This window comes from Saccoglossus kowalevskii, chromosome 20 (assembly GCF_978046115.1).
Source record: "Saccoglossus kowalevskii chromosome 20, keSacKowa6.1, whole genome shotgun sequence".
Lineage (NCBI taxonomy): Eukaryota > Metazoa > Hemichordata > Enteropneusta > Harrimaniidae > Saccoglossus > Saccoglossus kowalevskii.
Window position 1 is genome coordinate 16,565,195 of NC_140660.1, and position 72,089 is coordinate 16,637,283.

The 72,089-nt window shown below is 33.4% G+C and overlaps 2 long non-coding RNA genes across 2 annotated transcripts; both read right to left on the bottom strand.

The window, feature by feature from the left end:
- Window positions 1-6,977: 6,977 nt before the first annotated feature.
- LOC146730067 (uncharacterized) lies at window positions 6,978-29,796 on the bottom strand. Its single transcript, XR_014927878.1, has 3 exons — window positions 29,785-29,796; window positions 28,595-28,693; window positions 6,978-7,197 (listed from the first exon to the last, which is right to left on the bottom strand). It is a non-coding gene; the product is annotated as an uncharacterized LOC146730067 (long non-coding RNA).
- Window positions 23,477-26,871, bottom strand: LOC144355487 (uncharacterized). The gene is made up of 3 exons (XR_014927876.1): window positions 26,773-26,871; window positions 25,488-25,685; window positions 23,477-23,690 (listed from the first exon to the last, which is right to left on the bottom strand). It is a non-coding gene; the product is annotated as an uncharacterized LOC144355487 (long non-coding RNA).
- Window positions 29,797-72,089: the final 42,293 nt, after the last annotated feature.

The following is a 72,089-nucleotide window of genomic DNA, read 5'->3' on the forward strand; positions in this document are numbered from 1 at the left end:
GGCCTCAGCTGTTTCTAGCAGAAATTACCCTCTCAAAGAATAGTAGGAAAAAACAAAACAAGCAGCCTATTGGCTGAGATAGCTCCACTGTTAGCAATGCACATTTCAATTAAAGAACTGAAGGCATCATTAGAAAATGAACAATATGTATAGTATATAAGCAATCGGACTTACAGTTTTTAACAAGAAGTCGAAAATATCACTTTCTACCAAAAATGACAAAAATATTCACCAAAATTAGAGAATTAGAGATATCAACAAATCTGAGAGAGGTCCACATGTAGTATCTATATATGTAATATCAAAGCAATTGAACTATTGGTTTTTAACAAGAAGTTGAAAATATCACTTTTTAACAAAAATGACAAAAATATACACCAAAATTAGAGAATTGAAGATATCATCACGAAATGAACAAATCTGAGAAAGGTCTACATGTAGTATCTATATATGTAATATCAAAGCAATTGAACTATTGGTTTTTAACAAGAAGTTGAAAATATCACTTTTTACCAAAAATGACAAAAATATTCACCAAAATTAGAGAATTGAAGATATCATCACGAAATGAGCAAATCTGAGACAGGTCCACATGTAGTACCTATATATATAATATCAAAACAATTGGACTTGCGGTTTTAAACAAGAAGTCGAAAATATCACTTTTTACCAAAAATTACAAAAATATTCACCAAAATTAGAGAATTAAAGATATCATTACAAAATGAACAAATCTGAGAGAGGTCCACATGTAGTATCTACATATGTAATATCAAAGCAATTGGCCTTGCGGTTTTTAACAAGAAGTCGAAAATATCACTTTTTATCAAAAATTACAAAAATATTCACCAAAATTAGAGAATTAAAGATATCATTACAAAATGAACAAATCTGAGAGAGGTCCACATGTAGTATCTATATATGTAATATCAAAGCAATTGAACTATTGGTTTTTAACAAGAAGTTGAAAATATCACTTTTTAACAAAAATGACAAAAATATTCACCAAAATTAGAGAATTGAAGATATCATCACGAAATGAACAAATCTGAGAAAGGTCTACATGTAGTATCTATATATGTAATATCAAAGCAATTGAACTATTGGTTATTAACAAGAAGTTGAAAATATCACTTTTTACCAAAAATGACAAAAATATTCACCAAAATTAGAGAATTGAAGATATCATCACGAAATGAACAAATCTGAGACAGGTCCACATGTAGTACCTATATATATATGTAATATCAAAACAATTGGACTTGCGGTTTTAAACAAGAAGTCGAAAATATCACTTTTTACCAAAAATTACAAAAATATTCACCAAAATTAGAGAATTAAAGATATCATTACAAAATGAACAAATCTGAGAGAGGTCCACATGTAGTATCTACATATGTAATATCAAAGCAATTGGCCTTGCGGTTTTTAACAAGAAGTCGAAAATATCACTTTTTATCAAAAATTACAAAAATATTCACCAAAATTAGAGAATTAAAGATATCATTACAAAATGAACAAATCTGAGAGAGGTCCACATGTACATGTAGTACCTATATATATAATATCAAAGCAATTGGACTTACGGTTTTAAACAAGAAGTTGAAAATATCACTTTTTACCAAAAATTAAATCAAAGAAAGCTTAGAAAGAACTCCCGTGTGCTGAGAGTATTGAAGACACATTAAAAATTAATTCAAAATTACTTGTACATGAGATATTGATGGAAAAGCTGAAAACTAATTATGTAAATCAGCTAACTAATATGAACAGAACAGAACAAAAAAATTATGAATTATTATGCCAATTAGAGAATTAATATGAACAAATTTTATCCCAAAATTAATTAGACCTGTCTATTGTTCTAGAGCATTTATTTACCAAATTTTATTCAAATGTGATGATCAGTAATTGAGATATCAGTGTTAATTAATTATGTTAATTAGGAGATTAATAAGCATAAATATTTACCAAAAACTAATTGGGTTTCTGCATAGTTCTCTTTAAAAGTTTCATTAAAATCCAATTTGTGGTTCTTTATATATCAGTGGAACATTATGTAAATTAGGTAATTAATATCCAATTAAAACTAATCAGGTCTCTGCATAATCCTAGAAGATCTATGTAGCAAGTCTCATTGAAATATGATGATTACTACTTGAAATATCAAAGGCTGAAAATTAATTAATTATGCAAATTAGCTAATTAATATATACTGATATTACCCTAAAAACTATCAGGTCTGTGCAGTGTCCTATGACATCTATGTACCAAATTTCATTGAAATGTAATGATTACTACTTGAAATATCAAAAGTTGAAAATTAATTAATTATGCAAATTAGCTAATTAATATGTACTCATATTACCCTAAAAACTATCAGGTCTGTGCAGTGTCCTATGACATCTATGTACCAAGTGTCATTGAAATGTGATGATTACTACTTGAAATATCAAAAGTTGAAAATTAATTAATTATGCAAATTAGCTAATTAATATATACTGATATTACCGTAAAAACTATCAGGTCTGTGCAGTGTCCTATAACATCTATGTACCAAATTTCATTGAAATGTGATGATTACTACTTGAAATATCAAAAGTTGAAAATTAATTAATTATGCAAATTAGCTAATTAATATATACTGATATTACCGTAAAAACTATCAGGTCTGTGCAGTGTCCTATAACATCTATGTACCAAATTTCAATGAAATGTGATGATTACTACTTGAAATATCAAAAGCTGAAAATTAATTAATTATGCTAATTAGGTAATTAATATGTACTCGTATTACCCTAAAAACTATCAGGTCTGTGCAGTGTCCTATGACATCTATGTACCAAGTGTCATTGAAATGTGATGATTACTACTTGAAATATCAAAAGCTGAAAATTAATTAATTATGCAAATTAGGTAATTAATATGTACTCGTATTACCCTAAAAACTATCAGGTCTGTGCAGTGTCCTATGACATCTATGTAACAAGTTTCACTGAAGTGTGACAATTACTACAGAAATATCAAAAGCTGAAAATTAATTAATTATGCTAATTAGGTAATTAATATCTACTGATATTACCCTAAAAACTATCAGGTTTGTGCAGTGTCCTATGACATCTATGTACCAAGTTTCATTGAAATGTGATGATTAGTACTTGAGATATCAGTGGAAAAGCCGAAAATTGATTAATCGGTATGCAAATTAGGTAATTAATATTGCACAGATTTTTACCCAAAACTAATCAAATCTGCGCATTAGTTTGGAGCATCTGTGTGCCAAGTTTCATCAAAATCCAATGAGTGGTTCTTTAGATATCAGTGGAACAGTCATGAAACAGCTAAAAATCAGCTGATTATCATGCAAATTAGGTAATTAATATGCATGGATTTTACCAAAACATAATCAAATCTGCGCATTGGCCCAGAGCATCTATGCACCAAGTTTCATCTAAAACTGATGTATGGTTCTTGAGATATCAGTGGAACAGACGGACACACATACACACACACATACACACACACACACACACACACATACAGACACACTAACTGCAAAGACTCCCTTTTTGTGCTTCGCACACGGGAGTCAAAAATATTCACCAAAATTAGAGAATTGAAGATATCATCATGAAATGAACAAATCTAAGAGAGGTCTACATGTACACCAAGTATCAAAGCATTCAGGCTTGTAGTTTTCAAGAAGCAGTTGAAAATGTAAAACATTGACACAGACGACGACGACGGACAATCACTCAAATGATAAGCTCCGCTCGACAAAGTCGACAGCGGAGCTAAAAATTTTCACTTTTAAGGTTTTTTTCTAAAAATCAACATTTTAATCTGCCCAACATACAATTAAAATTCAAACATGCACTGCATGACAACCATAACCCTTTAGCTAAGACAGAATATTTGAATACTCACAACTGTGAACTCATTTTGAACACTGCACAAGGAGGATATTGTGACTTTATTCTCAAAGATACATCTTACACGTGTGTTAGGACAGCTTGCAAGGAATTTGATTGGTGGTGGTGACACACCGGCTGCAAATAAAATTAAAAATAATGTTAAGATTGATAAACTAATAATTTTATTATTACAGCAGATCCCCTGTAGCACAGAGCCCTGCCACCCCAACCTGCACTAAAAAAAATGATTTGCTCCCCAACCAAGGGGGAAATTTGAAAATGGTGCAGTGATGTTCATTGATTTTTTGATTTATTAAGATTATTCAATACTAGAAGTACATTGTAGATACATGTGTGTCAAGCATTTTAATATTTAAAAAAATGCTTATTAAACACACGTTTAAATTACAGGATGATTTGGATAGATAAATGATTCTCTGAAAATGTACATTCTATTGTACATGTACATCAAACATTCATTGGTATACAAAATTAAAAATAAATGTGTGGGGTACAGGTTTTAAACTGATCTGAAACTGACAAACAATTTGGCTAAACAATATTTGCAATTTCACTAAATTCCTCACCACAAATTCAAATACAAGACATTAATTAATCAAGACATTAATGCAGCAACAATCTCACTCACTGTTAATTATATAACTGGTTATAAAGTGGAGGCAAAAAATTGATTTATCCCCTTCAAATATAATACACTGTCACTCTCACAAAATGTAGTAGAATAATTAAAGAATCTTTATATTTAATTTTAAAGTGGGGTTTGGAGGCACAAAATGAACTTTTTCCAACTATGGGATCTAGTGAAGCATAATACTGTATATATCAGTCATGTCAGTGAAAACAGTTTTACCGAATCAACCAGAAAAAAACAATAATGAGCACACAACGGTCAACAATTAATTACGTCTGGAAATGTATTATGACAAGATATTTTCCACCTCTCATGGCATAATGCATGAATAAATAATACATTGAAATTATTGGAAATTTTATAGCAATCACGACTCTGACAGTCGAGCAGACGCAAAGCGGTCGCATGTCCATATACCCGAAGACTCACAACACAAATACGAAGGGTTATATACCTCATCAACAACTATTTCTTGAATTTGAAAAAAACAAAAAAACAAATGAATGTGTCATCATAAAACAATTCAATTGACACAAAATGTCCTCTTACCACAAGAATATACAATAGGTATCAAATTTAACTCAAAATAAACCCGAGGTCCAAGTACCGTTGAAATTCGATCACATGTGATAAGCTTACCAGATCACGGAGCTCCATTACCAGACCAACTTTTAAATGCACACCGACATGGCACACTTTGGATACAGAATAAGTTTAGAGACTTCAAGGAAGCGACGGTGACCACCATGTAATCAACGAACAGGCACACACATAAACTTTCAGGCAGAGTCAATCAACGAATGCGGCATAATCCATAATCCAGTTTTCCGCGAGCTCATTGTAATTTTCAGAATCTCCTCTTGCTTCCTTTTTGTAGGATTCTGAGTGGTGTACCTACAAGTTCACAATACACCAACAGCAGATTCAAATTATGCAATATTACAGCAATATAAGTTAACAGTAATGCCATGCAGACACTCATCGCTTACTCTCACTTGTAAAACGACACGCGTAAACATGCTGCGGTGCGCCATCTACGGCCACTCAATCAGTTCATTTTGTTTAAATCTGAATGCCATTATCATCCCTGTGATAAATTTGACCGCAAAACTTACTGTGTACATTTTGTTTGAAATGGCTCAATATAAACTCTTACAACAATTAAATTTGATTCGCAAAGACAGATGGAAATCATGTTATTGTAAACTAATTTGGCAACATAGAATGAATAATAATGATGCTTAAACAGTAAATGAACCTGGAAGTCTCAAACACATGAAATTTCCAATAGTAAATAAAACAGACAAGCTGTACATGCACAGAATCACGCTTCTTTGGAATTTATTAATTTTTTTTAGCAAAATATATTGCAGTTCTTTAACATAAATTTTTCAGAGAATACTTTTCATTCAATAAGTGTTTTTCAAATGAATCACTCAAACACAACTTGAAGATACCCTGGATGTTGACCTTTGCAAATACCTTAATAGGTTTTGGAGTAATTTATTGTCGTCAAAATGCACACAAGCTGTAATATGATTCAATATTTAGATTAGGACTTTAATACTTACCTAGGTTTGTAAATTTCCGATGCAGGCAGGAAAGAATGTTTACCAATGAATCCGTCTGAAGTCGTCCACTTAGAGCAAACACGCCATAATTGGTGATTCAATGAAAATTGTAGATACAGGGCACACCACGAAAAAAGGTGTATTTTGTAAAGATTTTGAATGTCATTCCCTGTTTGCACTTTTCCACCGGTAACACGTTATGCTATTATTATTATTTAGGATATGTCATTTTAATAGTGACCAACATTTTGTTTAGAAAAAATCCACTGTGAAATATTAAAAAAAGATTAGTTTGGGCTAACTAATTTAGAATAAAAAGGTGAAATTAAAAGCTGTTCAATTAACCTGCTCTCTGGCTAGAAAAAATCTCAACTGGTCTATGATTTATTCCCACTCATGGCTGTAAGAAGTATGAATCTGTTAAAAGAAGTTGGCATAAATTGTTAGCTTAAAGACCCATGTCTAGCAGCCTGGCTGTAAATTAATCCCTTAGTTTTGGTTGTTTCCATAAGATTCCTGATAGTCTATTATAGTTATGCATTTAATTTTGGAAATCAAATTACATTGGAGACAGTGCACTTCTTGTAGAGCAAATTTCATTGACGTATATGTGAATAGCGATGGTGTAATTCACTACAGCTACCGGGTAGTGGTCATTTTGACCTCACCTGGACGCCCTGACACAGCAACTGTTGGAAAACATCCTACAATGGCGCTGGTGTGGTAGTGTGGTAGACTGCTTGCAAAACTCTTTCAAATTAATTCTATTTGAGGAATATTTTTGGCAATTAACTTCCATGGATAATTTTCAGATTCACAACTTTTTTTAATTCATCAAAATTTTTGTTTATTTATTTAATTTTTTTTATTATATGTAGTTACGAAATAGCTTCTCTTCCCCAATAAATCTGGTACATGCATGTGTGTTTATACACTACACTGGTACCAGCAACATACTCACATTATTGACAGCATTCACATTGGCACCTTTATCTAATAACAATTCAACCATAGGTGTGTGTCCAAACACAGTAGCTCTATGTAATGGAGTGTTCTGGTCCTGGAAAGGAAATGAAAACATTACTTTGATCAGTATAATGCAATCTATGACGGAATACCCTGGGTTAAAATATTTTAGTGATGTTAACTGAAAGGATACACTGATAAAATAATTTTGAATACAAATAATGGTGAACATTAAAGGAGAAGACCAGACAAACAACAAAATGCTCCCAGGTGAAAGAGCACTATTTTGTTTACCTCTTTTAATGACTCATAAAATAAAATAAACACAAGCAAAGAAAAACAACAAAATAAACAAGCAAATTAAAGTAGAGAAAAATAATGAAAAAATAATTTGGATTGTTTTTCAGATTTGTGTTGGTGAATATTTGGTTTACCAATGCATGTGCATGTACATGACCTTAACTTGAGGTCGCTGACTTTATTTTTCAGTTTTTCTTCTGCTGTTTTGAAACAGTTATTTATGTATTCTGCTATTTGTATTATTGTTTTCTCATCTTTATTATTCAAAACATATTTTAGTTTTTCTTTATACTTTGCTAAATGTGGGGGTGATAACTGCTGGTAAAGTTTTTTTATTTCTTCTGCCTAAAGATCACATGTTAACAAAAAATATGTTCTTCGTCCCCTATGGTGTTCACTCACAAAATAGCCATTTTCTGTCAGGTATATCTGTGTTGTTATATTTCCCAGTCTATATTTGTAGTCTGTGAGCACTAATCCTTAATTTTATCATTGTTGACCTGTGATGGGTATTACCGTAATCACTATAGGGTATGTGTAAGTAGTTTTTAAAATCAAGGTCTGTTTTCAGTTCTCTGTAAGTGCACAATTTATTTTTGTGATTTTTCCCTTTTGTTATCATTGTCCAAAAATTAGTTTACAATTGTTTTCAAATTTGTTCTGATATTACTTTATCTATAATTACACTGTTCACGTTTTGCATTTTTTCTTCATGCCACAAATGGTCTATATCTAGATCTTTAAGGATAAGTTTTGAACCGGATCGGAGACCCAGTTGTAGATGCCAGAGTTGTCTGTTTCTAAGCCGAGACTGTATGCTTCATATACATTACCCATAAAATTGCAGGCATTTTGTTTATTCTAGACCAGTATTTGATCATCTGTTTTATACCTGCTGTAATTAAATAGGTCAATTTGCTGTTAACTTTGTGTAGGTATTTGCAATATTTCCAGTGTAAATGTTCCATTGGTGACATGATATTCATATCAAACATTTTAAGGTGTGTTTTATAGTTATGTATCTGAGAATAATACCTTGTTTCATCCTGAAGCATGATTTCATAGCTCTATTTTTAAGATCTTCTTGTACCAAGTCAAATTTACAATTTGTTTTCTAATTTAAGTGCAGGTTGTCACTTTTTAATTCTACACCATCTATGGGAAAATTTTTAACGTGTTTGTCGCTTTTGTTGAATACCATGTTTTTTGATTTATTTATATCAATGCTTAATTTTCATTTTTTTGTAGTAAATTTGAAGACTACTTAGTGCATTCTGCAAACCTGAATTGCTTTCTTATAGTAGAATTAATTCATCTTCATATAGTAAACATGGCAGTGTATTATTTCACAAAGATGGGGGATTATTCCCCCCTGTTTATATGTCTTTTAATGTCATCATATATTAAATAACAGTGGACTTAGGCCATTCCCTTGCCTCATGCCTCTTTCTACTAGAAATGGGTTTCTTATAAAGCCTTTTTTTGTTTTTATGAATGAAAGTGAATTTTGTAGAAAAATGTCCCTGAGCTAATTTTTATCACCAAAACTGGAATGCTTGTTTGTGGTAATGGACATAACTCTGATATCTATCATTTCTGTCATAAGCCGTGTTCTCAACAGAAACAAATACAATCCATGTTTAATAACTATCTCAGTTTACACAACTGCCATTCAGCAATATTTGTAGACTATTGTCAAGTAATCTGAGAGGTGCAGTAGAAACTAGCTAGGATCTATTGCACCCAGTTAGCATATACCAATTTTATATCATACAAAATATTTGTAGACTATTGTCAAGTAATCTGAGAGGTGCAGTAGAAACTAGCTAGGATCTATTGCACCCAGTTAGCATATACCAATTTTATATCATACAAAATATTTGTAGACTATTGTCAAGTAATCTGAGAGGTGCAGTAGAAACTAGCTAGGATATATTGCACCCCGTTAGCATATACCAATTTTATATCATACAAAATATTTGTAGACTATTGTCAAGTAATTTGAGAGGTGCAGTAGAAACTAGCTAGGATCTATTGCACCCAGTTAGCATATACCAATTTTATATCATAAAAAATATTTGTAGACTATTGTCAAGTAATCTGAGGGGTGCAGTAGAAACTAGCTAGGATATATTGCACCCCAGTTAGCATATACCAATTTTATATCATACAAAATATTTGTAGACTATTGTCAAGTAATCTGAGGGGTGCAGTAGAAACTAGCTAGGATATATTGTATCCCAGTTAGCATATACCAATTTTATATCATACAAAATATTTGTAGACTATTGTCAAGTAATCTGAGGGGTGCAGTAGAAACTAGCTAGGATATATTGTATCCCAGTTAGCATATACCAATTTTATATCATACAAAATATTTGTAGACTTTTGTCAAGTAATCTGAGAGGTGCAGTAGAAACTAGCTAGGATATATTGCACCCAGTTAGCATATACCAATTTTATATTATACAAAATATTTGTAGACTATTGTCAAGTAATCTGAGGGGTGCAGTAGAAACTAGCTAGGATATAATGCACCCCAGTTAGCATATACCAATTTTATATCATACAAAATATTTGTAGACTATTGTCAAGTAATCTGAGAGGTGCAGTAGAAACTAGCTAGGATATGTTGCACCCAGTTAGCATATACCAATTTTATATCATAAAAAATATTTGTAGACTATTGTCAAGTAATCTGAGAGGTGCAGTAGAAACTAGCTAGGATATGTTGCACCCAGTTAGCATATACCAATTTTATATCATACAAAATATTTGTAGACTTTTGTCAAGTAATCTGAGGGGTGCAGTAGAAACTAGCTAGGATATATTGCACCCAGTTAGCATATACCAATTTTATATCATACAAAATATTTGTATACTATTGTCAAGTAATCTGAGGGGTGCAGTAGAACCTTGTGGGTGCTCTCATGAATTGCTTAAGGCATCTATGAAAGACATTTGAGTTGCCTCCAGTCAAATAAACAAATTGAAGTGACGTCGGCCATTTTGAACCAATCCAATCCAATGGAATAATTGTAAGTGCATGTGTATCAGACGCACACATACACACCCAACGCACCCACAAACACACAAACACACAATTACACTGGTAGGTCTCGTATAAAATGGGCATTTAAATATTGAAGTTACTAAAAACTATTTTTATTTGAAATATTTATATTGAAAAATGTACTGTTCTTCATTATTTATTTTCGCTGAAGATATGATTCAGTGAAAATAAAATTGTATGAAAACAAGTCATTGTAAAGGACTTAAGGTAGAGATACAGGTTTGTGGGCACTTGGGAGTGAATTTTTTTTTTTGCTTTTATTATTCAAACAGTCTTGGCTATAGACTGTAAGAATGAGCAAGGCTGTACATAAATATCAAAAAAGGAACATATTATGCACTATATTTAACTTTTTACATAATGATAATACATTTAAATTTGGAACTGTTACAGCCATTTTAATTATGAGCATTAGCAAACTTCTTACTAAGGGAATTGTTATGCAAATTAGCAATTATCTCAGCTTCTTTTTAGTGCCCATCCCAGAACTTTAAAAAAATAGCTTCTAGACGCTTTGACCTATTGTTTTGAAATTTTCACAAATGATTGACAATGTGTTTATCTTCAAAACCCATCGGGGCATTGTTTTTGGTTGAACAGTGTTACGACAATCGTACAGACAACTAGCCTGGGTTTTAATTTATGCATAAACTTGAAGTAGTTAAATTTGAGCTGCTGCCCTGCAAAATTGACAACCGGTAGACTGTTTTCAAGACGGCACTTTCTTCATAGTAAAAAGATGTACCAGTAAACCAATTTTGACAACACAGAAGCATAGCCTAGAAGCTATTTTTTTAAATCACTTTTGACCAAAAAAGCACATTTTTGTGCCTATTTCAAACTATAATGTCCTTAAAAAAAATACTATCAAAATTTAAAAATTCATACAATAAGCTTTCTGAAAATATATAGTTTTGTGGACATGGGAGGTCATCTTGGTTTCCTAATTAACTAATTAAAATACCTGTCAGGTAAACTGCATCTCTACCTTAAATGACTTAAAGTTGCGTCTTTGATACATGTAAATAAACTCATATATGTAATAATAATATGAAGTTATGATGAGGATACTGTAAAGTATGCACAAAGAAAGAGTATTGACAGACACGCAGCGGAGGTTGATGCAACCGTGTACTGTCTGAGTGCATACTTTGAGGTATTCGCGTCTTCTAAACCCTTTCTTCGCTCGAATCTCCCCATGATCGACATCCACCAGACGAGGCAACATTCATGCACAGCAGCAAGCTCTAGTATGAACTTTCTTGTGAAATTAATCTCAGAATGTACATTCTGCATCTTGTAAATTTCCTGTACACAGTATATACGGTCCAAACAGAGGACAAACATAGCTGGTTGTGTAACTCCACGAATAAACAAATATACAGTACATACAGCCGAGCAGAGGTCATAAAATAGAATGTTACACTTTGGGGGGGCAAGCAAATGAGTACAGGCTATAACTTTGACAAACTGACAAATTAAATCACAAAGAAACACAATATCATTAATATTGTCCAACACAACATTTGTAATGGTAATAGTATGTTAGGAAGGTAATTTTAATACAACTACCTCTCAAAACAACAGAATGTCCCATTACTTCTTTGAACATATTTGCAGCTATTAAATAATATATAATAATCAAAGCATATGTATGACATTTTAAATTTTTAAAGGGGGACAATAAAACCAGGGGAGGCAATAACACCTAGCTAGTATTGCCCCCGGGGTGCGATAAAAACTAGGTGTTACTGCAGGGGGTGCTAGGTACTATTTAAGGGGTGCAGTAATAAAGGGGTGCAGTAAGATCTAGTACACTAGAACACACAGGCGAGAATGAAATCTAACTTGTCATTTCATAGGTAACATACCATAACAATGAATTGGCAAACAAGTAGATAAAGTCCAGTCTGACAAAATTCACGGCAAGGTATTTAAAATACAAGTCATTGTCAATGACAAGTTTCTGTCCAGTTTTTAGTGACTGTTTTAGTGCCAAATAATTATTTACACTAAATGTGACATGATTCAAAGTGGAGCCAGTTTATTTGACATGTGTGATTCCTTCTTTTATTCTGTCCATACCATTCATCTGATTCTGAAACATGAAATTGATTTTGAAATATGATTCCGGACTGACGCACGTACGGATGGACGCACAGACAGATGGACGAACTGTCGGTCGGAGGACATGTATCCTAACATGTATAATTTATGTACCAAATTTGAATGAAAACTGACAAAGCATGTCCAAAATACAAAATTTTCAAAAAACAAGATGGCTGCTAGTCGGCCATTTTGAATCGACTCGCTAAACCACTGTGTGTGCATATGTCCTACATAGGCACATGCAAAGAATAAACGGAATCGGTCCAAAGGATTCTGAAATGTGGTTCCGGACGGACGCACGGACGGAGACCGAATTATAGGTCCCCCGAACAGGAACTACCGGTAAAAATCATCCAAATGTATTTTGTATCAGACTGCTATGCTATATAGTTTGAAAGTGATACAGCAGAAACTATAGGAAGACGTTTTGCCCCAATAGTACCAATTTGAGCATTTTTGTGGTCATAATTCAACCAGTAGTCGTTTAGCAACCAAGCACAACTGCATTACTACAATTTTGGTAAATGATAACAAGCGACATAACGGTCAAAATAGCTCCTGCTGTCCTACATGAACATTGTGGTAGCCAAGTCGAGCAATGCACCCATAAGATTTCCTGAAAAACTGCCAACTCAATTTGATACTATCGTAAGTATTAAAGCAATTGAGCTGGTGGTTTAGTAAAAAAAATAGCTTTTTTTTTTTACAAAAATTGAAATTGAAAATTGAATTGAAGATATCGTCATGAAATGAACACAGAGATCCACCTAAGGTACCAACATACTATGTATCAAAGCAATTGAGCTGGTAGTTTTCAAGAATTAGGAAATGCAATTGTTGACTCACGACGGTCGGATTTTGAGAGGGGTAGTCAGACCAGGGATTTTTTTTTAATATTAGTACTCATTCCCTTTATTTATGTATTTCCAACTTTTTCATAAATTGTTACCTGTGGGATCCATTCATGATTTGTATTTTAGGTTGAATAAATATTTTTGATATAATATCCATATCCTAAAATACAGTCAAAGTCTAGGTGACAATGTACTTTAACTGAATGAGCTGATTATATTGCTGTTCTATTGACAGTGATATTTACATATTCACAAAACCAGTGCAATTCATGTCAGATGAACTTTGACCTCTCCATATTCTTATTAAGCTACTAAATTTTACTTTAACACAAAATCCATCCAATGATACCACATTAGTCCACACAGCTGGTACCAAATCTGTCAAAAATTGGACATGGACTCATGGATTAATTGTTTATACAATGTCATACAAAGGTGTGGCCTTTATGCTTAATTTATTTCATGATGCAAAATTCATATGCATCACTGAATAGAACTGATGGTATATTTTAATGTAATTTTATAAAAAAAAATTAATTTGTCATCTCCCTTCTAAAATCTAATGGTCCATCCATAATCATGTTAGTTCAATCATTAGACATGGCGGCATTTCCCGTTATATTATATGCCAGTCAATGTGACCTAGTTCCCAACCTTATGCCAGGTGAGGAGGTATGGGAGCAATAACGATATTTTTTATATTTGTTCAATATGTTCCACTTGTGGCAGAGCTTATGAATGTTAGCAGTGTGTTTCCCAAACTGTCTGAAAGAAAAAATCTAATATACAATTTTGGACTCTAATGGGAGGACCATTATGAACTCTGGGGATGACAGAATTGAAATAAAAAAAATGAAAATAACAGAAAAAAATCTGCATGTCTATTTCGTAGAAAAAAAAATTAGAATTCATTAGTGAAAAAATAAAATTAGCACAAACCTAAGTTAAGGAAAAAATATATTGCATAGTTTTTTTTCTGCCATGCCCCCCCCCCCCCAGAGTTTCTGATGGTTCACCCCCAAGTATCGTTTTCTTCAGAGCCAGACGAACATTATTGCCAAGATTATGAATATTATGAGAGTTAACAGCTCAAAAAGAACGCGTAACTTTGCCACCATGTGCAGTCTGTAGTCACTGCAAGACAGCGTGGCAACCAACGATGGTTCCCACAAACCTGAATCTACAATAAAGAATTACCAATTCGAAACTTAGGAGGTTACAAATTTTTGTGCATACTAATATTTTATTCCTACATTTCCCCCATTTTTTTCACTTTAGTATGCAGTAAAATTTGCAAATATTTTTCTCTTCATCCACAGAAATGCTGTGTGTACAAAATCAGGAAGTAAAAATGGAATTTGTAGTTTACAGATAACCCAACAAAAAAAGTATTTTTGAAATTTACTGAGATGTATGTTATGAAATTACACATATGTTTTATTAAAGTCCCCGGCATAATCACGACCACCCGCCACCTAATACAAAGTACCAAACATGGAATAGGATACCACATGTAGACTGGATGAGGAAACAGTTAGCAACATATTCACATTCAGAAACAGACAATGCAGACCAATGCTTGGTAAAACAAATGAGCATCTGTTGAATGCTTGTGACAACACCAAGACAAATGTCATTTTTTTTTAAATTCTAAACAAATTTGAATAATAAATCTACTAGCTTGACTCTCAAAACAAGTGTTTCTCAGAATCAAAAGCTCTAGTCAAGAGTCATGAGTCTAATTTATGTAAATTGAGTAATAAATATGCACATATTTCAACTGAGATCCAACAGGTGGGCTATCCCAGTCTCACATATGCTGCTTAACCCAGAGCACCTATTTGCAAAGTTTTATGAAAATCTGATGTGGTTCTTGAGGTATCAGTGTAAAATGTGGATATTGACCGATTATTTCCACCTCAGTCATGTTATTTAAACTAAAATGAATCTCCCACAGTGCCATATTGGATGAGAAGAAGGATATATGGCAAAATAATGTGAGAGAAGAAGTCAGACACATTATTGCAGCTAGATCCTTCTTCAAATCCAATATGACGCTGTGCGAGATTCAGAAACAAACCACATAACCTTGTATACACACATACATATACCACATATATTTTAATACACATGCATATAAACAGCATTAAAAAGTGCAGTTTAATGATTGAAAAAAAACAGCTCGCAGAATATTGCCATGGTAAACTTGAAATAGTTACATATGTTAATGGATTCTACGTGAAATACAGAGCTAAAATAAATTGGGTGTCTTTCACAGCAAGAAATGTATACTTTATAATTGAGATGCCCCAGAGGAATGCTGCTATGTTGTTATTAAGGTAGTGATAACTTGATATTTTTATTGAGGTACAAAGTTATATTCGTTCAAGCATCAGTGGTATGCTTCTGAAAGTCTCTCTTGTGCTTGAAACAGTGTTTGATAGTCCAACAGCAAAACTCATGCACTTCTCATATACTGAAAAATAAAGAAGTTGAAACAAGTCAAAACAATGTCCTGTGTTCCAATGTTGAATGTGGAGTAAATTGGTCAGAGAAGGGACACTTTAGAATTAAACCAAACGGCCATCATCAAATCACAAGTCATGCTATAAAGTAAACAAAACTGAAACAGTCATCTATTTTCAATCGAATTTTCACATTATGGCAAAGTATGTAACTTAATACTAATAATAAGTTTATTGAATCCTCAGAAATACTTTCCATTGGTTAACAGCAATAAAATGTTAGTGATAATATTATGTTAGTGCATATGTGAAGTTTGAACAGCATTTATTAAAATAATGGCCATCAGTCGACCACTTTCCAATCTAAAAATCACAAGCATTGACAATGCGCACAGCCCCCGTTTATATTTATTGCCAAATTCCATCACTACATGTAACAGTGATCCAGGAGTGTGGGAGTATATTTGGATAAATAGTACTATGATGCAATCAATCGTTGCTGGCAATGTACTCCATTATGAAAAAGAAATGCTGTGACTAGTGCATCATTACCTATTGGTATATGCACCATAGCCTATTCCAAAGCCTTTGCCTCACATGAACTTGAGTGGCCCAATAGAGACTGTATCCTGACTCACTCTTAAATTTTCTTTAATGTACTCAAACATGAACCAAAAATAATATTCTGGTTATGTTTCACTGTGTTGTTAAGAGATATATATAGGAACTGTAATTAAATTGGCTTTAATTTTGTGATCATCCATTATATGACATACTCATATGTCAAGGCCGTTGAAACAGTTGAATTTTGAGAGGCAGTACTCTAGAATTATGGTCTGAATTGCACATACTGATCAATTTTTGCTTGCTATAATAATAATAATCTTTATTTTATTTATTTGTTAAAGTTAAATTTAGCTTGGGTACAAAAGTAATAAATAAGTAGTTCTAACAAAAAGGGAAAAAAAACTAAACAATAAACCTATTCATGTACACTACAATATCAGATGTGTAAACAAACCAAGACCCAAACAACTATAAAAACACGTCTTAGTTACATATGCCAAGGAAAGCCACCATTGGAAGTGGAGTGTTGATGGGTTTAGGTGCAGACATGCTATCAATGCTTGACAAGCGGGAGAACCAAATTAAATAAAATCAATGAAAACACCTAATTATGAAGGTGAATGTTAGAAAGATAAAAGATGGGATCACTTAGAGAGGATAATAAACAGTTGAAATAAAAAAAAGAAAATGTGGACAACTTGAGAGAAATCAGCTCACAACCAATCAAATGCACCAGATTTCAGAGAAAATTCTGAGCCAGTTGTAGCCAAGACAATGTGGTACGGAGATAAAGAAAAATAATAGAAACTTATGGAATATTGTAAATGCATTTCTTATTTGCCTAATTTTATTTTTGCTGATAAGTAAAATCTGCTAAATTACATGTGAACATGCGAAATAACAATAGAACTCATTGATTCACTGGCAAATCATGGTGGTTAGAGTGGTTAAATAAACTGACAATTTTGATTTTTATCTTTGTAGTTGAAACATGGTTACCTTTCCTTGGTATACTGCATTTAATTCTGTCAGTGAATGGGTAGAATATTTTGGGCAGAGTTGGTGGTGCTGTGTCAGTATTTATTAACAAATCAATGAAAATAACCTATGGTACTTTTTCACAGTGATTTTTATGAGCTAAACACCGGTCATCCCAATAAAAAGAGTGGACTACAATCAACCATGACAAGAACAAAATAATTAACTAGTACATTACTCAAAATAGAAAGAGAAAGATATATGGACCCTGTCATATATATCTGAAAAGGTGTGAAAAACGCAAAGGGCAAATGCAAAGTGCTGACCGCACTTTTAGTAAAAGATAGAGGGCAGACGAGAAAACAATAGAGTGTGGATGCATAAAACACAGAGTGCGGATGCCCTGTGAAAAATTTTCATGACCGACCTTCATGACATAGAAAATAGTCTGTCAAAAACAAAGACTACGAACCATCAACAGAATAAAAATCAGGAGATGCCCGACTTACAAAATCACCAGACAAACAAAGTGCTGAGTGCACTTTCAGAAAGCGACTGAGTGTGAACGACAACATATATTTAGTGCTGACGTAGACTATAAGCGGTAAAACATCCACTGACATAAAAATGAACAACTGCAGTTGAAGTTGAATCACAGACCATGGATGCATGTACAACGCAGACAGTACAACGAAGACGCTTCTTTACTACTAGTAATAGCCGTCACCGAACTAACGCAATATTGACACAAACTCTGATACGACTTATTATGAACTGGCCTTTCTTGTGTCTGCACCCATGTAAAGTATTTCCGAGCTCTATTTTACAATGCAATGCCAGTAGATGAAGAGGAAAACATGTGAACAACTAGATAGACATAAAATTAAGTCACCACAATTTTAAATTATATTTTGTTCATGGTTGTTGTGACTACAAAATGTTGACAGATTGTTGTTACAGTAGTAGCTCTGTTGCTCTCTTGACACTGACTTTTATATTTTTTTTTCTTATTTTGACGTTCTCTTGGTCGTATTTTGTATATACCAGTCAGACACTGACAGCAAGTACATGTAAGTAAACAGCCTGGCATAGTCAACATGGGACTCTGAATCACAGGAAGGCTCTGAAGGTAACGTCATCACACGGCATAAATGAACGAAATTTAAATTACAATGTCATGCTTCCAAAAAATCTGATATTTATGCTGGTACTGGCTACGATATACCGTAAAGTGAAAATAATATACCTAATAACCGCTGTTAATCCAAGAACACAAAACAAATAACTGTCAACAGTCAACAAAACAAAACAAAACACTGCCGAGTGTAGTGACTTCAGTGTAGTCGAATCAATAAGAAAAAGATACTATGAACTTCATGGTAAAAGAAAAATATAAAATCAAAGAAAGCTTAGAAAGAACTCCTGTGTTTTTTATTTAAGGGCAGCTGGTAGTTTTTAAATGATTTTTTATGGCATTGAAACAGGTATAGATGTACCTTGTTATTATTTGTTACATTGAAACCAAATTATTAGTATTTGTGTTGTTGCAAAGTATTGAATTTCAGTTCTCTCATTTTCATATATCTTGCATTCAAGTAAGAAGTGCATTTCGTCAACAAGCAGTGCACTTTCTGCCACTGCAAGGTATTTTTTTTGTATCGTCCTTTCTCTATTTCTTAATTTCCCAATTAAACTCTATGTTTTGCATTCGTTACTGTAGTTATCCGAGTTTTATACTGGCAATTTTTCTTTAGCAGTCTATATGTGCGCAGATTATTCTTTTGGTTTGTTTTTATTAGCATGCATTTGTTGACTCTTGTTTTCAAATATATTTTTTGAGTTTAATGAAAATTATGTTGATTAGATTGGTGTTACAATTTGGAGCATTATTTCCTCATGACTTATCATATTCTTATCCCTATTCTAAATAGTGCAAATAATTTTTGGTACCAGATACCAAATTAAGTATGCTATTACCATTCATCTCTATGCCGAGTCTGTATGCTTCATGGACTAGTGTATTTTCATTCTTTGTTTCATTACTGTATTGTATGTTGGTCCTCTCATCTATGAGGGTCCCGTCTTTTCATGGTCCATTTTTGGTACCACATGTTCTAGTAGCGAATTATGGGCGTCTATAGTAAAAGGACAAGTCAAGATCAACAATATAATGCTCCAAGATGAAAGAGCACCACAAATGTTGCAGAATGCAATTTACAGTGGATATGATTTCAACTTTACCCACAATTCATTGCTGGAGAAACAAGATGGTGGACTACTTAATATAGTGATAAAAAGTTGAATATCTAGAGAATGGAAAGTGGTGTAAAAAAAATGTAAATTACATTTCTTACACATGTCTAGACTTTTCCTTTAAATAAAAAGACAGGCTTTTCTAAACTTGTAATTTGTGTTTTGGCCTAGTTATCTGACAAGAATAGGAAGTAGACGACAAGACTTTTTTGTTAGCGTGGGGGCAAACAGAGGTGCCAATCCGAAAATTCATGTGATTTTGCCCTGTTATTTTTCACGTCAGTCTGCCCCTGCTTTTAATTTTGTCACTGGCTCATATGATTTGTTGTCTGTGTTATTGACCAACTATTGTTTTCACTGCAGCTAGACATGACCATGGAAGTAGTAGGACCTACTACCTTCCATGCTTGTATTGCATGTATTAGCCAAGCTTTTTAGTGTCAGTCAGAGCCTGCATTTAATTATTTCAATTTTGTCATCGGCTTGTAGTCTCTGTTTTTGACCAGTAATTTTGCAATTCAGTCGGTTCCTGCTTTCAATTTTGTCACCAGCTTGTATGATTTGTGGTCAGTGTTTTTGATTGACTATTTTTTCATGGCAGCAAGACATGACCATGGAAGATAGCAGACCTACTACCTGCCATGCTTGAATTGCATGTTTTTGTCATGCTTTTTTTCATGTGAGTGAGCCTGATTTTAATTATTTTAATTTTGTCATCAGCTCGTTGACACTGTTTTTGATCAGTAATTTTTCAAGTCAGCCATCTCATGATTATTTTTCTGTTGATGGTTTGTAGTTTGTATTTTTGACAGACTATTTTCAAAGTCATTGACATTTTTTTACTGTCTATCCTCTATTGTATTAGCACATCTGCACTGTGGTTTATCCATCCACCTTCTATCCTTTTCTAAAAATGTGCTCCACACTTTGCATTGTCAGGTGTTTCAAACAAAGTGAGTGCATATCATGAATCATATGTGGAATTTGCCATATATTATTCTGAGCCATAATCGAATGATTTCTGTAAGTGTTTCTTCAAAATATGTCAGATACAGCACTGGAACAGCCATTTTATATTCAATCCTGAACAATGACATGCAACAATATCTTTATCACTATGTTCAAGGTACATCCCAATTTTTAAATAAAATATGTCAACAATGACATAGATCCAGTTCAGGAATGTTTGATTTTTTGCATTTTAACAATACAATCACTATCATTTGGCCATCTTGTGTTTGTACATATGTGTGCTATGATGTATGTGTAAAATTTGAATGTGATTGGTTGAGGCATGTCAGAGATACAGAAAAAAGATAGATGTGAAATTACAAGCCCCATTTTCAAACTACATCCAATCAGGAATTAAAAATAGGATATCACCTGACCGAGCTGATACATTTTAGATGCAAATTATTTTGGCTGGACAGCAATTAATTATTTTTAGGTGTATATATATCCCCACATAAATAATCAAAAACTTACACCAGTGAAACTAATGACATCAACACCTTAGAAATATCAGTACTAACAAATAAGAATGAATCATTGCTGGAATGATGTGTTGTGATCTCCATTTAATATATAGGGATCACTGGAGAAGTAAGTTGACATGTACATCAAGGGATTTCATGTTTGCAACATGTTTTTTTTTTTAAATTTGCCAAACAATAATGATTTAAGTTTTGCATAAAAAGTTAAAGTGTGAATTAAAAGGTAGTTAATTGAAATCTTATTTTGAACACTAAATAGAATACATATAATAATTTTTTTTCTGATCATATGCACAGTTATTTTTTACGCTACCAAGTATAGATTTGGGCAATGTTTGGTTCCAGTGATCTCCCAAAATATAACCTATTATCCAAACAATCAACCTGGGCGATTTTTAAGGTAAATGTTAATAAATGTTCACCATTCATTTATCATATTTGATATCAACTTCTCATATTTTAAATTTAAATTTTTAAATTTAAATGTTTACAATTTTTTCCTGGTCCTAATGACACACCACAATGTAACAGTCACACATGTTACTCATGGAAGATCTAAACAAGATTGCTTACAGCACTGTTAGACATGGAAGAAGAACTGTCAAAACATCAAGAAAACCCATTAGATACAGAAATAAGGATTACGAAAACAACACCGACTCAGACAAAAAAAAATCAGATAATATGGTCACTGAATCACCACCACCAACGACATTGTAATAGAAAGTCATATCAAACACTGAAAATGCATGTAGAGTACCCTTTCCTTCACACCCAGAAAACCATCAACGCATTTCAAAGATGACACACTTCTACAAAGAATTGGAAAAGAAGGATTGATTCCAACACCAAAAGAAACTGATTGACACCAACAACAAGTGCCTATGTTCACAGCAATAGACAGTAAAATCTCACAAGGTCTCGGCCAAATCCTTGCTAGAGTAGGCTCCATCAATGATGTCAATAATCAAGCACTATGTGCAAGTATTACTAAAGGAGCTTAAAATAAAAGATAAAGATATACAAGAAATAAAGTTCTACATAAAACAAGCAGCCTATCGGCTGAGATAGCTCCACTGTTAGCAATGCACATTTCAATTAAAGAACTGAAAACATCATTAGAAAATGAACAATATGTATAGTATCAAAACAATCGGACTTACAGTTTTTAACAAGAAGTCGAAAATATCACTTTCTACCAAAAATGACAAAAATATTCACCAAAATTAGAGAATTGAAGATATCATTATGAAATGAACATACCTGAGAAAGGTCTACATGTAGTATCTATATATGTAATATCAAAGCAATTGAACTTTTGGTTTTTAACAAGAAGTCGAAAATATCCCTTTTTACCAAAAATTACAAAAATATTCACCAAAATTAGAGAATTGAAGACATCATCACAAAATGAACAAATCTGAGAGAGGTCCACATGTAGTACCTATATATGTAATATCAAAGCAATCAGACTTGCGGTTTTTAACAAGAAGTCGAAAATATCACTTTTTACCAAACATGACAAAAATATTCACCAAAATTAGAGAATTAAAGATATCATTACAAAATGAACAAATCTAAGAGAGGTCCACATGTAGTACCTATATATGTAAATATCAAAGCAATTGGACTTGTGGTTTTTAACAAGAAGTCGAAAATATCACTTTTTACCAAAAATGACAAAAATATTCACCAAAATAAGAGAATTGAAGATATCAACATGAAATGAACAAACCTAAGAGAGGTCTACCCAAGGTACATATACACCAAGTATCAAAGCATTCAGGCTTGTAGTTTTCAAGAAGAAGTCGAAAAAGTAAAACATTGACACGGACGACGACGGACAATCACTCATATGATAAGCTCCGCTCGACAAAGTCGACAGCGGAGCTAAAAATAGGAACTTATAGAAAAAATGCAAGTAAAAATGAATGGTATGATTGTTGATAATAATACAATGACAATCAAACTAGCAATGATGGATACCCAATGGCGTACAACATCTAATTATAAGTGACTCACAATCATTATTCATTAAGAACAGTCTTGCCAAGAATCAGATGGTTCTGAAATATAGTGGTGTGCAGCAATATCTAATCTGAAACAAGCAGTATTGAATAATGAATAACACCAGACACCGACAAACACTCAAATGATAAGCTCCTCTCTACAAAGTCAACAGCATAGCTAAAATAATGATGGTCATTGTGTTACATTGTTTTCAATACAAGTCTACAGTGAAATATACAACTTATGTAAAATACATGAAAACATCAAACATGCACTGCATATTAAACGACAACCATCCTGTAACTAAACAGAATAGTTGACATTATACTCACAATTATGAACTCATTTTGAAGACTGCATGATGGAGGCTGTGACTTTGTTCTTAAAGATACATGTGACACATGTATGTGGTAGGACAGCTTGGAATGCTGCACAGAGCCATCCATTTTGTGATAGCATGCCACCATACTGGAGAGTCAGGAAATCTAAATTTAATGTAGAGAAAAAAAATATATGTAGATGTCAAGCAATCAATACTTTAATAAATAAAGCCATATGTACACTGTGTCACACTCATTGCTCAAAATTGGAGAGATGTGCTCCCTGTTCACATCACTCGATCTTCTCTAGTTGCTCACATAACAGTAACTGGAAATGGGATGGGACCAGGAATATCACTTTTATCCGATAGTTTCAGAGCAAACAGACCAAAATGACACAGTGACAAAGCGCTGACCACAGGTACACAGTTAGAAAACAACAATTACAATTTAATTCAAACTTAAAAATAGTATACCATATTTGCTGTATTAGTAGTGCAATCAATGCACATGCGTAAGTTTAGATATTTTAAGTAATATTTTAATAATTCAGTATAACAACTGATTTTTTATTTATATATACACTTCTAGTGGAGATGCGCTTCTAATAGAGTAAATATACAGTACAGTAAATATAGGATTATAATTATCAAGAAAAATAAAATAATGCACATGACTACTTAGTCTCACATATAGCAAGGGCCAACAGAAAACAAAATTTCTTCATTCTATCATACATGTACACTTGTATATTTGGCTGCACTTTATGCAACATTGGAAAAAAGTGTGAAGCACTGTTTTCAAGATGATGTGCACAGTGAAAAGAAGCAAGATTTGTTTTGCCTAACCAAGTCAATTTTAAATGGCTCACAATATTTGTAATTTCACTGAATTCCTCGCCATAAATACAATCAGCTGATAAATCCTTACTTCTAAATCGTATTGAAGTTGAGAAGTCTGCCCAAAGTACATATACACCAAGTATCAAAGCAATAAGGCTTCAAAAAGAAGCTGAAAAAATAAAAAAATTATGCGACTGACAAAGTCAACAGTGGAACTAAAAATAAACAAGTGACTGTGTGCAAGTCTAAAACTGTAATTAAGTAAGATAATTATAATTAATTAACTGGAAATGGTTGCCTGACAAAAAATATTCCTATTTCATGGCATGTATGAATTAATACATTGGAATTGCCGGTAAGTACACTTATATTAAATAGAGCAATCAGCAAAATTCAAGTTTGTATGACTGGAGGTGAGCTGGCAAAATCTTTATGAGGTTACAAATAATGTTCTACAAACTTTTCCTAAAACACAGTAAATATTATTAACAAGTTTACTAGTGATTACAGAATTTAGATAGGAGCATTATAATAAGCATATATTAAATACCTAAAAACAATAATAAGAATTAAATCATCTATTGTATGGATCACTGTAAAATTTTCACTGATTCATCCCTACATCAAAAATAAAAGTGGAAATTAGGTATTTTTCAGTAATTGTGTTAAATCTGTTTTCAGTATAAATTGGGTTAATTGCTACACATATAAAGCCTTGCCTGTTCAGTATTCTCTATTGTAGCACCCTCCAGCTATTAGATTCATTGTATAGCACCACCTAGTGGCAGCAGATTCTCAGTCTACTTCAGTTTTTGTTCCCCTGGCTGTTTGACATCTTTATTTTTTACAGTTATTGCTTTGTTCCAGATATGCAGGACAATCCAATTACTAATGAATCATCAAGTAGTGGAATGTTCAATGATATTTGGAAAAAATAATTAATATTTAACCAATGACGGTCTAAACTAAAATGTAAAAATAGTTGTACCATTGAAAGCTGATTTTCTCCTTGGATTATGCCGCCCCACATCCTCTAAAAAAATTAGGTGTCACTTGACAATACATTGCAACTAATAAAAAAACAAGACATGTGACAGTCTATCACATGTGTCATACTTACCAGACTTTCAAACACACTGACTTGGCTCAATTTGGATTCAATGTAGAGACCTCAACATTAGTGATCATAATCAATGAAAACGCACACACAATTCCAATTCCCATGTCAGTACGCATACCACTTGCAACCATGGGTGTACACGTCTTACTCTTCCTTCGCTTCTGATTTCCATGATTTGGAATGATGTTATGCATGTCCCTATAAGTACGGTACATGATACACAATCAGCATGGTCATTATGATTCAAAGTATGTGGTATTACAGCAATATGTGTCACTCTATTAAAGACGCCAATACTAGACATTTAGCAACCACTCATTCCGAAAGAAAACACAAGTAAACAAGCAAATTGCACCACCTATGGTCATTTACCGGTAACTAGTTTAACTTCGAATGCCACAATTTTGAGACAACATTTTAACACATTTTTCAACATTTTAAATACAAAAAGCAAATACATTACACAAATTAAGGGCAATGTTAACCAAGAATTCTAACAATGAAACAAAATTTGTATTGATATGGAAAACCAGATTGAGCAGTAATGTTTAATTTTAAATTACTTTGACAACATAGAATAAATTTTGATTTGCACATAAACAGAAAATGAAAAAAAGAAAAGCATAAAAGGTCAAATAAATATTAAAACAGTCAAAAGCAGTACATATTATTTTTTTAGGTTCCTTTAATATAAATTACTTGGTGAATACTATGTATTCAACATGTATTGGTGTTGTTCCAAATCATTTTAATTTTAATTATTCACTCTAAAATCAACTAAGATATCTCAAATTATGACAATGCAAATGCCCTTCAATGGTCATATAGGAACTGGATTTTCATTTATAATAATATAATAAACTTTCAAATGTCCAATATCACTGTTTTCTTTCACCAGAAATTTCCAATTGAAATAGTTTTGTTAATATGTGATTGATTATAAAGACCAACCATTAGTTGAACAACTCATATGATGCTGCCATGACTTTATGATATTCCGGTAATATTGTAATTTACAAACATCAACAAAATATGGAACTTCCATGTCAGAGGTGGAACACATCACTTTTGTTGAGACCTGTATTTCTTATTTACTCTGTAGAGGGCAGTAAGACTACAAAGAGCCATGGAACGATGGGTGGTGGTAGTACATGATTGAATACCCCAGGTTCTGTTGTCTGTTTTTCCACTTCGCTACCAAAAATAGTGAAGTGGAGAAACAGACTGGATTGGAAGCTAGGGTATTAATTGGAGTTCTGGAAAGAGATTATGACAGTATCCATACCTTGGTTTAATTAGTGTTATACGTATGCCACCCTTCCATTCTACTACAGTGTTACAAGCAATCTTTTATCACTGACACATTGTATCTCTAGTATACCCAAAAACACCAGTCTTTCCTGGGATCTCGGCAAACACAGTCATTGAAATTCATCATGCCTCACCACATAAAAGATGCAAACAAACTCGTATGAATCAATATTCAGATTAGGACTTTGATACTTACCCTAAGGTTTGTGAATTTCCTCCGCATACAAGAAAGAATTTCGGCTGATGAATACGTCTGAAATTGACCACTCAGTGCAAACACGCAATTCAATGGCAAAATTGAAAACAATTGAGCCGATAAATCTAAGCCATGCCACGAAATACTAGTAAGACATCTTTTGCAATAAAAGTTTTATAATCACAGTCCATCTTGACACTTTCCTATCGTTAACACATTAATTATTATATCATGTGAGACTGAAATCAACTACGAAATATAAACATTGAGACTATTGATCACCTTGACCATGAACTATACTGTGATTTATGATGAAATTTATGTTATTATCGCAGACTCACTTTGAATTTATCAAAAAACATTGGGTATGATTCTGTGGTCTAGGAGTGGGGTGTTTGTGAAGAATTCACTAGACTTTTAGTTTAACGGTAGTAGAAATATGTGGGCAAAAGGTTTAACGTTCTAACCATTGTTGAGTAAGTCATGATTTAGTATAGGTTACTGTAAGTAATTTAATAAATCTTGAAACACGATGCATTGTGGGGTTTAGATTTAGAGGAAAATGTTAGTTGAAAATGCTAAAGAAATAAAACTCTGGGCAAAGCCTATAATTTGTTTTTAAATAAAATTGCCAGCATTCAACCATCTCAAATTGGGTCATCAAATGAGTGTACATACATGTGACATGTGTGAAATTGTAACATCATCAAGCCAGGCATATATCTGGATATATAGGTACAGATTCACAGAGGTAAATCTATCTCCATTTTTGGATTCCAATTAAATGGTATTTTACAATGTGGTCATATGTAACTACATTGTTTTAATGAAATCAAAATCGATGGGGTGGGTACTCAAAGTCAGACCGGGTACAACTGCTGAGGTATTGCCTGTCAAAAAAAACGCTAAACACGAACTTACTTTTGTAAAATTATACCCTTGTTCAAGTGTAGAAACTTAAAATAGATACCCTACATGTACTAAAATCATACTGTTTCCAAGTTGAGGTAACATGAATTCATGAAATTCTTTTTTTCACACTTGACTACCCTAACACTGTACATGCATCAAATAACTGACACCCCTTTTAAGCATTTTTTTTACTTCAGCTTGTGTACCATATTTTATTCAGAACCCCCCCCCCCCCAACTATACCTTATCACTTCATTATCAATAAACAAAATACAACAAGTCATTTGCAGCCAAAGCCCATGACTTTACATTCAACATGCAGGAAAGTTAATGTGTACAAAATGATTCCTTGACAGGGAAATTAGAATTCAGTTTATGCCGTATAACAGCAGTTTGTAAATTTTATGACATAAAAAGAAAATTCCAGGTTTTTGGGGCATTTTTACATCCATATGTATGTACATATACATGGATGTGAGAGCAATCATTGCATGGGGGGGGTATGACAGTGTCACATGCAAAGTTCCAGGCTTGGGTGGCTGAGGTGATTGGGTTCACATGCCTGTACATTACATGTATTTCTCAACATTAAACCACTAAATTTTTTATGTTATCACAATTTACTTGTGACCTTAGACATTGCTTTCACAACAACCATGCATTCATTGAACATCACCAGTATACTCACATCGTTGACAGCAGTGATATCAGCACCATGTTTTAATAACAACTCTGCAACAGGTGTATGTCCAATCTCTGCAGCCAAATGTAATGGAGTATTCTGCCTCTGGAAAACAAAATATAATGAAGAGTACAACATGAATATCTAATGCATGCTGTAGATGATTTGGTCAGTAAAACATGATTTATTCATTTATCATTGTGGAAATCTAAGTCATGTCATGAAATGACTAAATAAGCTACGTAATACCTGGTTCATTGACCTGTACTCGCACTCAGAACAGAAACAGTACATAATTCCAACATTTTGTATTGCCCCATTCACTTGCACACATGAGAAAATGCACTACAAGTTTTCATGATTTTTCTATTCATAGGAGTAATAATGACTATTATCTTAATTCATTAATATTGGGCATCAACTTGGCCAATGGTAGATTTGTAATAAAGAAAGAAACCATGTGTAATTATAATTAATTTTCTGGCAACTAAAGGAGAACTATGGATATATTATTGGTACATGTATGTACATTTTTCAACAACATTGAATGCAATGGAGAGTTCAATGACCAGGAAAATGAAAAAAATATCAAGAAAGCAAGCTGCTCTCTGATTGGTCTGACATTTGGGTTAGATAGCCAATCTTGAGATTAATTGGCAGTTGACAGATTGGGTGAATAGGGTACCCAATATCATACATGTGACATGGACAACTTGGGCCATCTGAATATAATAATGATAATAATATTTTTTATTCAACACGAAAATCTACTACATGTATGGTTGTAAAACAAAAACAGAAATAATACTTCACGCAACTAATATCACAAATAGCACATTAAATACATATAATTATATAACGAGGAAAAAACATTGTTTAGGACAAAGCAAAACTGAAATACAGTTAACTCCACCAAAATCATGAATAAAACATTGAATAAATGTAACTAAGAATGGAAGAAAAAACATGGAAATTAGTATAACAATAAAACTACTAAACATGCCATTGCATTAAAACTACCTGCAGACTAATTTGATGGAGTTGCTATGTTTCATCTCTTAAGTTCATACTTGTGTGTATGAATTGTGCAGTTTATATTCCTGCAAAGCTTGTCATAATTAATCGAAATTTATCTTCTTCGTTCATTTTCAAGAAGTCAGATTTTTTGTCCTGTATATATTTAAATAATTTCTTACGGGGTACGTCATATTTACTGCATCCTATTAAGAAATGGTACTCGTCTTCAATTTCATCATCTGTGCAGAGTTTACATATTCTTTCGTTTCTAGGAATTTTCTTTTGTCCGGCCAGTCTCAATGAGTAGTTTATGGTCAGAAATTCTAAATTTGCAAAAAGATCGCCTTAATTTTAAATTTGTTATATCATTTAAATAATGATAGACTCAACTAATATTTTATCATCCGTGTTTTAATTTTTATGTTCAATGGGTATCTACCCAGCTCTCCAAGAATAACATTTTTTGTTGCATTTTTACTGACACCTAAAAGAAATCTACAGAATGCAAACTGTACACTTTCTATAATGTTACTATGTTTTGCTGATTCTTCTCCCCATACTTCACACCCATAATTAATAATTGGTACAATTAATTTATCAAATAAATTCAATGCTGTGCTAATTTTATAATGTGATAATGTTAATAAAGATTGCTTTAACTGAAATATTTCTTTCATAGCTTTCTCTTTTAAAGTATTGGACGCAGTTTTGAATTTTCCATTTGGTGTTAAAACTATTTACTGTGGCAATTTCATTTCCCTCATAAAACACTGACTTCCTATTTAATGTATGATTTCTTTTATTGAATACCATTAATTTAGTTTTATTTAGGCTTACTGATAGTTTGCCAGTGCATCTATACTGCACTGCATACCTTCCTGGATCTGTGATAAGATTAGGACGTCATCAGCAAACAAAACGCAGTTTAGTTTTTGGCTGTTTAGTTCATGGGGTTGCCATTTGCAGATTGTATTTTGTCCGGCAAGTCATTAATGAACAAACTATAAAATAAAGTTGGACTTGTATTAGAGCCTTGTTTTACCCCCATTAAATGAATCAAATTCATTTGTGAGCCCTTTATTTGTTTTTACCTTGTAGGATATCCCACTATACATATTTTGTATGAGATTGTGAATATTTCCGGTGATACCATATTTTTGCAATTTCCAATATAATCCAATATGCATTATTCAAGTTTTGTGTGTGCTTTCAATTAGTTCAGGCCACATTAAATCATGATTCGTGCTCTGATAAATTATGATTGAAACTCTGAAACTCTGACTCGGCTCTGTGTGGCAACTCAACCCTTTTTTGTTATGATACCAACTGAGGACTAGTTATCCACAATTTTGGATTGGGTATTAAAAAAGAAACACAAGCTCTAAATACTGATAGATGAAACATCTTACATGTATATATTTTCTTTGATTTAAAGTTGCATTCACATATACCATATTCTGTATAAAACCTCAGACCTTCACTGTAAGTATCATATTAAAATATTTTTGATTTCATATGGTTTATTAGATATCTTATTCAACAAAACACTAAAATCAAATTTAGAGGTGCCTCTTAAAATAAACAAAAAATTGGTTTTATTTAGTGATTAGACACCACATCATTAGCTGTACTATATGAATTACCTTGTTTTACACAACAGTTTTATCAGGGCCCAGAAGCTTTAGCCAGTAAAAATTGTCTAAAGCCTTGCAAAAAAAATGTTTCTAGCCAAATTTAAAATGGGTGTCAAAAGTTCTCTTGAAGTCAATGAAACATGCATAAATTTTATTAGATTTCTTGGCCTTAGATTTAGTGCTTTTAGGATGTTCTGCATGGTACAGATATTAGTTCACATATGTCTTTAATATAAATAAGTTTTCTGTAGTTTGACAATTCTTTCTAAAATTAAACTGCTGCTTTGATAATAGGTTATTCATATCTAAGTATGATATTAGCCTAGTGTTTAAAATGTTTGTGAATAGTTTTCCACGGCAGCTTAAGATGGCATTACCTCTGTAGTATGTGTATGCTGGATTATGTTTTAAACTGGATTAATTTATTGGCATTATTATGCTTGTATTCCATAATTCTGGCATCTTAATTTCCACATTTAAAAATGATATTGAATAGTCTTTGTAAAGCAGTAGTAAGATATTGTGTCCTACTTTTTAACATATTATAGAAGATGAGTAATTTTAGTACTGGTACTGACTGCAAGAATATGCAAATGAGACAGTACTTTGATAATTTATTTGTTTTTCATGTTACAATGCAAATTAGTCACGTGCCAGTGCATTTTTTTTATTTCGGCACAAATTATGCAAACTTCATTTCATTGTACATTATGGACTTGGGCATTCAAGAAAATAGTTCGTCAATCAACATACACTGAAATAAAAGAGGTAATAGATGACGATGACGATGACGATGAGGAAGATGGTATACTTGCTTTCATCTGGATGATGGAAGTCAACAATCTGGCTGGTACACAAAAAATAAAAAAAAATAGAGAAATGAAGACGAAACAGGAAGTATCTCTATTTAGAATAGTATAGTATAATATGAATGAAGATGTGGAAATGCAACTGACTGAGGAAGGCACTAGGTATGACCAAAGAACATGAGAATGCAATGTTCAAAGCTGGTCAACTCAATTCTCAAATTTAGCCACTTTGCTACACAGCGCCAAACTGCACGGTCTGAGAGTTAACGAACACTTACAAATGAAATGAGATTGATGTATTCATTTTAGGCACTGACAAGGAAGGTAGTGAGTATTCGATGTACTACAAATGCCTGACAAAACAAAATGACATGACTCAGGGGACAACCTTTTTTCTCTCTATGAATATCACGTGACAGCTGATATATCTTTTTTGCATCCATGCAGTCTATGGGAGTGAACTGCTGAACAATTATCATTTTAGAGATACCAATATTGATGGGAATATGTACATTTTAAATGCTGTTGTTTCACATGATTTGTTTTATTATGATTTGAATAAACTATAAATATTGAAATGTATAGTATTAATTGTTTGAAATCATAATCAACATAAAATATAAAAGTGATATTAACTTGTTAATGCACAACTAAATTGGCAAAAGAATCCACATTGTCTAAATGATAAGTATTGACCAGCAATGACAAATGAACAATATATTGGCAGAGACACAAAACATATACAACCCCAGACAGCATCAACAGTGTTACGCTTGGCAATATTGACAACAAAAACAATGGCATATCATTAGATAAGCAACCTGAAAGAGCAAATCTTTTTCACAGCATGATTCTCTATTTGTCCCATCACAGTGCCATAAACATCCAGTAATCCACTCGAATAGTAATTGAAGAAACACATTATTACTTTATTAGTAATTTTTTACAAATTGTATTGATTTTCTAATTTAGCCAAAGATTGTTCTCACTGCGGATGAATTCTGGGGATGTATTTATTTGCATATTTCTTCATTTATGCTTTAAAGTGGTCACAGGCTCCTTGCAAAGCATTAATTAGATCAAGCGAAATTTTAATTTTGGATCTGGCATCATCAATATTTTGGTCATGACCACCATCCCTTGGGTAGGCAACAAGATGTGATAATGCCCTCACAAACATGTGTTATTATTTAAATACCGGTAGTCACTTTTTGTGTTGTAGGCAATAAAAAAAAGTATGGTGGTCACATAACAAATCAATATGTTTAGAGGAGTTTTGTCAATTTTAGAAGCTAGTTAGAACCAATATTTACCAAATTGTAGAAGACTTCAGTGATTTTTCTAGGATTTGAGCAAATAAGTTTGGCACCACCAGCGTGACGTTTCAGCCTGTCTGGGAGTGACTTATTTCCCTGCTTATTACCAATCAAGTCATTGATGATTCCCATGTTTCACCTATGGTATTTGGGAAACTGTTCTGAGTAGTAGCATTTTTCTGCCTTTTCAGGAATTAACAGTTGTCAGTACATTACTATATTTGCAACCTTTTTATATAATTTATGTTTTGCTTTTAAATAATACATTTTTGATTGCTGACGTAAACCCAGGTTAAGAAACTCATTTATGGTAGTTTGCTACCATTAAAAAAATACTCAGAAATCCTCAAAATCCAGCAAAAGGGGTTAGGTTTAATAATATTGTAATATTCAGAATTCTGAAATTAAAACTATAAGGTCACTAATTTCTCAAAAAAACGACCTTGAAAATTGATCAAAAGTGCATTTTTTGAATAGTATACAATTGGTCACTATGGCAGAAATTTTATTCAGTCACCTATGCTAAAAAAAATTATATATAGTGCTATGAGGGCTCGATATGGACATCACAAAAATGGCAGAATTTTGAATATTTCTACAATTGGTCCATGGAATAATATGCGTAAATTTTTCACCACCTGACTTTCTCACCTAAATTTGTTTGCCCATTTTTATCACATTCTTCAATATTTCTAGAAATGAATCCTAATTTTGTGGCCAACAGACACAAATCGGAGTAAATTATCAGTTTTTCACTCACAAAATTTGGCTACTTTTGTCCCAATCTTCTAAAGAAAAGAGCAGACTATAAACAGGACTATGTCATTAATAAACTTGTGATGATAAGAGGGAACTGGTGGTAGAATCATATGCAAAATGTTCAAAAATGGTCAGTTTTTAGATTATTTTGCACATGTTTTCTTGGAAACACATCCTTCTTTCTCTGTAAAAATGGTAAATATGAATAAACAGCCAGGGAGAAAATACTTTCCAATATTCTATTTGTTGGATCTGAAATATCGGTAGTAATAACATCAGCTTGAGTACAACACAAATTAATATTAGAATAAATTATTCACTGATAAGTGGTTTGATTTTCTCATCAGCCATGATGTATTTATTATTAAACCAACATAATAAATCTGTTTTGAAACATTGTGCCTTTGCTGGCAGTGTTCTATTAGACAATGATCTGACATAAATAACAGTCTTGTTAGAATTAAAATGTCCACTGGATTGTTGCATTTGCATAAGTCAATTCTTAGCTGACCATTTCAGCAATAAGTGAGTCATCATCGATACTTTAATAATAAAATCTTTATTCACTCAATAATTTAAATGGTATTGATAACATCACTAAAATTATAATCAAAGAAAGCTTAGAAAGAACTCCCGTGTGCTGAGAGTATTGAAGACGCATAAAAAATTAATTCAAAATTACTAGTACACGAGATATTGATGGAAAAGCTGAAAACTAATTGTGTAGATCAGTTAACTAATATGAACAGAACAAAAAAATTATGAATAATTATGCTAATTAGAGAATTAATATGAACAAATTTTAACCCAAAATTAATCACGTCTGTCTATTGTTCTAGAGCATTTATGTACCAAGTTTTATTCAAATGTGATGATCAGTAATTGAGATATCAGTGTTAATTAATTATGTTAATTAGGTGATTAATAAAAAAAGTATAAATAAAAATACCAAAAACTGATTGAGTCTCTGCATAGTTCCTTTTAAAAGTTTCATTAAAACCCAATTCGTGGTTCTTTATATATCAGTGGAACATTATGCAAATTAGGTAAATAATATTAAATTAAAACTAATCAGGTCTCTGCATAGTCCTAGCAGATCTATGTAGCAAGTCTCATTGAAATGTGATGATTAGTATTCGAGATATCAGTGGAAAAGCCGAAAATTGATTAATCATTATGCAAATTAGGTAATTAATATTGCACAGATTTTTACCCAAAACTAATCAAATCAAATCTGCGCATTAGTTTGGAGCATCTATGTGCCAAGTTTCAACAAAATCCAATGAGTGGTTCTTTAGATATCAGTGGAACAGTCATGGAACAGCTAAAATCAGCTAATTATCATGTAAATTAGGTAATTAATATGCATGGATTTTTACCAAAACCTAATCAAATCTGCGCATTGGCCCAGAGCATCTATGCACCAAGATTCATCAAAAATCAATGTATGGTTCTTGAGATATCAGTGGAACAGACACACACACACAGACACACTAACTGCAAAGACTCCCTTTTTGTGCTTCGCACACGGGAGTCAAAAAGTAATGACACTATCAAGAATAATGATGATAGTAAAGCATAAAAGTATGTTGATTGGGTGATAAGGAAATCAGAAAATAGCTTAGAGCTAGTTGAATCTTATTTTTTGAAAATGAGGGCTATTTCCATTAGTCATTAAAAATTAACATTTAAGGCATTTGGGTGAAAAAAATGTGCCTGCTTTGAACGATTTAAGCCAATATCAAAACAAACCACCCTTTTGTCAATAATGATTTAGTTGCTGAACAGCACTTTCATCTAATGACTAGAATATTGGATATTTTAAAAACATTACACAATATTGGCTCTTGTAAAGGAGTGATTTTGGAGAAAGGAAAAAATTAAATATGCCGACTGAATACCTATCATGATAAGTACATGATTTCGGCATATGTCAACTGGATACCCTTCATGATGAGAACATGACTTCGGCACATGCCAACTGGATACCCTTCATGATGAGAACATAATTTGGCATATGCCAACTGGATACCCTTCATGATGAGAACATAATATTGGCATATGCCAACTGGATACCCTTCATGACGAGAACATGATTTGGGCACATGCCAACTGGATACCCTTCATGACGAGAACATAATTTTGGCATATGCCAACTGGATACCTTTCATGATGAGAACATGATTTTGGCATATGCCAACTGGATACCCTTCATGATGAGAACATAATTTTGGCATATGCCAACTGGATACCGTTCATGATGAGAACATGATTTTGGCATATGCCAACTGGATACCTTTCATGATGAGAACATGATTTCGGCACATGCCAACTGGATACCCTTCATGATGAGAACATAATTTTGGCATATGCCAACTGGATACCCTTCATGATGATAACATGATTTTGGCATATGCCAACTGGATACCCTTCATGATGAGAACATGATTTTGGCATATGCCAACTGGATACCTTTCATGATGAGAACATGATTTCGGCACATGCCAACTGGATACCCTTCATGATGAGAACATAATTTTGGCATATGCCAACTGGATACCTTTCATGATGAGAACATGATTTCGGCATATGCCAACTGGATACCCTTCATGATGACAACATGATTTCGGCATATGCCAACTGGATAGCCTGCATGATGAGAACATAATTTTGGCATATGCCAACTGGATACTTTTCATGATGAGAACATGATTTCGGCACATGCCAACTGGATACCCTTCATGATGAGAACATGATTTTGGCATATGCCAACTGGATACCCTTCATGATGAGAACATAATTCTGGCATATGCCAACTGGATACCTTTCATGATGAGAACATGATTTCGGCATATGTCGACTGGATACCCTTCATGATGAGAACATGATTTTGGCATATGCCAACTGGATACTCTTCATGATGAGAACATGATTTCGGCATATGTCGACTGGATACCCTTCATGATGAGAACATGACTTCGGCACATGCCAACTGGATACCCTTCATGATGAGAACATAATTTGGCATATGCCAACTGGATACCCTTCATGATGAGAACATAATATTGGCATATGCCAACTGGATACCCTTCATGACGAGAACATGATTTGGGCACATGCCAACTGGATACCCTTCATGATGAGAACATAATTTTGGCATATGCCAACTGGATACCTTTCATGATGAGAACATGATTTTGGCATATGCCAACTGGATACCCTTCATGATGAGAACATAATTTTGGCATATGCCAACTGGACACTGTTCATGATGAGAACATGATTTTGGCATATGCCAACTGGATACCTTTCATAATGAGAACATGATTTCGGCACATGCCAACTGGATACCCTTTATGATGAGAACATAATTTTGGCATATGCCAACTGGATACCCTTCATGATTATAACATGATTTTGGCATATGCCAACTGGATACCCTTCATGATGAGAACATGATTTTGGCATATGCCAACTGGATACCTTTCATGATGAGAACATGATTTCGGCACATGCCAACTGGATACCCTTCATGATGAGAACATAATTTTGGCATATGCCAACTGGATACCTTTCATGATGAGAACATGATTTCGGCATATGCCAACTGGATACCCTTCATGATGACAACATGATTTCGGCATATGCCAACTGGATACCCTTCATGATGACAACATGATTTCGGCATATGCCAACTGGATAGCCTGCATGATGAGAACATAATTTTGGCATATGCCAACTGGATACTTTTCATGATGAGAACATGATTTCGGCACATGCCAACTGGATACCCTTCATGATGAGAACATGATTTTGGCATATGCCAACTGGATACCCTTCATGATGAGAACATAATTCTGGCATATGCCAACTGGATACCTTTCATGATGAGAACATGATTTCGGCATATGTCGACTGGATACCCTTCATGATGAGAACATGATTTTGGCATATGCCAACTGGATACTCTTCATGATGAGAACATAATTTTGGCATATGCCAACTGGATACCTTTCATGATGAGAACATGATTTCGGCATATGTCGACTGGATACCCTCCATGATGAGAACATGATTTCGGCACATGCCAACTGGATACCCTTCATGATGAGAACATAATTTTGGCATATGCCAACTGGATACCTTTCATGATGAGAACATGATTTCGGCATATGCCAACTGGATACCCTTCATGATGAGAACATGATTTCGGCATATGCCAACTGGATAGCCTGCATGATGAGAACATAATTTTGGCATATGCCAACTGGATACTTTTCATGATGAGAACATGATTTCGGCACATGCCAACTGGATACCCTTCATGATGAGAACATGATATTGGAATATGCCAACTGGATACCCTTCATTATGAGAACATAATTCTGGCATATTCCAACTGGATACCTTTCATGATGAGAACATGATTTCGGCATATGTCGACTGGATACCCTTCATGATGAGAACATGATTTTGGCATATGCCAATTGGATACCCTTCATGATGAGAACATAATTTTGGCATATGCCAACTGGATACCTTTCATGATGAGAACATGATTTTGGCATATGCCAACTGGATACCTTTCATGATGAGAACATGATTTTGGCACATGCCAACTGGATACCCTTCATGATGAGAACATAATGTTGGCTTATGCCAACTGGATACCTTTCATGATGAGAACATGATTTCGGCATATGCCAACTGGATACCCTTCATGATGAGAACATGATTTCGGCATATGCCAACTGGATAGCCTGCATGATGAGAACATAATTTTGGCATATGCCAACTGGATACCCTTCATGATGAGAACATGATTTCGGCACATGCCAACTGGATACCCTTCATGATGAGAACATGATTTTGGCATATGCCAACTGGATACCCTTCATGATGAGAACATAATTCTGGCATATGCCAACTGGATACAGTACCTTTCATGATGAGAACATGATTTCGGCATATGTCGACTGGATACCCTCCATGATGAGCACATGATTTCAGCATATGCCGACTGGATACCCTTAATGATGAGAACATGATTTCGCCATATGCCAACTGGATACCGTTCATGATGAGTACATGATTTCGGCATATGCCGACTGGATACCCTTCATGATGAGTACATGATTTTGGCATATGCCGACTGGATACCCTTCATGATGAGTACATGATTTCGGCATATGCTGACTGGATACCCTTAATGATGAGAACATGATTTCGCCATATGCCAACTGGATACCCTTCATGATGAGAACATGATTTCGGCATATGTCGACTGGATACTCTCCATGATGAGCACATGATTTCAGCATATGCCGACTGGATACCCTTAATGATGAGAACATGATTTCGCCATATGCCAACTGGATACCCTTCATGATGAGAACATGATTTTGGCATATGCCAACTGGATACCCTTCATGATGAGTACATGATTTCGGCATATGCCGACTGGATACCCTTCATGATGAGAACATGATTTCGCCATATGCCGACTGGATACCCTTAATGATGAGCCGATAAATCTAAGCCATGCCACGAAATACTAGTAAGACGTCTTTTGCAATAAAAGTTTTATAATCACAGTCCATCTTGACACTTTCCTATCGTTAACACGTTAATTATTATGTGAGACTGAAATCAACTACGAAATATAAATACTAAGACTATTGATCACCTTGACCATGAACTATACTGTGATTTATGATGAAAATTATGTTATTATCACAGACTCACTTTCAATTTATCAAAAAACATTGGGTATGATTCTGTGGTCTAGGAGTGGGGTGTTTGCGAAGAATTCACTAGACTTTTAGTTTAGTAGAAATATGTGGGCAAAAGGTTTAACGTTCTAACCATTGTTAAGTCATGATTTACATGTAGTATAGGTTACTGTAAGTAATTTATCTTGAAACACGGTGCATTGTGGGGCTTAGATTTAGAGGAAAATGTTAAATAAATAAAACTCTTGGCAAAGACTATAATTTGTTTTTAAATAAAATTGCCAGCATTCAACCATCTTGAATTGGGTCATCAAATGAGTGTACATACATGTGACATGTGTGAAATTGTAACATCATCAAGCCAGGCATATATCTGGATATATAGGTAGAGATTCACAGAGGTAAATCTATCCCCATTTTTGGATTCCAATTAAATGGTATTTTACAATGTGGTCATATGTAACTACATTGTTTTTATGAAATCGAAATCGATGGGGGGGGGGGTTACTCAAAGTCAGACCGGGTACAACTGCTGAGGTATTGCCTTTCAAAAAAAACGCTAAACACGAACTTATTTTTGTAAAATTATACCATTGTTCAAGTGTAGAAACTTAAAATAAATACCCTACATACTAAAATCATACTGTTTCCAAGTCAAGGTAACATGAATTCATGAAATTCTTTTTTTTCACACTTGACTATCCTAACACTGTACATGCATCAACTAACTAAGTGACACTTTTTAAGAGTTTTTTTTTACTTCAGCTTGCGTACCATATTTTATTCAGAACCCCCCACTATACCTTATCACTTCATTATCAATAAACATGAAATACCAACAAATCATTTGTAATGCCTAGTTCATTGACCTGTACTCGTACTCAGAATAGAAACAGTACATAATTTCAACATTTTGTATTGCCCCTTTCCCTTGCACACATGAGAGATTGCACTACAAGTTTTCATGATTTTTCTATTCATAGGAGTAATAATGACTATTATCTTAATTCATTAATATTGGGCATCAACTTGGCATCAAAATATCAAGAAAGCAAGCTACTCTCTGATTGGTCTGACATTTGGGTTAGATAGCCAATCTTGAGATTAATTGGCAGCTGACAGATTGGGTGAATAGGGCACCCAATATCGTACATGTGACATGGACAACTCAGGCCATCTGAATATAATAATAATATTTTTTATTCATCACGAAAATCTACTATGGTTGTAAAACAAAAACAGAAATAATACTTCACGCAACTAATATCACAAATAGCACATTAAATACATACATGTATAATTATAGAACGAGGAAAAAACATAAGCTAATGATATTGTTTAGGACAAAGCAAAACTGAAATACAGTTAACTCCACCAAAATCATGAATAAAACATTGAATAAATGTAACTAAGAATGGAAGAAAAAACATGGAAATTAGTATAACAATAAAACTGCTAAACACGCCATTGCATTAAAACTACCTGCAGACTAATTTGATGGAGTTGCTATGTTTCATCTCTTAAGTTCATACTTGTGTGTATGAATTGTGCAGTTTCTATTCCTGCAAAGCTTGTCATAATTAATCGAAATTTATCTTCTTCGTTCATTTTCAAGAAGTCAGATTTTTTGTCCTGTATATATTTAAATAATTTCTTACGGGGTACGTCATATTTACTGCATCCTATTAAGAAACGGTACTCGTCTTCAATTTCATCATCTGTGCAGAGTTTACATATTCTTTCGTTTCTAGGAATTTTCTTTTGTCCGGCCAGTCTCAATGAGTAGTTTATGGTCAGAAATTCTAAATTTGCAAAAAGATCGCCTTAATTTTAAATTTGTTATATCATTTAAATAATGATAGACTCAACTAATATTTTATCATCCGTGTTTTAATTTTTATGTTCAATGGGTATCTACCCAGCTCTCCAAGAATAGCATCTTTTGTTGCATTTTTACTGACACCTAAAAGAATCTACAGAATGCAAACTGTACACTTTCTATAATGTTACTATGTTTTGCTGATTCTTCTCCCCATACTTCACACCCATAATTAATAATTGGTACAATTAATTTATCAAATAAATTCAATGCTGTGCTAATTTTATAATGTGATAATGTTAATAAAGACTGCTTTAACGGAAATATTGCTTTCATAGCTTTCTCTTTTAAAGTATTGGACGCAGTTTTGAATTTTCCATTTGGTGTGAAAACTATACCCAGGTAATTAAAACTATCTACTGTGGCAATTTCATTTCCCTCATAAAACACCAACTTCCTATTTAATGTATGATTTCTTTTATTGAATACCATTAATTTAGTTTTATTTAGGCTTACTGATAGTTTGCCAGTGCATCTATACTGCACTGCATACCTTCCTGGATCTGTGATAAGATTAGGATGTCATCAGCAAACAAAACGCAGTTTAGTTTTTGGCTGTTTAGTTCATGGGGTTGCCATTTGCAGATTGTATTTTGTCCGGCAAGTCATTAATGAACAAACTAAATAAAGTTGGACTTGTATTAGAGCCTTGTTTTACCCCCATTAATAAATGAATCAAATTCATTTGTGAACCCTTTTATTTGTTTTTACTTTGTAGGATACCCCACTATACATATTTTTTATGAGATTGTGAATATTTCCGGTGATACCATATTTTTGCAATTTCCAATATAATCCAATATGCATTATTCAAGTTTTGTGTGTGCTTTCAATTAGTTCAGGCCACATTTAATCATGATTCGTGCTCTGATAAATTATGATTGAAACTCTGAAACTCTGACTCGGCTCTGTGTGGCAACTCAACCCTTTTTTGTTATGATACCAACTGAGGACTAGTTATCCACAATTTTGGATTGGGTATTAAAAAAGAAACACAAGCTCTAAATATTGATAAATGAAACATCTTACATGTATATATTTTCTTTGATTCAAAGTTGCATTCACATGTTTGTGAATAGTTTTCCAGGGCAGCTTGAGATAGTATACTTCTGTAGTTTGCCGGGTTATGTTTTGAAGTGGATTACTTTAATGGCATTATTATGCTTGACTTTCATGATTCAGGCATCTTAATTTCCACATTTAAAAATGATTTTGAATAGTCTTTGTAAAGCAGTAGTAAGATATTGTGTCCTACTATTTAACATATTATAGAAGATGAGTTATTTTAGTACTGGTACTGACTGCAAGAATATGCAAATGAGACAGTACTTTGATAATTTATTTGTTTTTCATGTTACAATGCAAATTAGTCATGTGCCAGTGCGTTTTTTTATTTCGGTGCAAAATATGCAAATGAGAGCCAGGGGTTTGCAAACACTGTTGGCGCCTTGTTACATTACGACACTGGGACGATTGTGTTTAGCATTTCCACACTTCATTTCATTAATTTATGGACTTGGGCGTTCCAGAAAATAGTATGTCAATCTACATGCACTGAAATAAAAGAGGTACTGGATATAGATGACAGTGACGGTATAATTGCTTTCATCTTGATGATGGAAGTCAACAATCTGGCTGGTACACAAAAAATAAAAAAATAAAGAAATGAAGACAAAACAGGAAGTATCTCTATTTAAAAGGGGGGAATAGTATAATAGTATATTATGAATGAAGATGTGGAAATGCAACTGACTGAAGAAAGCACTAGGTATGACCAAAGAACATGAGAATGCAATGTTCAAAGCTGGTCAACTCAATTCTCAAATTTAGCAACTTTGCTACACAGCGCCAAACTGCACGGTCTGAGAGTTAACGAACACTTACAAATGAAATGAGAGTGATGTATTCATTTTAGGCGCTGACAAGGAAGGTAGTGAGTATTCAATGTACTACAAATGCCTGACAAAACAAAATGACATGAATCAGGGGACAACTTTTTTCCCCTCTATGCTTGTCACGTGACAGCTGATATATCTTTTTTGCATCCATGCAGTCAATGGGAGTGAACTGCTGAACAATTATCATTTTAGAGATACCAATATTGATGGGAATATGTACATTTTAAATGCTGTTGTTTCACATGATTTGTTGTATTATGATTTGAATAAACTATAAATATTGAAATGTATAGTATTAATTGTTTGAAATCATAATCAACATAAAATATAAAAGTGATATTAACTTGTTAATGCACAACTAAATTGGCAAAAGAATCAACATTGTCTAAAATGATAAGTATTGACCAGCAACGACAAATGAACAATATATTGGCAGAGACACAAAACATATACAACCCCAGACAGCATCAACAGTGTTACCCTTGGCAATATTGACAACAAAAACAATGGCATATCATTAGATAAGCAACCTGACAGTGCAAATCTTTTTCACAGCATGATTCTCTATTTGTCCCATCACAGTGCCATAAACATCCAGTAATCCACTCGAATAGTAATTGAAGAAACACATTATTACTTTATTGGTAATTTTTTACAAATTGTATTGATTTTCTAATTTAGCCAAAGATTGTTCTCACTGTAGATGAATTCTGGGGATGTATTTATTTGCATATTTCTTCATTTATGCTTTAAAGTGGTCACAGGCTCCTTGCAAAGCATTAATTAGATCAAGCGAAATTTTAATTTTGGATCTGGCATCAACAATATTTTGGTCATGACCACCATCATGGTGGTCACATAACAAATCAATATGTTTAGAGGTTGTTTTGTCAATTTTAGAAGCTTGGTTAGAACCAATATTTACCAAATTGTAGAAGACTTCAGTGATTTTTCTAGGATTTGAGCAAATAAGTTTGGCACCACCAGCGTGACGTTTCAGCCTGTCTGGGAGTGACTTATTTCCCTGCTTATTACCAATCAAGTCATTGATGATTCCCATGTTTCACCTATGGTATTTGGGAAACTGTTCTGAGTAGTAGCATTTTTCTGCCTTTTCAGGAATTAACAGTTGTCAGTACATTACTATATTTGCAACCTTTTTATATAATTTATGTTTTGCTTTTAAATAATACATTTTTGATTGCTGACGTAAACCCAGGTTAAGAAACTCATTTATGGTAGTTTGCTACCATTAAAAAAATACTCAGAAATCCTCAAAATCCAGCAAAAGGGGTTGGGTTTATTAATATTGTAATATTCAGAATTCTGAAATTAAAACTATAAGGTCAATAATTTCTCAAAAAACGACCTTGAAAATTGATCAAAAGTGCATTTTTTGAATAGTATACAATTGGTCACTATGACAGAAATTTTATTCAGTCACCTATGCTAAAAAAATTATATATAGTGCTATGAGGGCTCAATATGGACATCACAAAAATGGGAGAATTTTGAATATTTCTACAATTGGTCCATGGAATAATATGCGTAAATTTTTCACCACCTGACTTTCTCACCTAAATTTGTTTGCCCATTTTTATCACATTCTTCAATATTTCTAGAAATGAATCCTAATTTTGTGGGCAACAGACACAAATCTGAGTAAATTTTCAGTTTTTCACTCACAAAATTTGGCTACTTTTGTCCCCATCTTCTAAAGAAAAGAGCAGACTATAAACAGGACTATGTCATTAATAAACTTGTGATGATAAGAGGGAACTGGTGGTGGAATCCTATGCAAAATGTTTAAAAATGGTCAGTTTTTAGATTATTTTGCACATGTTTTCTTGGAAACACATCCTTCTTTCTCTGTAAAAATGGTAAATATGAATAAGCAGCCAGGGAGAAAATACTTTCAAATATTCTATTTGTTGGATCTGAAATATCGGTAGTAATAACATCAGCTTGAGTACAACACAAATTAATATTAGAATAAATTATTCACTGATACGTGGTTTGATTTTCTCATCAGCCATGATGTATTTATTATTAAACCAACATAATAAATCTGTTTTGAAACATTGTGCCCTTGCTGGCAGTGTTCTATTAGACAATGATCTGACATAAATAACAGTCTTGTTACATGTAGAATTAAAATGTTCACTGGATTGTGGCATTTGCATAACTCAATTCTTAGCTGACCATTTTAGCAATAAGTGGGTCATCATTGGTACTTTAATAATAAAATCTTTATTAACTCAATAATTTAAATGGTATTGATAACATCACTAAAATTATGAACAAAGAAAGCTTAGAAACAACTCCCGTGTGCTGAGAGTATTGAAGACGCATTAAAAATTAATTCAAAATTACTAGTACACGAGATATTGATGGAAAAGCTGAAAACTAATTATGTAGATCAGGTAACTAATATGAACAGAACAAACAAATTATGAATTATTATGCTAATTAGAGAATTAATATGAACAAATTTTAACCCAAAATTAATCACGTCTGTCTATTGTCCTAGAGCATTTATGTACCAAATTTTATTCAAATGTGATGATCAGTAATTGAGATATCAGTGTTAATTAATTATGTTAATTAGGTGATTAATAAGTATAAATATTTACCAAAAACTGATTGGGTCTCTGCATAGTTCCTTTTAAAAGTTTCATTAAAACCCAATTCGTGGTTCTTTATATATCAGTGTAACATTATGCAAATTAGGTAAATAATATTAAACTAATCAGATCTCTGCATACTCCTAGAAGATCTATGTAGCAAATGTACCAATTTTTATTCAAATGTGATGATCAGTAATTGAGATATCAGTGTTAATTAATTATGTTAATTAGGTGATTAATAAGCATAAATATTTACCAAAATCTAATTGGAACTCTGCATAGTTCTCTTTAAAAGTTTCATTAAAATCCAATTCGTGGTTTTTTATATATCAATGGAACATTATGCAAATTAGGTAATTAATATCCAATTAAAACTAATCAGGTCTCTGCATAGTCCTAGAAGATCTATGTAGCAAGTCTCATTGAAATGTGATGATTAGTACTCGAGATATCAGTGGAAAAGCCGAAAATTGATTAATCATTATGCAAATTAGGTAATTAATATTGCACAGATTTTTACCCAAAACTAATCAAATCAAATCTGCGCATTAGTTTGGAGCATCTATGTGCCAAGTTTCAACAAAATCCAATGAGTGGTTCTTTAGATATCAGTGGAACAGTCATGGAACAGCTAAAATCAGCTAATTATCATGTAAATTAGGTAATTAATATGCATGGATTTTTACCAAAACCTAATCAAATCTGCACATTGGCCCAGAGCATCTATGCAACAAGTTTCATCAAAAATCAATGTATGGTTCTTGAGATATCAATGGAACAGTCACACACACACAGACACACTAACTGCAAAGACTCCCTTTTTGTGCTTCGCACACGGGAGTCAAAAAGTAATGACACTATCAAGAATAATGATGATAGTAAAGCATAAAAGTATGTTGATTGGGTGATAAGGAAATCAGAAAATAGCTTAGAGCTAGTTGAATCTTATTTTTTGAAAATGAGGGTTATTTGCATTAGTCATTAAAAATTAACATTTAAGGCATTTGGGTGAAAACAAATTTGCCTGCTTTGAACGATTTTAGCCAATATCAAAACAAACCACCCTTTTGTCAATAACGATTTAGTTCCTGAACAGCACTTTCATCTAACGACTAGAACTTGGGATATTTTGAAAACATTGCACAAAATTGGCTCTCGTAAAGGAGTGATTTTTTTGGAGAAAGGAAAGAATTTAATATGACGACTGAATACCCTTCATGATGAGAACATGATTTCGGCATATGCTGACTGGATGCCCTTCATGATGAGAACATGATTTTGGCATATGCCGGCTGGATATCCTTCATGATTTCGGCATATGCCGACTTGATACCCTTCAAGATGAGAACATGATTTCAGCATATGCTGACTGGATACCCTTCATGATGAGAACATGATTTTGGCATATGCTGACTGGGTACCTTCCACAATGAGAACATGATTTCGGCATATGTCTACGGAATACCCGTCATGATGAGAACATGATTTCGGCATATGCCAACTGGATACCCGTCATGATGAGAACATGATTTCGGCATATGCCAACTGGATACCCGTCATGATGAGAACATGATTTCGGCATATGCTGACTGGATACCCTTCATAATGAGAACATGATATCGGCATATGTAGACTGGATACCCTTCATGATGAGAACATGATTTCGGCATATGCCGACTGGATACCCTTCATGATGAGTACATGATTTCGGCATATGCTGACAAGATACCCTTCATGATGAGAACATGATTTCGGCATATGCTGACAAGATACCCTTCATGATGAGAACATGATTTTGGCATATGCCGACTGGATACCTTTTATGATAAGAACATGATTTTGGCATATGCTGACTGGATACCTTTCATGATGAGAACATGATTTCGGCATATGCCGACTGGATACCCTTCATGATGAGAACATGATATCGGCATATGTAGACTGGATACCCTTCATGATGAGAACATGATTTCGGCATATGCCAACTGGATACCCGTCATGATGAGAACATGATTTCGGCATATGCCAACTGGATACCCTTCATGATGAAAACATGATTTTTGCGTATGCCGAATGGATAACCTTCATAATGAGAACATGATTTCAGCATATGCCGACTGGATACCCTTCATGATGAGAACATGATTTCAGCATATGCCGACTGGATACCCTTCATGATGAGAACATGATTTCGGCATATGCCGACTGGATACCCTTCATCATGAGATTATGATATCGGCATATGCCGACTGGATACCCTTCATGATGAGAACATGATTTCGGCATATGCCGACTGGATACCCGTCATGAAGAGAACATGATATCGGCATATGCCAACTGGATACCCTTCATGATGAGAACAAGATTTCGGCATATACTGACTTGATACATTTCATGATGAGAACATGATATCGGCATATGCCGACTGGATACCCTTCATGATGAGAACATGATTTCGGCATATGCTGACTGGATGCCCTTCATGATGAGAACATGATTTTGGCATATGCCGGCTGGATATCCTTCATGATTTCGGCATATGCCGACTTGATACCCTTCAAGATGAGAACATGATTTCGGCATATGCCAACTGGATACCCGTCATGATGAGAACATGATTTCGGCATATGCCAACTGGATACCCTTCATGATGAGAAGATGATTTTTGCGTATGCCGAATGGATAACATTCATAATGAGAACATGATTTCAGCATATGCCGACTGGATACCCTTCATGATGAGAACATGATTTCGGCATATACCGACTGGACACCCTTCATGATGAGAACATGATTTTGGCATATGCCAACTGGATACCCTTCATGATGAGAACATGATTTTTGCGTATGCCGACTGATACCCTTCATGGTGAGAACATGATATCAGCATATGCCGACTGGATACCCTTCATGATGAGAACATGATTTCGGCATATGCTGACTGGATACCCTTCATGAGGAGAACATGATTTCGGCACATGTCTACTGGATACCCGTCATAATGAGAACATGATTTCGGCACATGTCTACTGGATACCCTTCATAATGAGAACATGATTTCAGCATATGCCGACTGGATACCCTTCATGATGAGAACATGATTTCGGCATATGCCGACTGGATACCCTTCATGATGAGAACATGATATCGGCATATGCCGACTGGATACCCTTCATGATGAGAACATGATTTCGGCATATGCCGACTGGATACCCGTCATGAAGAGAACATGATATCGGCATATGCTGACTGGATGCCCTTCATGATGAGAACATGATTTTGGCATATGCCAACTGGATACCCTTCATGATGAGAACAAGATTTCGGCATATACTGACTGGATACCCTTCATGATGAGAACATGATATCGGTATATGCCAACTGAATACCCTTCATGATGAGAACATGATTTTGGCATATGCTGACTGGGTACCTTTCACAATGAGAACATGATTTCGGCATATGTCTACCGAATACCCGTCATGATGAGAACATGATTTCGGCATATGCCAACTGGATACCCGTCATGATGAGAACATGATTTCGGCATATGCTGACTGGATACCCTTCATAATGAGAACATGATATCGGCATATGTAGACTGGATACCCTTCATGATGAGAACATGATATCGGCATATGTAGACTGGATACCCTTCATGATGAGTACATGATTTCGGCATATGCTGACAAGATACCCTTCATGATGAGAACATGATTTCGGCATATGCTGACAAGATACCCTTCATGATGAGAACATGATTTTGGCATATGCCGACTGGATACCTTTCATGATAAGAACATGATTTTGGCATATGCTGACTGGATACCCTTCATGATGAGAACATGATTTCGGCATATGCCGACTGGATACCCTTCATGATGAGAACATGATATCGGCATATGTAGACTGGATACCCTTCATGATGAGAACATGATTTCGGCATATGCCAACTGGATACCCGTCATGATGAGAACATGATTTCGGCATATGCCAACTGGATACCCTTCATGATGAGAACATGATTTTTGCGTATGTCGAATGGATAACCTTCATGATGAGAACATGATTTCGGCATATGCCGACTGGATACCCGTCATGATGAGAACATGATATCGGCATATGTAGACTGGATACCCTTCATGATGAGAACATGATTTCGGCATATGCCAACTGGATACCCGTCATGATGAGAACATGATTTCGGCATATGCCGACTGGATACCCTCCATGATGAGAACATGATTTCGGCATATGCCAACTGGATACCCTTCATGATGAGAACATGATTTCGGCATATGCCGAATGGATAACCTTCATGATGAGAACATGATTTTGGCATATGCCGACTGGATACCCTCCATGATGAGAACATGATTTCGGCATATGCTGACTGGATACCCTTCATGATGAGAACATGATTTTTGCGTATGCCGAATGGATAACCTTCATGATGAGAACATGATTTCGGCATATGCTGACTGGATACCCTTCATGAGGAGAACATGATTTCGGCACATGTCTACTGGATACCCTTCATGAGGAGAACATGATTTCGGCACATGTCTACTGGATACCCGTCATAATGAGAACATGATTTCGGCACATGTCTACTGGATACCCTTCATAATGAGAACATGATTTCAGCATATGCCGACTGGATACCCTTCATGATGAGAACATGATTTCGGCATATGCCAACTGGATACCCGTCATGATGAGAACATGATTTCGGCATATGCCGACTGGATACCCTACATGATGAGTACATGATTTTGGCATATGCCAACTGGATACCCTTCATGATGAGAACATGATTTTTGCGTATGCCGACTGATACCCTTCATGGTGAGAACATGATATCAGCATATGCCGACTGGATACCCTTCATGATGAGAACATGATTTCGGCACATGTCTACTGGATACCCGTCATAATGAGAACATGATTTCGGCACATGTCTACTGGATACCCTTCATAATGAGAACATGATTTCGGCATATGCCGACTGGATACCCTTCAAAATTAGAACATGATTTCGGCATATACCGACTGGACACCCTTCATGATGAGAACATGATTTTGGCATATGCCAACTGGATACCCTTCATGATGAGAACATGATTTTTGCGTATGCCGACTGATACCCTTCATGGTGAGAACATGATATCAGCATATGCCGACTGGATACCCTTCATGATGAGAACATGATTTCGGCATATGCTGACTGGATACCCTTCATGAGGAGAACATGATTTCGGCACATGTCTACTGGATACCCGTCATAATGAGAACATGATTTCGGCACATGTCTACTGGATACCCTTCATAATGAGAACATGATTTCAGCATATGCCGACTGGATACCCTTCATGATGAGAACATGATTTCGGCATATGCCGACTGGATACCCTTCATGATGAGAACATGAGATCGGCATATGCCGACTGGATTGAATCTTATTTTTTGAAAATGAGGGCTATTTCCATTAGTCATTAAAAATTAACATTTAAGGCATTTGGGTGAAAAAAATGTGCCTGCTTTGAACGATTTAAGCCAATATCAAAACAAACCACCCTTTTGTCAATAATGATTTAGTTGCTGAACAGCACTTTCATCTAATGACTAGAATATTGGATATTTTAAAAACATTACACAATATTGGCTCTTGTAAAGGAGTGATTTTGGAGAAAGGAAAAAATTAAATATGCCGACTGAATACCTATCATGATAAGTACATGATTTCGGCATATGTCGACTGGATACCCTTCATGATGAGAACATGACTTCGGCACATGCCAACTGGATACCCTTCATGATGAGAACATAATTTGGCATATGCCAACTGGATACCCTTCATGATGAGAACATAATATTGGCATATGCCAACTGGATACCCTTCATGACAAGAACATGATTTGGGCACATGCCAACTGGATACCCTTCATGATGAGAACATAATTTTGGCATATGCCAACTGGATACCTTTCATGATGAGAACATGATTTTGGCATATGCCAACTGGATACCCTTCATGATGAGAACATAATTTTGGCATATGCCGACTGGATACCCGTCATGAAGAGAACATGATATCGGCATATGCCGACTGGATACCCTCCATGATGAGAACATGATTTCGGCATATGCCGACTGGATACCCTCCATGATGAGAACATGATTTCGGCATATGCCGACTGGATACCCTCCATGTGAGAACATGATTTCGGCATATGCCGACTGGATACCCTCCATGATGAGAACATGATATCGGCATATGCCGACTGGATACCCTCTATGATATTAATATCGTGGTATTTATCCCTATATACACATAAACAAAAATGACCTCTATCTCGTTCCGGTTTGAGTTCGCCAGTGAGAATACTGCTATAGTCTTTGTTTTGTGTCAACACAATTTCAAACCAAGAGATAAATTTCCTGTCACAATATTGCCCATTCCGTTTGCAATATGTCACAGGACAATTTACAATTTGTGGTACCCACACACTCAATCTACGAGTATTCTAACCTATGACTAGTGCAATGACATAGCATAATAGCTGTATTTAATTTATTAATTACTGGTATCTTAATTTTTGTTTATCCACCAAAAATGAGGGATGTTTTAGTTAAACCTTGATCTATGGGAGAATGAATATGAAAATTTAGACAAAGAAAAATTAAATCTATTACAATATGAAATTAAAAAGTTCACTATGTGATATTCTAAAACTAAGTCAAAATTGAGAAGAAACCAAGTCAAAGAATTACAACAAGGGGTTGCAAAGCTTGAGAATGATCGCAATCACATCACTGCTATATGCAGATGATTTAATTATTAATGTCACAAATATCAACTGGTTTGCATCTCCACCCTGAACCCCGAACCAAACCGTACACCTACCCTCCAGTGCTTCCCAATTAGACTGGATATTCCCCTCCGAAGGACACCTATAGTTATCTAGTTAGGATTTGGGGTGAGTGCAAAATTAACTTTTTCCACAGATAAAAACATCCTATAAAATTATTGTGAAAAGTGGAATCTGGAGTTTAATATATCTAAAACTGAAGTCATGATTTTCTGTAAAAGATCACTTAAATCAATAGAAAAATAACATATGACAAAAAAACAATCAATGTTGTACCTAACTACACCTATTTAGGTACATTGTACCTAATGATGACATCATCAAGGAATTTCTTGGGACAAAGCAACAAATACAATAAAATCCTAGCATATAAACACAAATGTTAAAATCTATATCAAGTTGTTTGCGTCAAACATCAACCCAATTTTATTATATGGCACAGATATATGGAGATCTGAAATAACGGATTTTATATGATGGAATAAAAGCCCCATTGAGAGATTACATCTGTCATTCAGCAAAATAACACTTGGACTGAATAAATATACAAATAATGCTTGTGGAAGTGAGATTTTCCATTTCCAATAGATATTCAGATCATTCTACTCAAATATTGGCCATGCCTAAATGGACTTAAAATAGCATACAATGAAAATCACCAAATGATCATATGTGGCTGTTTTTCACTTGAACCAGAAATAAATTCAATCAAAAAATTTCAAAAAATTTCAAGTACTATAAAAACTAAAATTGAACAAAACTATGCCAATCTTTGGAACTCATAAATTTTAAGGATAGCAAACTTAGGACAATTGACAAAATTTTTTAAAAAAAAATACTGCTATGAACAATACAATACAATCAATTATCAATATAAAATACAGAATTAGTATGGCCAAATTTAGGACCAACAACCATGATTTGTATATTGAAAGAGGCATATACACATCCCAAAACACCAATCATGAACGAAATTTGAAAACAGTGTGATAACAATCTTGTGGAAAATGAATTACATTTTCTGTTAGAGTTGTTTTAAATTAAACACCAAGACATAATTTTTCCAAATTAACTTTTCATCACAAATTATTAAAAATACTGACAAATACCTGATGCAGTCTAATGACATGAGTACATTAACCAATGTTCTACACTATATTCACACTGCTCTCAACAAATGGAATGAGTAAACTTAGCTTCTTTTATTTTCCATTTCATATTAACAGGACAAAAGGGAGAGATTGGGGAATTTTTGAAATTCGATTTAACTGTAATATACCAGATGTATGTCTGAATCAAAACTTTAACATTTGACAAGGATAAGAAAACTGGCCACTACTGGTGATGACATGTCGGATATGGCCCTGTCAAACCGAAGGTTAGATATACATTTTTTGTAAGATGTGCCTACTTGCAAGAAACACTCTGTGAACATCGCCAATATTGGGAAACAATAATTTGGTAGTTTGTATGTGTGATTCTTGGCAGTTATTCAACTGTATTCTTTTTTTACTCGGCTTTAAGAAAGGATTTAGAAAAAAAGAAACAAATTTACATAATCAAGTTAAAGAGAACCTGAGCCTAATTAGAAATGATGAAATAATAAAAGTATTGATATAACCAAGGATAATGTTCACAATGCAATAAAATTTTGCAAAACGGGTAAAACATGTGACCCTGACAATGTAGTCAATGAATTTATTAAAATCGGTGGAGAATCAATTCTTAACTGTTCTATTTCAGTCATGTCTGAGGGAAAGTAAAATCCCAGATGAATGTAAAAAATGGAGTAGTAAAACCAATTCATAAACAAGAGACCTGACAGTTGAAATAGCTCTGCTGTCCAACAAAGAACATTTTGGTAGCCAGGTAGAGCAATGTACTCATAAGACTTCTAAAAAATAGCCAGGTCAATTTGATACCAAGTATTGAAGCTGGTATTTTTCATAAAGTTGTTGAAAATAGCATTTTTAATGAAAGCAATTGAGAAGTTAATTTTCAAAAAGTTGAAAATGCAATCGTTGACAAACAACAGACGAACAATCACCTATATGAACAGCCCCGCTCTGTCATCTACGATATACCTTTTTATTATTTAATTTACATATAAATGAATTTGCCAAAATGCTATACAAATCTAAGGTTGGGTTAGATGACAGTCCTCACAATGCAGTTGATTTGCAAAATATGTTAGACATTGTATGAAAGTTTGCAGAGCAATGTAAATTAATTCAACCAATTTAAATTCTATAATGTCCTGTGGCAAAATAGTCATACTATCAATTAAATATGAATCAAATGTAAGACTGTTCAGTGAATAAAACAAACAAATCAATTTGGCAAGTTTCTTGTTAAAGTAAATATGAATGTAGCATTCCCAGCAGTATTGGGAGATTTAGGAGATCACGTTTATGGTCTAAAAAGGCCACAATGTTTAGTTGGGTTAAAAGTTTCTATAAAATTAGTGAAGAAAATAAAATAAAGCCTTTTTAGTGAAGCTATCCAAGATATGAACCCCTTAGAACACTGTCTGGATTAAACTCAACAAAATAGAAGATTATATAAAGGAATTGTATGAACATCATGACATCTCCCTCCTCTTTAAGATGAGGTCAAATGTGATAGATCTGGAATGAAATAAAACGGTATGGGAAAATAAGGGTGAGAGGTTATTATAATGATGAAAGGGAAGATATTTATCACTTTCTTTTATCAATTTCTTTGTAAATAAACTAACACTAGAGAAGGAAATTCTATTTAGCACTGACCAATACAATATTGGAAAGTGTAACTAATTATTGTAGATCAATTTTTCTTGGGTGGAATTAATTTCAAATTTTATTTTCTCATCAGTGATGTTTTATGAGTAATCATAAAGATGTGGGAAATAAGACATCAAAAGAAATCCGAAACTTTCCAACCTCACTATGGTAATTCTGAAATTAGAAACTGAATGATTTACATGTTTGACAGCTTTAAAAAAAATTATAATAGTTTTTTGGGTTGTTTGCCTTGTATGGCTAATAAAATAATATTATAATATGTTCATTGTCATGCAATGGCCAAAATTATTGTCATAACTTGTTATTATTTAATGTACTATATTGTGAGTTTATTTCAAAAATGATGTGATTTACGAGTAGTAGAGTATAATCATAGAAGACCATGGTTGGTGAGGTTCAGTCATCAAATGTACAACAATTAATACACCACTGTGTCATATAAAACAATATAGCTGGTAAATGAAATCAATTAAAAAATGTGGGTTGACGTAATACTGCTAATTTTTTAAAAAGTTTTCAAATAACCGTCAGGGGCGAAAGCAGGGTGATCAGTCAGGGGTGCACCTTTACACTACTGCACTGCATTGTGGGTTATATTGTTGTGTTCCACATAGAATGGTTGGGAATCACAGGCGTGTTCAATGTAACCGACCTCGTCTGAGTCCTCACCCTAAATTTCTAATGAAATGAACTCCATATATCTACATCGATGGAGGTTACAGGGAGAAAAGCTAAGTAATTAAATTCATGAGGAATATTTTATTGTCAGAAATAAGTGACTTCAAATACAAAACAATGTATATTACTACTGCTAATGAACTGAGTGAAATATGCAAACTTGTATATCTTTCAATTGTACCAAATTTTAATAAACAAAATAAGTTTAAGCATGCCAAGAAAATGATATCGGATAGATGGACGTACAGACACGGGAAGGAATCCCGAAACACAAGTTTCTATTATTAGTGCGTGTGACGGGGATTAATTATTCAGGAACCAGACATTATAGGCATCAGGTTATGATACAATTCTGCGACAGCTAACTTATTTGAGTAAACTAGGCCAACACATCAAGATATACAATGTAGTTGTAGAAAAAAAGTAAAACATTTGAAAGTAAGAATAGAATTTTTCACTCTTGACAGTTTTATTATTTTTGTTTTCAATATGCTTGGACCAGGTGGGATTCTTGTCAAAAGTTATTCCAACAAATTGGACATTATCAACCCCTTCAATATTGTTCCCTCATCCTGCAACATTAATAGGCTTATTTTTACCCTAAAATAAAATAATTTATCATTTGTATCACACCAAGAAAGAACCTAGTTTAAATTAATATTATTTGTGAAAACAATCAAAAATCAAGAAAATCTGAAGAATTTGGGATATCATTAAAATATATTACGGTAAAAATAAAATGGGCCCTAAACCTGATCGGTGCCGAACCCAGTGAAACAATATGAGACATCTGACTGAACACATTGAAGGCAGTTGCTCAAATGTGAACCTACATGTATAGTGTTTAATTTTAGATAAAAAAGAGTGGTTAATATTTTCAAATGCTTTACTCAATGAAGTCTATTAATATACCAGGAATGGGGTTACCACGATTTGCTGTAATAAGTAGTTTGCAAGGTTACATGGCACTGTGATTTTCCCTGAAGCCATATTGATGTTTGTAGATAATGTAAAATTTTGTTTTGATGAATTGTGAGTTGACTATATTTTACTATTAAAGTAAGGATAAAATCAAATTGTTCTATAATTGCCAGCGTCTTCCCCTTTTCCTTGGCAACCTTCAAAGCAGATGGAAATTTACCTGTTTCAAATGAAATATTGAAAATATTTGTAGAATGAGATATATCTGCAGAGTCAAGAGTTCTTTGATTTAGGCCTTTCTGCATTTTTGTTTTGTATGTTTTTTTTTTCAATTACTTTTGATATCCACAAACTCATTTCAGGTTTAACCTTCAAATTTTCAGACATAAAGAAGCATGGCGATTACAAATATTTGTACACGTGTTATTAAATGAGTTTTCAAATAATAGTGCTAGCCCGATTTGAAAATTGATTTAAAACCCTGCATTTTTCACATTCTCAATTTCCTTGGTTCTCTTGGTGTATAAATGTCTTTGCTTTTTCATGTTGTGGAATATTTTTTTCTGCAAAGACATTTCAATCAATACATGCAATAAACCATATTAACCTACCTGGACCAATCAATACATACAATGAACCATATTAACCTACCTAGTCCAAATTAACCTACATGGACCAATCAATACATGCAATAAACCATATTAACCTACAAGGACCAACCAATACATACAATAAACCATATTAACTACATAGTCCAATCAAGACATGCATTAAACCATATTAACCTACATAGTCCAATCAATACATACAATAAACCATAATAACCTACTTAGTCAAATCAATACATGCAATAAACCATATTAACCTACCTAGTCCAAATTAACGAATATGGACCAATAAATACATGCAATGAACCATGTTAACCTACATGAACCAATCAATACATGCAATACACCAAATTAACCTACATAGTCCAATCAATACATACAATAAACCATATTAACCTACCTAGTCCAACTTAACCTACATGGACCAATAAATACATGCAATGAACCATATTAACCTACATGGACCAATCAATAGATGCAATACACCAAATTAACCTACATAGACCAATCAATACATACAATAAACTATATTAACCTACATGGACCAATCAATATATGCAATAAACCATATTAACCTACCTAGTCAAATCAAGACATACAATAAACCATATTAACATACATGAACCAATCATAACATGCAATAAATCATATTAACCTACATGGATCAATCAATACATACAATAAACTATATTAACCTGAATGAACCAATCAATAATACAATAAACCATATTAACCTACATGGACCAATCAATACATGCAATAAACCATATTAACCTACATGGACCAATCAATACATACAATAAACCACATTAACATACATGAACCAATCAATACATACAATAAACCATACTAACCTGAATGAACCAATCAATACATACAATAAACCATATTAACCTGAATGAACCAATCAATAATACAATAAACCATAATAACCTACATGGACCAATCAATACATGCAATAAACCATATTAACCTACATGGACCAATCAATACTGTAAAATGACTAATTTTCACTGGGTTTAAATTTCACTGATTTACCATTTCAGGAATATTCAGTGGGTTTTAAATTCACGGTTTTATCATTTAGATAATGTGTGCTATGCTAAATTTTACATATTCACTGGGTTTTAATTTAGCGCATTTCCCAGTTAGTGAAATAAGCTAAATTAAAACCCAGTGAATAATTAATCCTTTTACAGTACATACAATAAACCATATTAACCTACATAGTCCAATCCAATCTGAATAAAATCTGATGTAGTGTACGGGCTTTAATTATTTTGGCTATAAACTTATTTTAATTTTATTTTTTATTACTTTTGTTATTAATGCCTTTTTATTTTATTATTTTACTTTGATTTTGATTTTGTGATTTTTTTTAATTCTGCCCTGCATACATCTACGTCTCGTCCACGGTATTGAAGCTGTAACTGTAAATATTCATCAAAATGTATGAACATTTTGTACAATATACATTAACTCTTTATTAAAGTAATTGAGCTGATTTGGACTGGAATAAAATATTTTTTATTGGAACATATCGCAATTGATCAGGAAATATTTTTTTGCTCCAATTTTCTGCGTCGATGCCGTGGGCCGGTGACCGTTATACAATTTAAAATCAGTTTGCATTGTTTACTATAGCTGTTTACAGTGTTCTAATCATTATGATTTACTTATTTTTTGCTTCCATTCTAGATACTGTAAAATACTTTATTTTAGCTGGAATTTTCGTTGAAAAGTTTTTTTGAGTGTTTTGTATATAATTTATTTTCACTGATTTTTGATGAGTTGAATGTAAAATATTGGAAAAAAGCTATATTCACTGGATTTTATCTTCACTGAATCATACATTGTAACTTTAGCGAAAATAGCGAAAATAAAGTATTTTACAGTAATTATGCTCAGCGTTTGATGTAAAATTGAAGCGATGACGAATAAACGAACCTTGGCTAGCGAAGATGTATCAGGAAGTGTACACATTTGTTGGAAGTGAAAAAAATATTCAATGTAATGAAAAAATTGTAAAATGCTGTGGAATCTCTTTTGTAAATAAAAATAAACCAGTAATTTTATATTAATGGTTTATTCAAGTGGGCAAAATTTAATGTACAGACAGACTGCCCGTAGAGTATCGCTACACTGAAAAGTAAGCAACCGACAGCCTGTATAAAAGGGGGACTGTGATTGGCTGTTGGATTGGATTGGCGAGATTTGAACGGGACTTACATAGGCATCGGAACAGATCCTTGTTGGCTTTCGCAATTACCAACACTTCAAAAAATAATTACTAGATCAAAATAAAATAAAATAAATATACAAAAAAAAGCCAAAACTAGGATCTTATTTGAATCAGATTGAGTCCAATCAAGACATAAAGAAGTGTTAGATATCACATGACATGACAAGTTGTTACAGTCCATGCTAATCGCATACAATTGACTGGTAAACCAGATTGAATGTCATGCTCATGGGATATAATGTACTAGTGTTCATCTGAACAGATGTTGGCATACAGATTTAAGGTGAACCAAAAATGTCATTTTAGTTCACCACGGTCAGTCAGCATTAGCTTTAATTTCCAGTCACTCCAAACTGCATGTCATCTGTCTCAGAGTGAGCTTCTGTATAATTTTACTGATCTATTTTAACACAGATGACCTGAGAGTGTTGGAGGCATATTTAAAATTAATTAACAATTGAAGAATAGCCTTTCAAACAATCAGCTAATAATAAAATAATAAAGCTAAGAAGAGACTAATATTGGTCTGCTATGTAAGAAGCACAACATGAAAACAATGTGATCCACATTATTGAAGTTTATATTACTCACAGAAAATAAATGGTATTGTACAGTACTGGTTTGCAGTTGAATAATTTATTACGGAGTACTTCTACCACAATTTAAATATGTTTTTTTTTTAAATATCAGAAATTAGCTAATAAAATTAGATAAACATTATGGTTTCAACATTAAACTAATCACTCCTGTGAATTAATCCAGAGCATCTATGTACCAAGTTAGAATGTGATGATTAATTCTTTAAAAACAGTGATGCATTGAATTATGCAAATTAGATAATTATTATTGATATATTTAAACCCAAAACTAATTAGGTTGTCACATTGTCTTAGATCATTTATGTACCAACATTCATTGAAATAAGATGATTATTACTTGATAAGAAGTTGTAAACTGACTAATTATTATGCAAATTAGGTAATAAATAGGAATAGTTTTTAACCCAAAACTTTGCATGTACCAGGTTTCATTGAAAACTGATAATTAGTACTTTGACAAAAAAATTGACAAATTATTATGCAAATTAGGTAATTAAGAAAGACAGATTTTCACACAAAAGGTCTTTGCATTGTTCCAGAGTGCCTATGTCTCAAGTTTCATTAAAATCTTAACATTGATTCTTGTAATATCCTTAGAACAGATATACACACACACAGACAGGGTAACTGCAATTACTCCCATTGTGTGCTTTGCACACAGAAGTCAAAAATATATCACCTCTCGTATATTCCTAAGACGTATTGTACAAAGCTATAAATATTTTGTGTAGAAATGGACAATTTTGGGATACATGCCTTAATGAAATATTCTTATGAGAGTATTTACACTTTTATAGATTCTTATGGGAATCTTACAAACTTTCAATAGTTTTTAAAGTCTATAGACTTTTTATATAGTGATCTTTTAGATTTTTTAAGTAATTATAATTAACTTTAATCATCCTCATTCTGGTTATTTCTTACAATATTAGGAAAATCATTTTCATAATTTTTTTAATTAAAAATTTGCCACACACAAGGCTATCATATTTCTATAGACTTTCTAGAATTCTTTTTAGATGTTTTGAAATGTGGTTTGAATGAATTTTATTCATTTTAATTCTAATAATTCTAGAAACCTACAAGATTTTATACATAAATAGTATTCATGGCACTTTACTTGAACAAATATTTAAAATATATTTTATTTGTTTCATTTGAAATATGTCTAATTAAATTAGCATGGTACATTACACCACTTGTATAATGAATCATTAAAATATCACTTATTTTTACCATACATAAAACATTCTGTAATTTATGTAAACATATAGAGCAAATGTGAAAGTACATATTAACTCTTCGTTGGGTTTAAATTAAAAGAGGCAGAATACATGTACAATAAAAATTAGATTTTGTGTACTTCCATTAAAGATGTACTGTGCATCTCTCAGAACGTCCAAAAAACCAAATACCGTATTTGCTCTATCAGAAGCCCATCTCAAATATAATAACACTGGTATATTACTAGCAGCCTGTCGGCTCCGCTGTTTGTGATGCTTGCTCTGAAAGCAATGACTAAGAAGCAATTTAAACTTAATGCTATCTGCTTTAATATCGCAAGACACCAAGTTTCTTGATTTTGTTGCAGAGAATATTTCACTTAAAGTAGAGAATTGAAGATATCTTTACGAAATGAACAAATCTAATAGAGGTCTACCCAAGCTGCATGTGTACAAGTATCAAAGAATTTAGACTCCTGGTTTTGATGAAAAATGACGAAAATATTTGCTAAAATTAGAGAATTGAAAATATTGTCACAAAATCAACAAATCTGACAGAGGTCCACCTGATGTACCTACATATACAATATCAAAGCAATCAGACAAGCAGTTTTAAAGGAGAAGTCGAAAATATAATTTTTTACCAAAATATTCATCAAAATTAGAGAAATGAAGATATCATCACGAAATGAACAAATCTGAGAGATGTCCACCCAATACCAAGTATCAAAGCATTTGGGTTAGCGGTTTTCAAGAAGAAGTCGAAAATAGCATTTTTGACCAAAAATGACAAAAATATTTGCTATAAATAAGACAATTGGACATATCCACACGAAATGAACAAATCTGAGGGAGAACCACCTAAGGTGAAGCGACGGCGACAACGGACAATCAGTAATACTATAAGCTCCGCTCGACTTCGTCAACAGCGGAGCTAAAAAGGCAGCATAAACAAAAGAATGTGGTACTGTATGATAATAAAAATTATTTAGATATTTCTTATTTTATCCATAGAAACCTATCATTTGCTTGACTACTGTACATGCGCTTCAAATAGAGCAATACCCTATTCAAAATAATGGGGGTTTTCTGATCAAAATTAATAATTTATAGTTACACCACATTTTAATTATGACAATGACACAATTATGCCAATCTGACCAATCACACAGGAAAGCACTCCACTATCACCTTGAAGTATTTCATTAGGACTATATGTATGTGACAGTGCCCTCACAGATTATCAACAACCAATCAGATTGCCTTTTTCATCAAAGCTAGTGCTTGGTGTTAGCTTGAATGTTGAGGCAATAAAGTGACAATATCAAGACATCATACAACTCACAGATATTCAGACCAAAGCTATTCAAGCTATACCTAATTTCATAACTGAAGACATCAGAATGCAAAATTCCAAGTACATTATGGCATTCATTTATAACATAGCTTTCTATTGGCCGGTAAACTTTCTATCTCACAACCATGTGACATATACGGTTATGAATGGAATTACCGCACAGGCTTGGGGAGGGAGGATTGTCTGAACGGAACAACACAGTGCAGGCAGACGATGCATAACATGTGATAACATAATCTATTTTCATTTTTGAAAAGCGCAAAAGAAGTCACAAAAGAATAATTTTTATTTTTAAAACATGTGGGAGAAGTGTTTGTGCTTATTTTATTCAGTGGTATTTATTTTAAAACAAACTTGTATTTATTTTAAAACAAACTTGTTTTCATTTCAGACCTGTGCCTATACAGTTCAGCTGTTCAGTGATTCTAATAAATAAAAAGTGATGTAGCTTTCAATTGGCAGTTATTTTGTTTTTTGAAATATATTAATTATTAAAATAAAAAGATAAATTTTGACAATACATATAGTGCATTGTAATATTCCACCATTTTGAAAAAAAAAATACTTTTTTGTATTACAAATTCAGCAATAGAAATAAAAGTATTTGAATCTTGCCATGCTGCTAAATGACCACAACGGAAACCTAAATTGACAACTGTTTTCTTTTCTGAGTAGCAAAAAAAAAACATTTAGATTTTAGTGTGTAATATTTGATGACTCAGTGACTGTTGTAGTCATCTATGAATTCTGCAATGCATAGAACTTATGCCTAGAATCTTGAATTTTAGCTTTATATCTATATTAACTTTCACCATATTTACAAAGTTTCTTTTTTCATAGTAATAAATAAGTTTAGCTATATGGTTATCGCCATGTGTCATAATAAATAATGTTCTAGCTCTATAGATGACTTTATGATTTATATAAATATTATTATAAATAGATATTATATATATATTTACAGATTTTCATAAAATATCTTGTAGAACTCTTTAATAAAATATCCATATAATTTCTATAAAAGTTTATAGAATTAAAACATCTCTAGAAATATTATAAAATCTTATAAACATCAAGGCTTAAGCCTCGTACATATATTTTGCACAAAGTGAGCTTTCGCCCATCATGAGTTGGTGAGTCATTCATTATTGTTTAAATAATATGGGAGTACATACATTTTAAAGAAAGTCTTCATTTGACCAAATTATGGAGACAGTTAATTGATGGCAATTATTCTCAATATTTAGTGTTTCTGTGTGAATTTGTTTTTTTAAATTGAGGCGGCCAAGCAATGAATATAGTGCATATACATGTACATGTTCATACATTATTTGGTAGTAACCATGGGAACAGTACTGAGATGTGCCTGATATAAAATATTATACTTTTTTGGTGAAAATTACATTTGCAAGTCAAGTTTACAGACACCTTGAGTACTCATCTGAATGACTTATTTCACTAATCAGGTACAATAGCTGTTTCTATAGTGTATATCATTGCTGTCAATGAAAGTAACATGGTAGTATTTATACACATATGACAGACATTTGCATTCAACTACTGGGATGGAAAGCATGTCTGTGATATGTGTGTGATTACAATATACCACATTGCAAGTTATGCTCTATTAAACAAAGCTATGACAATATAGTAATTATACTCACCGTGATGGTAGCATTCACATTGGCATTTGCTGAAATCAACACTTCTGCTATTTCAGTATATCCACCAGCTGCAGCATGATGTAATGCAGTGCCGTTACCCTGTAATATGAACATGTGATGCATACATTAGGTAACCATGTAGAGAAATAATTTAAATATTACAAACAATGTTTAGCAGACCCAACATATCAAACAACAATAGTTCCTACCTATAATTTAAAATTTATTTAACTGTATTTGATCACCACTGATCACACAGTAATTACAAGTTATCCATTATTTCAATGTACATGTACAATTATAATTCATCTTAACAGTATTAAAATCAGGTGTCATGATTTTATTGGTTTGTTATTAAAATTATGTTTTCAAGTTATTTCAAACAGTACTAAATCCATAGAAAATAGGGGTGAAATGAGTTCACAAATTAATACAATTGATATGCTATTTTGTAAATATTTAGATTATTCAATGAAAAGTAAATTTCTCCATTTTGTAGTTATATACTTTTGCTACTAAAACTGCTGTAAATGTTGGCCAAGTTGTTTGCCATACAATGATGTACCATTTTCATACTTTGTTTATCAATTTTTTCACACACTATTTCATGTTCAAGTACATTTATGACACGACACAACAATGAAAATGATAAAATGTAATTTATTTTAGCAAAAAGAGGTGCACATTGTGGGACACCTCTGTACTCAGCCTGCACAAGCGGAAAGCCAGAACTTAGTCCCACAGCAGGCAAAGTGCAAATTGTTGATGAAACGTACTTCTATTAGTCGTTAGTGGATGAAATTAAGGTAGGAAACTACCTGTTGTTAATGTAGAGACTGCGGAGGCTGTCACTACGTGAAGTTACTGTGTTACTGGTAAATGCTACGGAAGCTGCGAATTACCGGTAGAGACAGTGGAGGCTACAACTACGTGACAAGTCAGTGATGGATGCAGCGAATGATACCCCAATAATGGTAGAGACAGAAGAGGCTGTAACCACGTGACAAGTTAGTGATGGATGCAGCGGATGCTACCCCAGTAATGGTAGAGACAGAGGAGGCTGTAACCACGTGACAAGTTACTGATGGATGCAGCGGATGCTACCCCAGTAATGGTAGAGACAGTGGAAATGTAGCCACGTGACAAGTTAGTGATGGAGGCAGTGGATGCTACCCCAATAATGGTAGAGACAGTGGAGACTGTAACTACTTGACAAGTTAGTGATAGATGCAGTGGATGCTACCCCAGTAATGGAAGAGACAGCGGGAGCTGTAACTATGAGCAAGGTAGGTTAATGCAAGTTATAACTGTAAATAATACCCAGTAAAATAACATCTCCCAATTTTTAGTTAATGAAAGTGAAACGACCCCCCCCCCCAAATGCGGCAATGAAATGATATAATACTGTAAAATTACTAATTTTCACTGGGTTTAAATTTCACTGACTTACCATTTCAGGCATATTCAGTGGGTTTTAAATTCACGGTTTTATGATTTAGATAATGCGTTCTATGCTAAATTTTACATATTCGTCAGGTTTTAATTTAGCGCATTTTACAGTCAGCAAAATTAAAACCCAGTGAATAATTAATCCTTTTACAGTATACATTGCAGCAGTGACCCCCAAGATAAATATAAGAAAAAATTAAGAAAAGCTGACACTCGTCTCCGATATCATACAGAACTGGAAAATTAGCAATGTATATTTAATCAAAAACTCTGAATCAAAGAGGAATGTGCAGAACTCAAGGTAACCTCAGAGGTATGTATATACCTGTAATAGCTATCTGAATTCCAGCGACCAAGTGTTTTGATCATGTGATCAGAAATACCGGCTGTAGCCGCTGAGGTAGCCGCCCCAATGCAGAAAGAGTGACCAGAGTACTTGGTTGAATCTATCCCTAAAACACTCAAAATTCTATGCACGTATTAAAGTTAAGAAAATTTACCGAGTCAGTGGGCAATTATCTTTAGTAATGATCAGAGGGTTTTAGCACTATCACCTGCCTTAAGGACAAGTACTGAAAGATGGTTGCCACAGAGCACGTACTTTGGTTTTGGAAATATTTTATTAAAACCCCTTTACGAAAACGATCAGTCTTGGATGATTTGAGCCTCAGAAAAGCCTGAGTGTTACCCTCAAAACTGATATCCTCAATGCATAAATGAGCAGACCTGACAAAATAATTGGAATCATTGGTGAACTCCCCACAATGAAGGAAGCCAAAGAAAGCAAGCAAAATAACAGACTGCATGAGGACATCAGTAAAAGAATCGAACACTCTGAGTAGAATACATGAGGAAAATAAGATGAGCTGTAAAGGAAACATGATTCTCTGTCCTTGTAAACATTTAATGGCCCTAAGCAATAGATTTATTGTAACAGTCTTTTGTCGCATTGCCAAGGATGTGGCACATTTCAATGTACCGAAAGCGAATTCCAGCGAGATAAAGACTAATTGTAGATTGTTGCAAATGTTTGAAACAAGGACAAGTAACTCTTCAGAAATTGCTGGTAAGTTAACAGCTGAACATGAGATCTGGTGCATGTTAACAAAATTAATAATGAACATTCTGATTTTAACAGAAAGGAAAAGAAAAGAAAAGTTTTTGTTTAGAAAGATTTGTGATGGGTGCCATTTAATAAACTCATTTTAAATATAATAAAGAAGGTCTGATTCATAAATCAAATCTCCCAAAATCAAGTAATCAATATACGCCATTCTGAACACGTTTGGCTGTCATTTATTTTTAATGAAGTATGATAAATATATACATGTACACTATTAATAAGAATGACAAGTTTTTATTTGCTATTGACTATTCAAAAAAGTAACTAAACACTATAATTCAGGTTATTACATTGGACGTATATGGTTTAAAATATACTTTGATGTCATATTAAAGTCAGTTCAGGTGGGTAAATCTGAATTAAATAATTGTTGGCATTTTGCATCACTTATTTGAAATGCAATAATGCATCAAATTTCAAATAGTGCTTAAGAAAAATTTAGTCAAATTCATATTCAATGGAAGATAAATTCTCCATTTTGTAGGCATTTTTTATTTTGCTACTACCAGTAAACTGCAGTAAATGTTGCATGGCCAAGTTGTTTGTCATACAATGATGCACCATTTTTGTATTTTTTTTAATCAATTGTTTCACACTGTATTTCAGTATACATTATTAGTACACCCAATAATGCCCTGGTGAATCACTGTGAATGTAACTGTATAGTTGATACAGAATCGGCAGTCTTCATAATTTTGTGATAATATGCATGCACAGACTGACCTACCAGACACTAAACTTCGTACCGATTCACTAGTCTATATTCACAGTTTTTGCAAAGTCTCATGATCGTAGACGACATCTAGTCTAATATATTATACAAAGGACCAACATGTATCTCATTCACTTATCCAAAAATGGGCAAATGCAAGGAACTTCATTCACACCCAAAAGTTTAAACCATTTTTATGATTGGAAAAGCATTTACATTCATTAGTAGAGTTGACTTTTCAGAAGTTCAGAAGCCAAAAGCTGTGTAAACAAAATTAAATAAAAATGCATTGTACTGAATTACTAAATACAAGTCAATAAAGATACAGCTACTACACAGACCAGGTTACTTGTAATTTGATAATGAATGTAAATTAGCATATTCTATTCTATATTTGACCTCTGCATGTATAGGTCACAGATCACTTGCTTTCTCGCATTCACTCAGTGAAACCAACATTTGAAAGAATGGCCGACTTCTACATATTTAGATTTACCATAGTTTAAATAATCAGATGAGTGTGATGTCACTGATAAACAAAATGGCAGCTTTCATAAGTTTATGGTCATAAATGGTGCATATTCTAGAAATATTTATTTTAAATGTGTAATCTCAAAATATTCAAAGTGTCCATAAATCAGCAATGTGGATATTATTTGGTTGAGCTTTTCGTAGAATACCCCCCCCCCCCTCCCCCTAGAATAAACATGTTTGGCCGTCATTTATTGTCGTGATTTTAACGAAGAAAGGAAGAGTTGTTGAGCAGTTTGCATGTACACAGACACCATAATGTGAAGTGAGATTTTAGCTAAAGATTTTCAGTGTAAAGAAACAGGGGTCACACATGCACGTCATCTTTCTAAAAACGCTGTGGGGCGCCATTGAATGCAAAACGAACAAATCTCGTAACAAATGAAATCTCAAGTAAACCATTCAAAACATGTTTGGCCGTCATTTATTGTCGTGATGTAAGTACACTAGTAAAGACAAATTTGTATCTGCTATTGATTATGCAAAAATGAAATTAAACACTAAAATTGAGGTTATTACCGGTAGATGGGAAATATATGGTTTAAAATACACTTGGAATCATTAAGTCAGTTCAGGTGCAATAATGGATCAAATTTTAAATATTGCTTATGAAAAAGTGGTCAAACAGAAATACAAAAATCACATATTGAAAATTTGTTTGACTGTATTTTATTTTATGGATTGTATTTCCACCTGTAACAGTAAAATGCAAGAAGATTTTTAATATACAAGTTGAACAAAACAATGACATACCCAATATGGATCTGGTTTATCTACTGGTCGTCCTTCTGCCAGTAAACGTCTCACACCATCAATATCATTCTTCTCAGCAGCTTCATACACCGTCTAATTATAATGATAAATAAACATAGATTCAGATATCAAGGATTTAAACATAATACAAGTATCACATGGTAGTAAAATGTAGAGGGATTGCTGGGTATAAATTGTGACATACATTGTACTGCATATATTATTATTTACCGTTTTCAAAGACTTGAGTTCAAATGTCAATGTCCTAAAAACTTTGTAGTTTACGTCAACAATAATCTGCTTTACATACTTAGACGTTACTTTATAGCATTCCTGGAATCACATATTTTATAATACCTCATATGTTTAATATCATCACTTTGATTGGTCAGAACTCTGAATGTGGTGGTGAATAAAACTAATTCAGAAACAATGAGAATCCAGTGATCTATATTACTATTTCACGCGCAACTACAGTGTTTACAAAAATACAATGTTCGATTTACGTTGTGTTAATGTATTGGGTATAATTTATGCAAATAATTATTGAACTAGAGGTCAATAGAAAAATGAAATTATTTACCACAGCAAAGCAAAGGTCAATAATTTCATTTTTAGGTCATCTGAACTGAATATTGACCAAACACGGAGATCACAAATTTGTTTTATTATACCAAATAAAATTACATCCACACTATTCAATAATGACAACATAGCACTTGTTTTATTTATTGTCAAAATATTGATATGTCAATGCTAGTAAATGTATAATTAGACTGGAACTTGTTTTTGACCAAAAATAAATATTTTAGTTATTTTTACACTTTTTAGCAATTATTTAAACAAACCAATACACTTGAACTGCACAAGTCCTTAATTCTGTATAATCTTAGCTGCGGTCAATTTTAATGACTCCCATGTGACCGCATTTTGACCAATGGTTGGTGAGCATGTATTGAATACAACAAGCATTCAATTCAAGTTAGTTATTAATTATTAACTCAGCGATATATAACAAAAGTTGTAGTTTTTATATTGTTTGTTTGTGAATTATTTACTACATGTGTATGTCATAATTCTTTTGTCGTTAACCCCTATACATTGGCCAAGTAATTGAAAGTGCAAGTAGAGATTAATCAGCGATAGTGTTACAGCGGGCTATTCCCAGCAGCAATCAGAGACAAGTCATGGTGTTGTTGACAATAATTCTCCACTGTAAACTTAAAGCAGGACACAAACTGTTTTATTAGTCTTCATGAAGTTCAAAAGCAAATTTAACCTTGTAGTACCGGATTCTGCCGTAAATTGGCCCAGGGCCATTAAACAGCAGTTTGGGTTTTTAAAAAAATAAAATGGGACCAAGAAATCGCTCAGGGCGATTTTTCGGCGTTTATTTAAGGTGTTATTTTAATCTTTTCTGATGCCTAAAAGTTTAGCCGTAGTCAATGACGCATATTCAAGAGTATTGATGTTTATTGCGACTAGCATGAATGAGTAGCTTCCGTTTCGACAATGAGCTGTTATCGCTGTAAACAATGTTACATTATTCTTCAAATGCTCAGTTTATCTTTTGAAAACAACTATTTTTTTTATTTAAAAACAAATCATGTTGCTTTCCCATCAAAATCCAAGCAAAAAGATCGGCCAATCTCTTCCGTGCTGAGTTCAATAACATTAACATATTTAAATGAGCTATGGTAATTTGAACACCTTGGAATCATCCATCGTTTTCATTGGTTAATTATCAATTTGACCTGTCAGGTCAACGAACACTGTCCAGCTCAAAACATGGTGGATATTCATTTCTACAGCATCGAGTGTTGAAAATGTGATCAGAATCATTCGCTTACGATGAAATAAGTTGAAATTTATTTTATTTATTTATTTATTTATGAAACGCAGCATGACCAGATTGCGCTACCGCGATCATTTGCTACTAAGTATAAATGCAGTTTTTATTTGAAACTTCTTTTAGAATATACTATATACTTTAGAAAATAATTGTATTTGGCGCACAAGATTCGTTGATGTGATTTTTTTGGAGAAAGATGCGCGGTCTACTTTTTAATCCAGCAAGAACAAAATGTATAAAATTTAATGAATTGCAATAGTGTCTTTTGTTTTGGCTGGTCCAACTGCCGGCGTTGAAAATCGGCGTAGATGGATTTTTCATTGAAAATATAAGCCCCCTAAAAACATTTGATGATCTTTTTTTAAAAATTTGACCCCCAAATAAGGGCCAACCAGTTGTGAAACTGCCCAGGGCGATTTTTTGGATGGGCGAATTTACAACAGAATCCGTTAATGTACAGAAT